Source organism: Apteryx mantelli, chromosome 33, assembly GCF_036417845.1.
Source record: "Apteryx mantelli isolate bAptMan1 chromosome 33, bAptMan1.hap1, whole genome shotgun sequence".
Lineage (NCBI taxonomy): Eukaryota > Metazoa > Chordata > Aves > Apterygiformes > Apterygidae > Apteryx > Apteryx mantelli.
The window spans coordinates 1,710,081-1,777,182 of record NC_090010.1 but is presented as its reverse complement, the minus strand read 5'-3'; the positions used below and the strand labels follow the sequence as shown (position 1 = coordinate 1,777,182).

General features: G+C 65.1%; 4 protein-coding genes across 5 annotated transcripts in view; 3 read left to right on the top strand and 1 right to left on the bottom strand.

Annotated features, from left to right (window-relative positions):
- Positions 1–9,400: 9,400 nt before the first annotated feature.
- On the top strand, positions 9,401–29,346 carry SP1 (Sp1 transcription factor). Of its 2 annotated transcripts, none has more exons than XM_067314225.1 (6): positions 9,401–9,413; positions 11,011–11,105; positions 11,830–13,324; positions 26,755–26,923; positions 27,498–27,697; positions 28,367–29,346. In XM_067314225.1, exons 1-6 carry the CDS (start codon positions 9,407–9,409, stop codon positions 28,684–28,686), a joined length of 2,286 nt encoding a protein of 761 aa, XP_067170326.1. In that variant the 5' UTR covers positions 9,401–9,406; the 3' UTR covers positions 28,687–29,346. The 2 variants fall into 2 exon arrangements, with proteins under 2 accessions (XP_067170326.1, XP_067170327.1); XM_067314226.1 differs by lacking the exon at positions 9,401–9,413 and adding an exon at positions 9,888–9,918.
- Positions 29,347–33,392: 4,046 nt separating this feature from the next.
- Positions 33,393–45,387, top strand: AMHR2 (anti-Mullerian hormone receptor type 2). The gene is given in 14 exon segments (XM_067313935.1): positions 33,393–33,417; positions 33,560–33,657; positions 33,659–33,722; positions 35,055–35,204; positions 36,251–36,349; positions 37,171–37,280; positions 38,440–38,664; positions 40,008–40,122; positions 40,719–40,879; positions 41,683–41,830; positions 41,911–42,047; positions 43,093–43,210; positions 44,397–44,459; positions 44,952–45,387. Coding segments are annotated over 14 exon segments (1,674 nt in total). The 3' UTR covers positions 45,113–45,387.
- Positions 45,388–48,042: 2,655 nt separating this feature from the next.
- Positions 48,043–65,821, top strand: PCBP2 (poly(rC) binding protein 2). The gene is given in 16 exon segments (XM_067314198.1): positions 48,043–48,133; positions 50,997–51,132; positions 51,664–51,687; positions 51,797–51,829; positions 52,207–52,323; positions 54,104–54,235; positions 54,897–55,025; positions 55,630–55,681; positions 55,684–55,703; positions 57,461–57,547; positions 58,529–58,570; positions 59,744–59,816; positions 60,328–60,366; positions 61,427–61,482; positions 61,955–62,124; positions 65,454–65,821. Coding segments are annotated over 15 exon segments (1,080 nt in total). The 5' UTR covers positions 48,043–48,133; positions 50,997–51,063; the 3' UTR covers positions 65,491–65,821.
- Positions 65,822–66,624: 803 nt separating this feature from the next.
- Positions 66,625–67,102, bottom strand: part of MAP3K12 (mitogen-activated protein kinase kinase kinase 12) — a 10,437-nt gene continuing 9,959 nt past the window's right edge. The window contains exon 13 of the mRNA XM_067313934.1: positions 66,625–66,717. Coding sequence (XP_067170035.1) covers positions 66,625–66,717 — 93 coding nt within the window. The remainder of the gene's footprint in view (positions 66,718–67,102) is intronic.

Sequence of the window (67,102 nt, the reverse complement as noted above, 5' to 3'; positions counted from 1 at the left end):
ATGTCCCCAAACTCCCCTGGCAGTACGATGTCCCCAAACCCCCCTGGCAGCATGGTGTCCCCAAGCCCCCCAGCCCAGTGTCCCCAACCCCCTGGCAGCACAGTGTCCCCAATCTCCCCAGCCCAGTGTCCCCAAACCCCTGGCAGCACAATGTCCCCAATCTCCCCAGACTGGTGTCCCCAACCCCCCCTGGCAGCACGGTGTCCCCAAACCCCCCAGCTTGATGTCCCCAAGTCCCCCTGGCAGCACAGTGTCCCTCAATCCCCTGGCACATGGTGTCCCCAAGCCCCCCAGCCTGGTGTCCCCAACCCCCCCACGGCAGCACAGTGTCCCCAGCCCCCTGGCACACGCTGTCCCCAACCCCCCCATGGCAGCACAGTGTCCCCAATCTCCCCAGCACCCCCGGCCCCGTGGGGACCCCAGGGGTGGCCCCGTCCCGTCCCGTCCCGTCCCGTCCCACGGCGGGCGCCCGCCCTCGCTCTGCCCTCGCCGGCTCCTGCCTCCGGCCCGCGCTCCGGCCCCCGGCTGTTTCCCTTGCGGTCGGAGGCCCCGAAATAGCCGCGGCCCTAATGGGCGTGTGGGTGCGCCGGGGCGCCCGTGCCAGCACCCGCCGGGCTCCGGCCGCCGCGGGGGGGCTCCCGGGGGGCGCGCGGCCCCCGCCACCCCGCCGGAGCTGGCGGCGGCACGGAGGGGCCGGGGGCACCCCTGGGGACAGGAGGGGACCTGCGGGGAGCTGGGGGACCCTGGGGGACCCAGGGGACCTGGGGGGACATGAGGGGCCTGGGGGGAGGTGGGGGACACAAGGGGACCCAGGGGACCTGGGGGGACATGAGGGGCCTGGGGGATCCCAAGGGGACCTGGGGGGGCCTGGGGGATCCCAAGGGGACATGGGGGATCCAAGGGGACCCAAGGGGACCTAGGGGGACATGAAGGGCCTGGGGGACCCAAGGGGACCCAAGGAGACCCAAGGGGACCCCAGGGGACCTGGGGGGGGCCTGGGGGAACCCAAGGGGACATGGGGGATCCAAGGGGACCCAAGGGGACCCAAGGAGACCTGGGGGGACATGAGGGGCTCGGTGGACCCAAGGGGACTCAAGGGGACCTGGAGGGGGCCTGGGGGAACCCAAGGGGACATGGGGGACCCAAGGAGACCTGGGGGGACATGAGGGGCCTGGGGGGAGGTGGGGGACCCAAGGGGACCCAAGGAGACCTGGGGGGACATGAGGGGCCTGGTGGACCCAAGGGGACTCAAGGGGACCTGGGGGGGGCCTGGGGGAACCCAAGGGGACATGGGGAATCCAAGGGGACCCAAGGGGACCCAAGGAGACCTGGGGGGACATGAGGGGCCCAGGGGAACCAAGGGGAGCCAAGGGGACCTGGGGGGAGGGCCTGGGGGAACCCAAGGGGACATGGGGGACTCAAGGAGACCTGGGGGGACATGAGGGGCCCGGGGGACCCAAGGGGACCCAAGGGGACCGGGGGGGGGGCTGGGGGAACCCAAGGGGACTCAAGGAGACCTGGGGGGGGCCTGGGGGAACCCAAGGGGACATGGGGGACCCAAGGAGACCTGGGGGGACATGAGGGGCCTGGGGGGAGGTGGGGGACCCAAGGGGACCCAAGGAGACCTGGGGGGACATGAGGGGCCTGGTGGACCCAAGGGGACTCAAGGGGACCTGGGGGGGGCCTGGGGGAACCCAAGGGGACATGGGGAATCCAAGGGGACCCAAGGGGACCCAAGGAGACCTGGGGGGACATGAGGGGCCCAGGGGAACCAAGGGGAGCCAAGGGGACCTGGGGGGAGGGCCTGGGGGAACCCAAGGGGACATGGGGGACTCAAGGAGACCTGGGGGGACATGAGGGGCCCGGGGGACCCAAGGGGACCCAAGGGGACCGGGGGGGGGGGCTGGGGGAACCCAAGGGGACTCAAGGAGACCTGGGGGGGGCCTGGGGGAACCCAAGGGGACATGGGGGACCAAGGGGACCCAGGGAACTTGGGGGGTGCCTGGGGGAACTCAAGGGGACATGGGGGACCCGTGGGGATGTGGGGGACATGGGGTGACACAGGAAGACACAGGGCAGCTGGGGGACCTGGAGGGATATTGGGGAGCATAGAGGGAGGGTGAGGGACACGGAGGGGACATTGGGGTGCTGGGAGGGGGGACCCATGGGGACACAAGGTACCTGGGGGGATGAGGGGGACATGGGGTGACACAAGAGGACCGGGGGGGTTGGGGGGGGCACAGGTGGCCTGAGGGGACCTGGGGGACCCATGGGGACACAGAGGGATTTGAGGGATATGGGGTGACATGGGGAGACACGGTGGGGGCTGGGGGGACCCAGGGGACCTGGGGGACCCAGGGGGGGACCCAGGGGGACACGGGGAGGACGGGGCAGCGGCTGCCCTGGCGGGGGGGTCCCCGAGGCCGGGCCGGGCCATGGTCCCGCTGCCGTTTCCTTCCCACCCTCTAATTATCCCTGGCCAGGCTATAAATAGCCGCGGTGGCCACCGGAGACCGGCCCAGCCCATGGGGACACCGGGGACCGGCCCTGGGCACCGCGGAGGAACCCCCCGGTCGGTCGGTGTCCCCTGCCACCCGGCCCCCATCCGTCCCCCCCGTCCAGCCATTCCGCCCTCCCTCCATCCCTCCCTCCATTCCCATCCCTCCCCATCCGCGCAAGGCATTCCTCCGTCTCCATCCCTCCCCGTCTGTCCCTCCACCCCTCCATCCTTCCCTCCATCCTCCTCCCTGCCTCCCCGCATCCCCCAACCCCTCCATTGCTCCCTCCATCCCTGCACCCCGTCCGTGCACCCTCCTCCATCCATCCCCCATCCCTCCATCCTATCTCTCCCCATCCCTCCGTCCCTCATCCCTCCACACATCCCTCCCTCCACCCCTCCATCCCATCCCTCCAACACATTCCTCCCTTCTCCATCCTTCCCCATCCCTGCATCCCCCATCCCTCCAGGTTCCTCCATCCCTTCCCCATCCCTCCATCCTCCATCCTATCCCTCCCCATGCCTCCATTCTCCATCCTTCCCCATCCCTCCACCCTCCTCCATCCCTCCCTGACTCCCCCATCCCTCCATCTTATCCCTCCCCATCCCTCCATTCTCCATCCTTCCCCATCCTTCCACCCTCCTCCATCCCCCCTGACTCCCCCATCCCTCCATCTTATCCCTCCCCATCCCTCCATTCTCCATCCCCCTATCCCTGCATCCCCCATCCCTCCAACCTCCCCATCCCTTCCCCATCCCTCCAGCCTCCATCCTATCCGCATCCCTCCATCCTCCATCCTCCCCCATCCCTCCATCCTCCAGCCTATCCCTCCCCATCCCTCCATCCTCCAGCCTCCCCCATCCCTCCATCCCCCACCCCGCCATCCTCCCCCATCCCTCCCCCCATCCCTCCATCCCTCCCTCCGGCATGTGGCTCTCATTGCTCTGCGGTGCAGAAGCCGCATCAAAGCCGAGGGCGCAGCAGCGGCCGATGGGGGGGGGACGGGGGGGGGACGGCGCAGGGGTCCGACCCCCCCAACGCCGCGAGCTTCCCCCCGCGGTGCCCTGGGGGGGGTGGGGGGGTCCCCTGGCAGCGGGTCCCACCCCCCCCCGGGGCCCGGCCGGCGCCCGTGGCGGCCACCGCTGCCGGCCAGGCCCTGGCGCGCTCCGCGCTGCATTGCTGCGGTTCCCAACCCCAAATTGCTGGGAGTCGCCCGGCGTCGCCCTGATTCCTCGGCGGCCGCTGGGCCGCGACCTGCGGGGGGGGTGGGGGGGGGATGGGGTCCGGTCCTGGGATGCTCCCGGCCGGGTGGCCTGGAGGGAGGGAGGGGGGGGACACGGGTGGCCCCTCTTCTGCTCCCAGTGCTCCCCTTCCTCCCCCCCGACTGGTGCCAGGGCCCCCATTCCCCATCCCAGTGTCCCTATTCCCCTTCCCAGTGTTCCCATTCCCCATCCCAGTGCCCTCATTCCCCAGCCCAGTGCTCCCATTCCCCTTCCCAGTCTCCCATTCCCCTTCCCAGTGTCCCCTTTCCCCATCCCAGTGCCTCCATTCCCCTTCCCAGTGCTCCATTCCCCTTCCCAGTGCCCCCATTCCCCTTCCCAGTGCCCCCATTCCCCATCCCAGTGCCCCCATTCCCCTTCCCAGTGCTCCATTCCCCTTTCCAGTGCTCCCATTCCTCCCCCAGACTGGTCCCAGGGCCCCATTCCCCATCCCAGTGTCCTCAGTCCTATCCCAGTGCCTCCATTCCCCATCCCAGTGCCCCATTCCCCAGCCCAGTGCCCTCAGTCCTATCCCAGTGCCTCCATTCCCCATCCCAGTGCCCCATTCCCCATTCCGGTGCCCCATTCCCCATCCCAGTGCCCCCATTCTCCTTCCCAGTGTTCCATTCCCCATCCCAGTGCTCCCATTCCTCTCCTAGGCTGGTCCCAGGGCCCCATTTCCCAGCCCAGTGCCCTCAGTCCTATCCCAGTGCCTCCATTCCCCTGCCCAGTGTCCCTATTCTCCACCACACTGGTCCCAGTGCCCCCATTCCCCATCCCAGTGCCCTCAGTCCTATTCCAGTGCCTCCATTCCCCAGACCAGTGTCCGTGTTCTCCACCACACTGGTCCCAGTGCCCCCATTCCCCCACATACTGGTCCCAGTGCCCCCATTCCCTATCCCAGTGCCCCCATTCCCCCACATACTGGTCCCAGGGCCCCTTTCCCTATCCCAGTGCCCCCATTCCCCCCCACACCGGTCCCAGTGCCCCCATTCCCCATCCCAGTGCCCCCATTCCCCCCCACATACTAGTCCCCATCCCATTCCAGGACAAGGACAGGGTTGGGGATGGGACAGGGACAGGGCTGGGGACAGGGACAGGATTGGGGCAGGGTTGGGGACAGATTTGGAGACAGGGGCAGGGATAGGGACAGGGATAGGGATAGGGACAGGGATAGGAGAGGGACAGGGCAGGGGACAGGCTGGGGACAGGCCAGCGCAGGCCACGTCCCCCTGCGCCGCCGGCGCCGCCCGCCAGGTGGCAGCAGAGTGTCGCGGCCGGGGGTGGGGGGGGCAGCACCGACCCGCCGCGGCCACCAGGGGGCGCCGCAGCCGCCGGGCGCTGCGGGGGGCGGGGGAACAATGGGGGAACAATGGGGGAGCGGGGAACAATGGGGGGAGCAACGGGGGGAATGGGCAACACTGGGGATAATGGGGGTAATGGAGGGATGGGGAACAACGCTGGGAATGGGGGGGAACGGGGAACACCGGGGGAAATGGAGGGAATGGGGAACAATGGGGGAATGGGGAACAATGGGGGAACGGGAAACAATGGGCTAATGGGGATAATAGGGGGAATGGGAAGCACTGAGGATAATGGGGGAATGGGGAACAGTGGGGCTAATGGGGAACAATAGGGTAATGGGGAACAATGGGGGAATGGGGAGAATGGGGGAACGGGAAGGGGGTGATGGGCATAACGGTGAGGGGGGGCTAATGGACTTACTGGGGTGCTACTGGGCTGGGGGGGCTTAATGGGCAGTAACGGGGTGCTAAGGGGAGGGGGCCCTAACGGGGGCAAAGGGGTGCTAAAGGAAGGGGCTAACGGGGGAGTAATGGGGGGCTAATGGGGTGGGGGGGGTAATGGGGTGGCCAGTGGGTGGCCCTGCCCAGCACCCACAGGCCATCTCCAGCCCCCCCCAGTTGCCCCCCAGTTGCCCCCGTCCCCAAGGCCTGCAGTGGGGCAGAGCAGGCGTTTGCCCCCCATGGGGCAGAAATCCCACGGGGGCTGGGGTGGAGGGGGGGGTGAAGGCAGTGCACTGGGTGTCCCCCCTCCCTCGGCCTTTGCCCCCCGTGCCCAGCCGCACGCAAGGGCAAATCCGGCCTTCGGCCCCGTGCCGGCATGACGAGCTGGCCAGGACTCAGCTCCGGGGGGGGGAACGGTGTCCCCCAGCTGGGCCATGCGGCGAGCAGATAAGGCCCCAAGGCCACCGCGCCGTCACACCCAGAGGAGGGAGCGGGCGGCCACAGATTTGGGGCCGGGGGGGGTGGGGGGGGGTCTGCTCCGAAAGGGGCTGGGGGACAAGCGAGCCAACCGGCCCCCGGGATTGTCCCCGTGCCGGCATCCGCTGCGCTGTGCCAATGGGGAAACTGAGGCACGGAGATGAACCCTGCTAACCCCAGCCACGGCCCCGAGCGGCCCCTGAGCCTGTCCCCCCCCCCGTGCCACCACCGAGGGAGCCGGGGGTGGGAAGGGGAAACTGAGGCGCCGCGGCAGGGGACAACGACAGCCGCGGGCCCCCACCGGTCCCAGCTGCCAGCTGACGAGCTGCTGACGCCGGCAGCCGGCGGGATGCGGGCCCGGATGAAAGGAAAAGCCGTGTTTGCTCGGCGGGGGGGGGACAGTGCCGGGGGCCGTGGCCATCCCGTGTCATGTCCCCCCCCCCGCCACCTCCGGCCCCGCGGCAGCTGTGGCAGTGGCGGCTTCCAAGGCCGCAGCAGGATTTGAGGAGAAACTCCGGCCTCCTCCCCGCCAGCACGGGGACGGAGAGGCGGGGGGGGGCGGAAAACAAAGCGACCGCCCAGCTCCGGAGCCCTGCGCGGAAGAGATGGGGGAAGAGGTGTCCCGCGCTTGGGGCTTCGCGGATGAATCCGCCCCAGCGCCGGGTTCGAGGGCGCGGAGAGGGCAGGGGGGACCCCGCTCGCGTCCCCTGCGATCCCCCTTTTTTTTCCCCAAAAAAAGGGTGTCCAGGTTTGAAAGACCACGGCCGGCACAGGGAACGGCGGCTTCACTCAGGGAAACTGAGGCACGGGCGAGCTCCGTCAGCCGGGGCGCCGGGAGCCCCGACTTCCCTCCGCGGTGCTCCGACCGCATCCTCCCTTTCCGCCGAGATAATGAGTTAACGTGATAACGGCGGGCGGCAGCCCGGCTCCGGGGAGTCGCACGCTGGGGTCGCACGCCTCAGCCCCGGGACGCCCTCGGACCTCTCCGAAATCCTGGCTGGAGAAACATCCCGGCATCTCCCGCGAGGCGGGCGAGGGACAGGGCTCAGCGGGGCGGCGCGGTGGGAAAACGGGGCTGCCGACGCTCCCGAGCTTTCGGCTGCTCTTTCTTTCGGCACGGAGGACAAAGCCATTTAGCGTTTCCAGCCCTGCTTTGCCTTCCCAAAGCAACCGACTGCCGGCGCAGCCTGGCCAATAACCCCGTCCTCGACTTTCCCCCAGCTCCTCCAAGCGCCCGCAAACCCCGGCTCGGCAGCCGCTTCCCTCCCTTTGAAACTTCACTTGAAACTTTGCTCCCCTCCGTTGCTTACGGACAAAAAAAAAAAGCACTTTCGGGACAGCCAGGCTGCTGTGGGTACGTCCCGTCTCCGCACCGCTCTCCGCTGCCAGGGTTTTTGGGGGAAAAGGCCCGCGGATTCGGTACACGAGAGGTGCGCCAGAGCCGGGGTTAGGGCCGGGAGATGTTCCCACAGCGCCGAGCCCAGGGAGGGCATCGGTTTGTTTTGTTTCGCCTCGCTCCGTCTGTTTCTTCTCGAAACCCCCCTCCGTGTTATTTTAATTACTCAGGGGCTTGCAATCTGCTGGCGGGGGGCCGTGCTGCCGCGGGCCGGTGCCGCGCGGCCGGTGCCAGAGGGGAAAGCAAAAATAAAACAGTTCCGCTGGAAGCGGGGTGAGGTCATGGTTAGCGACAGCAGAATTTTCCAGCTGCTAAGAGAAGGGAATGATGCAAAAAAAAAAAAAAAAAAGAAGAAGGAAATTAAAAAACCACAGGTCACTCTTAAGAGAGCATTTGGAGGGACAGCAGGGGCACCGCGCGGAGGATTTGCCCGAATCGGCGACCTCTGACTTCTTGATCTGAGCGGAGCCTCCAAAAGCAACACGGGCAGGGGGCAGGGAAGGGGGAAGCGGCGCTCCATCCCGGCGGGATCCCAGCAGGGCGGCTCCGCTCACACGGCCGCCGCCACCGCTGCGAGACCCGCCGTCCCCCTTGCCGGCGGAGCGCATCAAAGGGGAGCCGGGCGGGGGGGAACACGAGGCCGGGCAGCGGGATGTGAGGCCGGGCAGCGGGACGCGGGGCCGGGCAGCCAGCCGCCGACTCCAAACACTGCTTCCCCCCGGTTCAGCGCGGGGCTGAGCCGGTTCCCGCGGCCTTTGCGCTGGGGCCAGGAACGCCCCCGCCAGCTCCCGGCCTTGCCAGGATCCGGCTGTGGAAAAAAGAACATAAATGCTCCCTTCAAAGCGCCTTTTGGGCCCCAAACATGGCGTCACCACAGGGGAACCAGCGCCCATGGAGGGGGGAGAACAAGCCACTGCAATGGTGATGGCCCGTCACGACGGGGCCGTGGGGATGGCACCCAGCTGCCATGACAGGCCCTGTTGCGACAGGGAGTCAGGGGCCTGCCATCGTGACGGGACCCCGGGGACGTGCTGCCCTGACAGGGTCCCCCCGCGGACACACTGTGAGGAGGGTTCATGTGCAGTGTTGTGACGGGAGAATGTAACTGGAGGGAATGGTGGTGCTGTCGTGACATGGCCCCGGTTATCGTGACGCCGTGGCCGCCCCGGAGGCGGCCGCCCGGGCCCGGGGGCTCCTTGCTAAGAGCAAGGCGGCGGCTGTGGCCAGGGCGGAGCCAGAGCCAAAATGGCGCCTTTTCCGCCACATTCCCGGCGCCGCCAAGCCGTCCCTCCAAGGGCGCAGCCCGGCGGCTCAACCCGCCTCCTCCCGGCGCCCATTGGGCAGTTTGAGACGGATCGTCGTTCTCATTGGCGCGCAGCCCCTCTCCGGCCGACCCATCCGGCCTCGGATTGGGCAGTCTGCCCGTCAGTTTCCGAGCCCGCCTTCCCCAGCCGCGCGGGCTGCGCGGCTGCCTGAAGGCCGGTTGGCGGCTCCTCACGCCAGTCAGGCCTCCGCCCCGCCTCCCGCGCTGGGTCGCCGCCCATTGGCCGCGGCGAGCGCCCATCCCGCCGCGGCTCACGCCGCCTTGGCCGCTCCCATACGGGGTTTCCCTGGGAGCCCGCGCGGGCGCTGATTGGCCGCCCCTCACGCCAGCCCCCCCCCTCCCCTCCCGCGGCCGCCAGCGCCCTCCCGCGCCCCCATTGGCCGCCGCCCGCGGCGCCCCCCCTCCCCCACGGGGCGGGGCCGCGGGGGCGGCGCGGCGCAGCGCCCCCTCCCCCCGCCGCCGGCCCGCCCTCGCTCCCCATTGGCCGCGCCGCCCGCCACTCGCCCGCCCGCGGCGGCGCCCCATTGGCGGGCGGCGCGGCGGGGGGCGGGCCGCGGGGCCGGGGCCGCGGCGCGCGGCTCCCTCCCTCGGCAGCCCCTTGGCGGTCACCGGCGGGGTTAGGCCGCCTCGTCAGCGAGCCGGGCGCGCCCGCCCCTCCTCCCCCCCGCCCCGCCGCCGCTTGGGCTCGCCCCCCCCCCCCGGCCACCATGAGCGGTAAGGACGGGCCCACCGCGCCGGCGGGGGGGGGGGGCGAGGGGCGCGCGGACACACACACACACACACGCACACACACACGCCCGCTCGGAGGGGCCAGCGGCGGCCCCGCCCCGCGCCGGGCCGGGCCGCGCCGGGCCGGGCCCCGCCGAGCCGCGCCGGGGGGACCTGCCGGGGGAGGGACCCGGGGGAGGGGGGAAGGCCTCGGGGGAGGGACCCGCGGGGAGGGCGGCCGGGCGGGGGCCGGCGGCCGCTCTGCCGTGCCCTCCCCTCCCCGCCGCCGGGGAGGGGGGGGGCTGCCGCCGAGGCCGGCGGGAGGGGGCACCCCCCCCCCGGAACCGGGGAGGAGGGCGGTGTGGGGGAGGGGGGGAGTCACGGGGAAGGCCCGGTGTGAGGAGAGGGTCACGGGGGGGGGGGGGAGGCGATGTGAGGAAGGGGATCACGGAGAAGGCCCCGGGGGGGGCCCGGTGACGGTGCCGGGCCTGGGGGCACCGCGGCGAGAGGGGTAGGCCCGGGGCGGGGGCGGGCGGGGGGGCACCGATGCAGGGGTATCGCCGGGGGGGGTGGGTGTTTGCGAGGGGGGAGCCGTGCGAGGGCGGATGCACTGGGGGGGGGGACGTGGGGGGGAGGAAGGAGCCAGCCGTGGGGTGAGGGAGAGCTACAGGGAGGGGGACCGTGGGCTGGGCGGGGGGGGGGTGGAATCCGTGGGGTGGGGGGAGACGCGCAAGGACGGGGGGAGCCTGGAGCGGAGCAGAGCTGCGGGGAGAAGGCCCGCGGGGCCGGGCGAGAAGCTGTATTGGGTGTTTCCGGGGAAGGAGCTGTCGGAGAAGGGGGGGGGGAAAGACCCTGGGAACAACCTGGGGGGGGTCTGCAGGGGACCCGGCAAGGGGTGTTTGGCGGAGGGGGGGGGCACAGGCCCCAGCTCCTTGAGGGTGAGCGGTTTTGGCGGGGGGGGGGAAGGTTTTGTGGAGGATTGTGAAGGGCTGCGTGGGGGGGGGATGCAGGAGGAGAGGGATTTTAGCAGGGAGGCAGAGCCCCCCCCCCCCCCCCCCCCCCCGGGCAGTGGGCTCACGGGGAGCGTGGACAGGGGAATCCTAGCCTGGACGGGGCCTGTCGAGCCGGGGATCCCTGGGGAAGCCGGTGGGCTGGATCTGCTAGGGAAAACCCCTGGGCAGGGCAGGGAGAAGGCCTCGGGGTGGGTGGATCCGCGGGGCTCCGGGAGAGCCCGGGCGGGAGGTGTGCTCCCAGGCCGGCAGGGAAGGCGAAGGGGAGGCCCGAGGAGGACCGAGGGGCCAGGGAGTGTCCCGAGCCGGCGGGGAGGAGCTGGGGCCTGGAGCACGGCCTGTTCCTCCTCCGCCTGTCCCGGTGCCAACTCCCCTTTGGCAGTTCCCTCCGCTTCCCGGCCCCTTCTCGCTGGTGCCGGAGCGGCGTTCGGTCCTCCCGGAAGTGCCCTGCCGGAGCGCCTTCACTTCTCCCTGCCCCAATCTCCTGCTTTTCCAGCCCCATAACCCCCCTCGCGTCCTCGTGTTCCTCTTCCTCCCCATCGCTCTGCCCAGAAATGTGTTTTAACTCCGACTGTTGCTTCCTGCCCGCACAGACCAAGAGAGTCCCGAGGAGATGGCTGCAGTGAAGCCCGAGAAGGGCGAAGGAGATGCCAGCAGCACCAGCAGCGGAGGCGGTGGGGAGGGCCAGGTGAGTGCAGGGAGAGAGGAGGTGTGAGGAACAGCCCGAACCCGGCGGCCTCCCGGCTCCGCTCGCCCTGGGCGCTTGCCGACCTCGGAGCAAAGTCCAGGGCCGGGGCGGGGAGCCGCGCCGAGGTGTTTGTTTGGCACGGCCGAGCGTTGCGCGGGCTCCTCTGCCCGGGGAAAGGAAGAGAGGGCGAGCGAGTGACGGGGGAGCGTCGTGCTGCCAAACGCCCTGCTGGAACGTGTTGAGCGGGGAGTGCCGGCCCAGAGCGTGTTTCCCCTCCTCCCCCAGCTGCGCATGGCGCTCTCGAAAATATGACATTCGCCCCAGTTCCAAGTAGCTGCCACGGCCCCGACCGGCCCTTTTCCTGATCCGGGTGCCCAGAAACAACTGTACTTCCTAGGAGTTGTTCTCCTATGGTGCTGCAAGGAGATTCACTCGCTTTGGGGTGGAAGAGATGTCTCTCTTTGGGTTTTACGTGCAAACTCCCTCCTCTTTCCTCCTTGCCGGAGGGTTTTTCTCTGTGGGTTCAGTTCAGTCTGTCCCGGCCTGACAGCCCTGTGTCTGGCAGTTGTATTTTTCCGGCTGTGGGTGGGTTTTCTCAGGAAGGAGTGTTTATCTTTTCCAAGTACGCTCCTCCCTGGCTTCTCTTTTTTTTTTCATTTTTTCTTTTTTCCGGCCTGCCCACTGGGCCGCCTCCTGCGTCTCTAACTCCTCCTCTCCTTCCCAGGAGTCCCAGCCTTCCCCGCTGGCTCTGCTGGCAGCCACCTGCAGCAGGATCGAGTCTCCCAACGAGAACTCCAACAGCTCCCAGGGCCAGCAAGGCGGGAGCGGCGAGCTGGACCTCACGGCCGCTGCCGCTCAGATCGCCCAGTCTGCCAACGGTTGGCAGATCATATCCACCGGCTCCAGCACGCCGACTCCTTCCAAGGAGCAGGGCGCCAACGGCAGCAACGGCAGCGACTCGTCGAAAAGCCGGCCCGTGAGCGCGGGGCAGTACGTGGTCACGGCCGCCTCCAACCTGCAGAACCAGCAGGTGCTGACGGGCCTGCCGGGCGTTATCCCAAATATCCAGTACCAGGTCATTCCCCAGTTCCAGACCATTGACGGGCAGCAGCTCCAGTTTGCCACCACCCCTGCCCAAGTCAATGTGCAGCAAGATGCCTCTGGCCAGCTGCAGATCATCCCCGGCACGAACCAGCAGATCATCACGAGCCGAGGCGGGACGGGTAACCTCATCGCCATGCCAAACCTGCTGCAGCAGGCTGTCCCCATCCAGGGCGTGGGCTTAGCCAACAACACCCTCTCAGGGCAAACCCAGTACGTGGCCAACGTCCCCGTGGCTCTGAACGGCAACATCACCTTGCTGCCGGTCAACAGCGTGGCGGCTAGCCTGGCCCCCACGTCTCAGACGGTCACTCTGAGCAGCTCCGGCTCTCCGGACAGCAGCTCCCAGCCGGCCACCTCGGGCGCTGCCATCAGCTCCTCCAACATGGCCACATCTCACGCTAGTTCTGGCTCCTTTTTTACCAACGCCAACAGCTACTCCACCACCACCACCACCAGTAACATGGGCATCATGAATTTTTCCAGCAGCGCGACCGTGGGAACAAATGTCCAGGCGCAGACGCCTCAGAGGGTCGGCAGTGTCCAGAATTCGGACTCTCTGCAGAGCCAGGTTTCTGGGGTGGCCTTGCAGCCGGGGCAGCAGAAAGAGGGGGATCAGAGTCAGCAGTCGCAGCAGCAGCAGCAGATCCTGATCCAACCTCAGCTAGTCCAAGGAGGGCAGACCATCCAAGCCCTCCAGACCGCCCCGCTCTCTGGCCAGACCTTTGCCACTCAAGCCATCTCCCAAGACGCCTTGCAGAACCTGCAGCTCCAGGCGGTGCCCAACTCCGGGCCCATCATCATCCGAACGCCCACGGTGGGGCCGAACGGGCAAGTGAGCTGGCAAACCATCCAGCTCCAAAACCTTCAGGTGCAAAACCCCCAAGCCCAGACAATCACCTTGGCCCCCATGCAGGGAGTGTCACTGGGGCAGACAGGCAGCACCAGCACCACGCTCACCCCCATCGCCTCCCTCCCCAGCGGCACCGTCACGGTCAACGCCGCTCAGCTCTCCTCCATGCCAGGCCTCCAGACTATAAACCTCAGTGCCTTGGGAGCGTCTGGGATCCAGGTGCATCAGCTGCAAGGGCTGCCGCTGGCCATAGCGAACACCGCTGGTAAGTCATTTTGGCTCGGTCCCTTTTGGTAGCTGGGCGGAGGAAGTTTAGGACCAAAGCACGTCGCTTTAGTCCCGTTAGAGCAGCAACGTCCGGCCTGCGGGCCGCAGGCTTTGCGTTTGCTGCGCGCGAGGCGCCGTTCGGACTCTGCGGGGTTCGAAGCGTTTGCGTATCCGCGCGAGGACTAGGGGAGGGTGTAATCGATGCGGACTCGAGCTGGCAAGCGGCCCAGCTCTTCTGCTTGCCCTGGGAAGGAAGCGCTAAGCCTCTGCTAATTTCCAGAAGACACTGAAACTCGCTTTGGGGAGTTGCTGATCTAATTAACTCTTTTGTGGCTGATTGCTTGGGAATTAGGGGCGCGACAGAATCAGAGGAGACACCTGCGAACAGGGAAAGAGGGAGACGGGCAGAGAGAAAGGGCGAGGGAGAAGTGGGAAGATAAGCAATGCTGAAAGCGGGGCTAAGTAGAAAGCGAAGTGTGGTTTTGTGTGACGCCGCTGCCCTGCCCTGGCGCCCGCGCGGGGATCTCGGCGGCGGCGTAGCTCAGTCGCGATGGGGTGGGCAGGGTAGCTGGCGCCGAGTCCGGATCATCTACTCAACTGCAGGAACCGACAGGAAGAGTCGCAGCCTTTTAAGATACAGGAAAAGGCAGAAACAGCTTCAACCCCTCTCTCTTCCCCGCCTCCTCCGAGAAAACAAACAAACAAAAAGCCCTGGGGAATTTCCTTGCAGCGGCAGAAGAACGGGCTCTTTAAGTATATATTTAGCCTAAAATTGGGTGCTGCTGAGGGACGCTGTGATCTCATCGTGCCCATGACGGGCCTGCGGCCAGCGCCGAGCACCCCCCGACTATCCCCCCCCCCCCCCGAATCGATTCTGTCGTCTCCCAAACGCTCCCGCCAGCCTGGGGGACGCGTCCAAAGGCGGCGTTGAGGCCGCTCGGCTTCCGCTGGGAAATGCCGTGCCTGCTTTTGAGAGGCAGAGCGAGAGAGAGGGTTGCGAGCTGCTGCCGTGAAAGAAATCAGTGCTGAAAAGGAACTCCGCTTGTTGTTTTTTTTTTTCCAGTGTTTGACTTTTGTTCTGGCTCCGGCTGAAAAGGCAGTTGCTAGATTTAGTCACAGCTGAGAGGCAGCAAAGCTGTTGCTCAATCCAACTCGCGCTTCCTTCTCGCGAGAAAAGGAGGCCGCTCGCTCGGAGTTGTTTTGCAGCAGTATTTTGGGCCGTTGCTACAGCAGCGTGGCTTGCAGTAGTCCGCGGGTTTATTACAGACAGGATTAGCCTGATCTCTCCGCCTAAAGCAGGTCCTTGGATTGCCCTGAGCTGCGAGACCGCTCGAGCGGATTCATTTCCAAACCAGGAGGGCAATTGACAGTGCGTCATCTCTTTTATATGGGGAAAGCGTGGGTGCCGGTGGGTCTCTTTGGTCTTCGAGTGCTCGGATTCACTCGGACCCTGCTGGCCTGCAGCCTCCGGGTCCCGGCACGGAGCTGCCCACGGTTGGGCCGCTCGGCGTGCTTGTTTTGAAAGCGCCGAGGAGGAGGAGGAGAACGTGCAGAGAAACGCATGGGCGACTCCTAGTTCCTGTATTTGCGTGTGGCTCTGCCCTTGGAGGTGGGGCGGGGAGGAACGCTCCAGAGACCACCCATCGCCCGCTCCGTGCTTAAAAGCGCCCTCCTTTTTTTTCCCCTTTTTTTTTTTTAGCTCAGCAGCGTGTTTAGCTCTTGATCTGCAGCGACGAATTTGCCGTCTGATTCTGGCCGAGGCGCTGAGAGCCGCGGCCGCGAGTCTCGCTGCTCCTGAGCTCTGAGGATGTGACATTCGCGTGGGGCTTTGACGTTGCAAAGTTTGAAAAAACCGAGTAGACGTTTGCGGTGCAGGTTTCAGGTTTCAAAGCGCTTTCAGGGACCCACTGAGATCACGGCTCCACGATACAGTACGGCGGGTTTTAGGGCTCCCCGGAGTAGATCAGAAAGGCCGTGGCTGGGACAGAAAGCCCCGATCTGCTCTCTGCCCCGGCTCCGGGCCGTCCAGGGCAATTTGGATGGGTTAACTCTAGGTTAGATGAGGTTATTCTCTAGATTTGCCGGTCTTAATGTTGCGATGGGTCTCTCCGGGCCTCCGCGGCCAGCAGAAAGCCTGTTTCCAGTCGGAAAACGCCAGCCAGACCTTGCGTAGGTGCATCGCCGTCCGCCTGGGCTGGCTCCACGTCCCGGTCGCCTCGCTGAGCGAGCCGGTAGGCAGCGCTGGTGCTGGGGAGGGGGCTGCAAACTCGCCCCTCTTCTGGTCTCCCCTCTCTGATGGCCGCGGAAGAAGCAAGCGGTTTGTCCCCGACCCCACCTATCGTTCAAGCGGTCAAAAATTTCCCACCGTGAGCCTCCTCTTCGGCTCTTCTCTGCTCGCTTAGTGCTCGAGGCTGCGACTTGGGAGGGTTTTTTCGATCTGCAAAAGCCCTTCTGCTGCAGAGGGAGGCGAATGGAAAACAAAACCTCGCCGAGGTTGGGTCAGGAGGGGAGGGCGGCAGCCGGGCGAAGGCACGCCGCGGCCTCCGGGCCCCTTAGGCTTCGCCACGTGTCGCAGGGCTGGAGAAGGGCTTGCCCGCGCCTCGGAGGGTTCGGAGGAGCCCGGAATCGCGCGGCTGAGCTCCGCTTCCTTCGGAGCTGATGGCCGCTCCGGTGTCCCGGCTTTGCTGCGGGAAGCACGTGTCTCCTGCCCCAACCCCTCTCCGCGCCGTTCCCCTCGTTGGCGGGCCGGGGACTCCTCCGGGCTGCGGCTTTCCTGGCTTTCGGCCTCTCTGCGCGGCTGGGCCGAGCTGCCGATGAGATTTCTGCTTTTCAGTTTCTTTTTTGCATACTGGGGAGGGGAGCAACCCCCTGGAGAAAACGACCTCGCAAAAAGCCTTTTAGGGCTCCTAACATCGGCGTGGTGTTTTTCACGAGCGGGGCAGAGGCCGGCTCCCTTTGCGAACTTCGTTCTGCCCGTGGCGGAGTTAATTAGTTGCTGGCATCCCGCTCGCTTTGCAGGCCCTCGCCGCCGCCTCGGCGTTAGCCGGCCGGTAAATTAGCCCCCGTGGCAAGACGTAGGAAGGTCCGTGACCGAACGGGGCTGGTATGCGGGCGAACAGGCCTCGCAGCAGGCTCTGCGGCGAGGGGGAGGCATGCTGCAGAGCCAGCCGGGCGAGGGGGGCGGGGGGGACATTCCTTGGCTGGCAGCGCCGCCGGGGCCCACGGATCGGGCCGGGGCGGATGCACGAGCAGGCAGCAGGGCTCCCTGGGGGCCGAGGAAAAGGGGGGGTTTAGCCGAGCGCTCCCGTGGCGTCGCCCAGCTCCGGCGCTCGCTGTCACCGGCGCGAAGCGAGGGGGTGGACGTGGCACCGCTCCGGCGCCCGCCCACCCTCCTCCGCGGGGTCTCGCGCAGCTGCACAGGCCCGGCGGCAGTCGGAGCGGGGGCGATTTCGAGAAGCTGGCGACGCCGCGGTTTCTCTTCCCCTTTTGGCCGAGCGCTGCGGAGGAGGAAGAAGAGGAGGAGGAGGAGGAGGAGGAGAGAGGGGCTTTTCAGCTCCGTGCCCGTGTCGTTTGCCTGCAGAGCGGCTCGGCCCCGCGTGCCTGACCCTGCCGCGCTCCAGGCCCTGGCAAAACCCCTCTGCTTAGTGCTCCTTGCCTTGGAGACAGAGCCCTGCTCGGCCCCGGTGTGTGCTAGGTACATAGGCTACCGGTAACGGCTTCCCGGTAGGCCGGGACCGGGATTAAAGCCTTGTGCGAAGCCCTTGTATAGTGCGAAACAGCGCTAAAAGAGGGTTTATCCCGGCCCTGGGGAGGGTGCAGTGGGGAAGGGTTTTGCTTTCAGGACCACGTGCCAGCTCTCCTCTGTGCCCCCCACGCGAGCTCCTCTGGGGATGTGGGTCCGAACCGGAGAAGCGGGACTTTGGGATCGTTCATGCGCCACGTCCCCGCTAAGAGAATCCGCTGCCTTTTCGGTTCGCTCGTGCCGGTGAGAATGCCGCTTTGTCCCCGTTGGCGCCGGGGGGGATCCAAGCGGGCGGATGTTTCTCCTCCTCCCAGCGAGCACGGGGAGCCTGCTTGTCCGCCCTCGCTCCGTCTGAGGGATCGCGTCCTGGGACGGCGGCGGGACCAGCCCGGCCAGCCGAAGGTGCCGGATCCCAGGCCGGTGAGCGCTCCCCCACCCCGAAACCCCCTGTGCCCCTGCGTCGCGTTGCTCAGCCGCGTTCGAGCCCGAGATATTGCCTCCACCAGCCCCCCTGGGGCATTATGGCAGGACCGGCTCCGTTTCAGGGCTCGGTGTGTCGTTGGGACGAAAGCTCGTGGTCGAATCAAGCAGTCGGACGGAGCGAGGATATCCTTTAAAAGGAAAACAAAAAACCCTCGCGGGGGGAAGTAACCCCTTGAAATCCGCTTGCCGAACCCGTCCCCGAGCTCTGCGCCGCGATTTTGTCCTTCGAGGGTTGCTCCCAGCCATCGGGGTACGGACACAAAGACCCGATTGTCTCCGGTTTTCTGTTTTTAAGGGGAGCTTTGTGGCAGGCCTGGATGAGGCATCCGCATGGCATCGGCCGCGGAGGGGGGGGATCGGAGTCGCTCTCGGGCCAGCAAGCCCCGGCAGGATCTCGCCGTAGCGCGCCGCGGCTGTTTGTTTCGCTACGCCCATGACATCACTTCAGAAAATAATCGTATTGTGAAATTTCCTCCTCTGAAGCTTAGCTGGGCTGGACTTTAAATGCTCCCCCTGGCTTCCTTGGCTGACCTCTCTCTGTACCGTAATAAAGAGGGTGTTTTATTGAAGCAGCGCGCGCACCCGGAGAGCTCCGTGCTGCTTTTGGGGGAGAAGAGAGCGATCCCGATTCGGAGCTACGGGACGGCTTCGTCTCGCAGGGCCGCCTTCGGCCCGGAGCCGTTTTCGCACCCGCTTTTAAAACCTCGGTAATAGGAAGCAGGTCTTGAAAGCAGGGAGCGTCGCGCCTCCGAAGCAGCCGGAGCGGCGGCGCTAACGTCGTGCCGTCGCCAGCACGTGTAAACCGGAGGCTTTGCCCCGCGCAGCCCCTCGCGACCGGCCCCGCTCCTCCCCGCGGCCTCCGTTGGCAGCCGCGCCGGTCGGACCGGTTCGGGGCTCGGCGCGAGCGTCCCGTGACTCGTGGCGGAAGCGTTTTCCCTCCCTCGCGCGGCTCTGGACTGTCTCGCCGGTTTGGCTGCTCGGGCTCGGCCTAATCTTCGCCTTCCTTTTATCCGAGCGGGCCTCGGCCCTGCCTCTTCCTCGCCCCTCCGAGCAGAGCCGTCTTTATCGCCCCTTTGCAGCGGCTGGATCCCGGGTCGAGCCTATCGCGCGGTGTTTTCAGCACGGCTCCTTCCCGGAGCACCGGCTCCTCCCTGGAGCACCGGCTTCTCAAGTGCCGGTTCCCGTTGTCTGGTCGTGGATCTGTGTTTCAGTTTGCGGCATGCCAAAGGCATTTAGTGTGTCCGGGGGGGTCAGAGATTTTTGCAAATCGTACCGGGTGACTTCCTACCCCCCCTGCGTGTCCCGGCGTCGCTGTGTGCAACGGGGGGGCTGGATGGACGCGACCGGCTTCCCGCGCAGCCAGCAGAGCTGGGCGGAGGGGAGCGCTTGATCCGACGGCTCTGCACGCACTTATTTTTCTCCCCTCTAGAGGAAGTGTAATTTGATGTGACGCACAGAAACTTCCAACAATTAAAGGATATCGCAGAACTTGCCGTGTGGCTTTTCAAGTCATTAAGCTCCAGATTAAAATACAATTACTCAGCGTGCTGCAGTCTGACTTCGAAACTGCACCATCTTATATAGCCGAGTGCCATGTGTTCCCTGCTCCGCTGCCCGTAACTCAGAAGAGTTATTAAGATCGAGCTTGGCTAATTTACATGAATGACTTCCACTGCAGATTAACTCATTTTGCAAATTAGCGAGGAAATCAAACGAGATAAAAATCGAGGGGCCGGCGTTACAAAAACGTACTTTGTTCCTTTGTGCAGCAAGCGCAGTTTAATTGTCTTTGATCTGTCTGGAGCGACTGGCGGCGGAGTATTTTGGGGAAAGCAATGAACACCAGCTAGACAAAGCTTTGCGCTGCCACCCTGGGCTTCCCGACTCTCTGCCAAAAAAAAAGAGGAGGAGGAAATGGGGAGAACTGTTAAATTATCGCGAGTTAGAAAGGTTTGAGTTGTTTTTTTTTGTTTTTTTTTTTTTGCAGGCGCTTGCCTGCCGTCTGTCGCCCGCCGCGAATAAGCGCGTTGAGATCCGCCGAGAGGTTCGGGGAGCCCTGCGGCTTACGTGTCGCTCGGGGTTTTTTTTGCTGGCCGTTCTTTGAGTCTTAAAAGCTTCCTGTTGCCTCTTAGCCTCTCTCCGGCTCATCTGGAGGCTGACGTTGCTTTCTCAGGCGCGCACATGCTCCACCGGGTGACAATTTACCCCCTTCTTCCTCTCTTGCCTGCGCAGAAGCGCAGCTGCCAGTCTTGCCGAGTTTGCACAAGAAACCGTTTCTTCCCCGTCCTCCCTGCGAATGAACATCGAGTCTGTTTCCCCTCTTCCGAGGTCAGCTGGGGTGGATCTCAAAATGCTCCCGTCTTGGATCCACGGGGCATTTCGCACCTCGTTTTAGCTCGCTAAATAAAACTACTAAACCCAAGCGTTTTTCCTCCGACGAGCAGCTAGAAGACAAGAGCCACCTTGTCTTCGCGGGCGCCACGAGCCAAGACTCTCCGGGCCTTTGGTCTTTTACCGTGAGACTGGCAAATTACTCCCCCTCTTCCGCGAGGTCAGTTCCCCCATCCTGTGCCGGCAGAGCAGGGGCTCCGGTTCCTCCTGCTTTCCTACGCCGCTGCCCACCAGGTTCCTCTCCTGTTTGGTCGGGTTTGTTTTGCCCAAACCTCCCTCCCTCCCTACCTGCCCAGGTGTCTCTCTCTCCCCGCTGTTCCCCATCATTTTGGACCGGTGGCTCTAACTGGCACCTTTTTCTTCCGTGCTGTCGCATGAGGTTTGCCAAGTGGATTTATTTTTAAGCCTGGCGGTGCTTTCTTGGCATTTGCAACCCTTGCGATAGTGTCTGCCCATGCCAGCGTCCGCTCCGATGGATCGGCGATGGAGGCCGCGTGCATGCGTGCGCGTGGGGGCCCTTTGGCTTGCAGCTACGTCTCCGGAAGCGGGAACAAGGCCGTTTAGCCTGTTCGGCATCCGCAGCGGACGATCGCCCGGCTCCGGCCGCGGACTGGCGGAGAGACCCGGCTGCAGCGAAGGTGAAGCGGATGCAGGCGTGAGGCGCAGCGAAGCGGAGTCGCTTCCCGTTCGCCGGTGGCGAGGCCCCGCTCCTGCCTGTGCCACCTGCCTTTGCAGGCAAGTCCGTCTTTACTGTTTGCTCCCCGGGGTTTTCTAAGGAGAGAAAAGAGGAAAAAAAAAGCCTTGTGCTGCTATTAATATATTTTTTCAGTACGTCAGTGACCTGAGCGTGGACCAGGGACTTGGCAGCCTTCACAAAAGCTTTAGTCTTATAAGTAATCTATATTAGTGGAGATAATACACATAAATTATCCAGCTGGTTTCTCTCCGCCAAGTTTTCTCCTGAAATTGCAATATTCTGGAGACTTCGGCGCGTCCTGATATGTGAAGAATGAAGCGTGTACATACAAGATCTGTCTTCTCTTGCTGTAATTTATTTATACCTTAATTAGATGCAAGCCATAGATTACCAGAAGGAAGATTTGGGTGTTTTTTCCCCCCCCCCTTCCGTATGACATGCCAACAGGCTATAAAACGCTGCGTAGGCTTTGCATGTTTGAAGATTGAAGCGGTTCCAAGAAGTCGGGGCTGGATTCTCCCCCTCCCAAGCACTCGGACATAATTTGGGGAGCGCGCGTGTGTCTTCTCCTTTCTTTTTACAACAGTTCTCCCGGGATGGCGCATACGCGATAGGGAAATCTCTAATCTGTAGCTGTAACGCAAGCTGTCGTCGCTGGCTTACAAAGCTTGAAAAACATCCAGGTTCCCTCCATGCTGGTTTTAGACTGTAAACATATGTTGCAAGAGCTGGGAGGGAGGGGGGGGAACTGAAAAGGTTTTGTCCTAAAATTGCTAAACGTTGCGGGGAGCGCAGGAATGTTGCTGACTAGGTACAGGAGGGTCCGGCCAAGACTGCGAACGCGACTAGGGATCGCGTCTCCTTTGGAGAGACGAACTCGGGCTCTTATTTTCCGTTTCTTGCCGCGCGCCGTCGGGGCTGGGGAAGGGGTGACGGAGGAGGCGCCGAGAGCCCCGTTTTTAAGGGCTCTTGTTTAGGGACTGGCAGGACTCGTCCCGCGACGTTCGCTGATACGGTGAGCCTGGGCGGCCCTCCCAGCGCCGGCTCCGCTCGTCCTGATAAAAGAGGCCATTGCTGGGATCTCTGGGTTAGAAGTGAAAGCGGAGATAGCGGCCGGAGCGCGTTACGCTCGGCTGTGGCCGCGCGAGAGACCCCGCTAGCGAAATACTAGCAGGAAACAATTCCCTTCCTCCTACCCAGCGTTGCTAAACTGCCCGATCCGGCCGGGCCGCTGGAACCGGATTGCAAACGATATTTGTCTCGAGTTTGGCGTCCCGGCACAAGCGCCGTGCCGGCGGCGCTTCCCAGGGCAGAGGCGGCCTTTGCCGCTGCGGTCGTTACGTTGACAGCGCTCCGGAGCTGCCCGCTGCGGTTCGAACGGCAGCCGGCCCATCCCAAAACCGAACCCGCCGGTCCTGGTGTGCGTCACGGGTGGTGTCTGCAGCCGCTTTCAGCCGTGACTCGGCCTGAGCGCGCTGCCACTTCCTCTCCCCCTCGGAGAAGAGGTTGGGGTTATACCCGGAGCGGGCGAGCGGAGCTGACCCCGCACGGCCACCCCGCTCCCCGGCATCTGCCAGGCTCCCGGACACCCAGCGGGAAGTGGTTTGGGCCCTGGGGTTTGCTTTGGAGAGATTATTTTGCCCTTATTCCAGGGCAGATCTTTTGCTAGGTTCGAGAAAGGCCCCTACGGCAACCGGCGGAGCGGGGAGAAGATTGAAGTGGCTCAAATCCGCAGGCCGTCGGCGTTGCCTCCTGCCTCCGTGCGGACCGAAGGGGACCGTCGGTTGCCGCGGGCCAGGCGTCACCCTTCAAGGCCGGGACACAGGACGAGGGCACGTGAGCGTGGCCCCTCCGGCCTGTGACCGAGCAGAGGGAAGCGTCTCGCCGTCACGCGGAAAACATCCCGGCTCGCTCTCCGGCGGCGCCCGGCGACTCATCGCTCTGCGGCGGAGCCGTGTCCCCCGTGACGTAGACTGAAACGGGGCGAGCGGGTGAGTCAGGGCTCGTTTCCTGGATTGCGGCTCTTCCAGCTTTTCCTTCGATGCTTTGGGTTCCTCAATCCTAGGAGACAAAGGACTCGGCTTGGCAGCGCTGCCCCTTCCCGGTCAAACCGGACCCTCTCCCCTCGTGCGGATGGGGGGCAGAGCAGCCCACCCTAAATTTCAAGCCTGGCTTTTTGAGTCACCCTGCTCGGGACCGCAGAGCTCGTGTCGACGCCGTGGCCCAGAGGAGCGAGATTGGAGCTGGACCACTTGCCAGCACCAGACGGACGCGAGAAGAAGACAACGGTTCTCGTTTGGAGCGTGGCCCGCCTGCGCGCACAAATCCCACAGTGGACACGCGAGCCTTTTGCAGCGGCACGGAAAAGCTCTCCGCCATCGCGGCCCTTCGCTGGTCCTCGAGCTCGCCGGAGATCTAGGTCTGGTGGCTTTTGTTCTTATCCGAGCTTGGGACCCTGCCCTGGCTCCTCTGCTGAGCTTCCTCAGGGCACCACTGACACCTGCTGGTAAAAGCAAAGCCGCCGAGCACGGATGAGTCCTTGGGAAGGCGGCCGGTGCCAGAAACTCTTCGTCATCCCCCCCTCTTGCTATCTCACCGTTGTGAAACTCCCTCCCGGCTGCGGGAAGAAGGCCCAGGACGCGGCCGACGGACGCTGCAGGCCGAGGCGAGTTTAGCCGCCTTCGGCGCTGCCACCTCTTCCGCAGATGCTCCGTGCGTCGCCCCCTGCCTCGAACCAGTTACCCGAAAAAACAGGTTTTTAAGGCAAACTTCCCTCGTTCGCTGAAGGTACTTGTCCCTGCAGGGCCTGGACGCCGGCAGCTGGGCCACATGCGTGGAAATCGGAAGCCTTGGAACGTTTGCGCTCCTTAATTAAGCACCGTCTTCCAGATACCAGAGAAAGAAGATGGACTGAATCCTTTTCACTGTCCTGTACGATTTGGGGTGAATAAGCATCATCCAGGGCACCACGGCGTCCCCAGGAGGAGCTGAGACCGGCCGGCCGCGCACCCACGACAGCCACGACCATCTGGGCACGGCGAGGGCAGATTCCTGACGGCCACGTCCCCACTGGCCAAAGACCCAAGTGCAGACGGAGCGTATTTCGGAGGTGGACGGCGATGGCAGTCCCTCCGCTGAGTCGCCGGACGCTTGGGCCTCGTGGTGTAACCGAATTGCCTTGTCCGGAGGAGACTGTGAACGTCCTGGTGGCCCCATCCAGCCTGTTTGCGTGGGGACCGGCCAAGGAAACGTGGCACGTTGCCTCCAGCGCGGCCTTTTTGCAGGGCTGACGCTTGGTCTTGCGGGTCTTTCCCGATTAATTCATCTTCGTTGGAGCCAACCGAGGCAGCTGCTGATGGCCGGCACCAGGAAAGCCTCCAGATGGGTATTTTCAGGGAGGACTCGGCCAGATGCAGCCTCATTTCTTAGCGGCGTGAGAGGATTTTGGGCAAAGCGTGGCAGAGTGTGGCCTAGCCGTTGGGGACGATGGCGCGCGGGTGTTTGCTCGCGTTGTATCTCAGCCCCGCGTGTTCACGTCGTGATCTCTGCCCTGCCTGATCGCTAGCCGCTTGCAAGAAAGTCGGTAGGAAAGAGGTGCGTTTTCGGCTCCGAACGCGCCCTGCAGCGCTGCAAATACGCCGGGGCCCTTCCGGCTCCGCCGGGGCTCCGTGCCCCATCCGACGGAAGCGGCTCGACTCTAAAGCCGTCGTTAGCCCTATTGGCATATGTTAATCGCAGCTGAAAAGAGATTACGCAGGCTGCCGTCTCGGCACCCGTTACGGCTTTTCGGCATGAAAATAATCAAGCAGCGGAGCTTGAAGGGAAATAAAACACTTGTGAAGTGTGGATGGGCTTATTGGAGAAGCAATTAGACGGCAGCGTACGCGGAGAGCAATAAAATGGGAATGAAAACTGATAGGCTTAAAAACTTCCTACCCCTTCCACCCCCCCCCGTTATGAATGTTTTATGTTTGCCCGCGTTTGAGAGCTTGTCAGCGCTACCCTGTAATTCCTATGGTTTTTATAATTGGGAATTGCTCCTCGAGAGAGAGAGCGGGAATGTGTTCCCTGAGCAGCGCCAGATGATTTTTCAACTTTATATATATCCCTTTCTGTAATCGCAGTAATTAACCAGCGAGCGCCCGCCGATAATATCTTTGCTGATAGACGCTACAAACAGCTCCGGTCTTGCAGCCCGCTTTATTTATCGCTGCCTTTTTTTGGGGGGGGGGGGGTTTGGCAGGAGGGTTTCCGTGTGCTCTGTGGATCGGCTCCTGCACGGTTGCTTTAATCGGTTTTAAATGAAAGTTGCATTTCGTAAAGGGAAACCTGGCCCGCTCAGCCCAGAAACCGAGGGAGAAGGAGGGGTTGCAAAGTAAAAAAAAACAAAGAAGGTACGTTGAAAACCGGAACGTTTCTGGTGTTGGCGCGGGAGCGCCGATCTGATTTCCTGGTGTCTCTGTTTCTCTCGGTGCTGCCCCGAAAAGCAGGTTCGTAATGGAAAAACGAGCCCTCTTCCAGCAAGGAAGGCTGAGAGATGCCTCTAGCGGCTGCCCTCCCTCCTCTGCCTCTAAAATCGTACTGGGCTGAGCGAAAGGGGTGAGTCCGGGGAGCCGGGAAGCAGTCGCAGCCTCTGCAGCTCTCCCGTTTTTCCTCTGGGCAGCAGATCCCGCGGTGTGAGATTTCTCAGGGACCGATCCCTGAATTCGCCCCGGTGGAGCTGTGCCGGATCCAGCTGTGCTGCCTGTCCTGCTCCCGCAGCTGGGTGCCCTGTGCTGGCTGCGGTTTGAACCGGGTACGGAAGTGCTGGAAGCGTTCCCGTTGTGACGGGAACTTCTGGGAGCCGGAGCTGAGCTTTTCTCCTTAATCCGGGGTCTGTTTTGGTGCCTTCTGGTCCCGGCTGGTGTTTGATCTGTGCGGAGCGTCTCTAGGAGCTGCGTGTTTGGGACTCTGCCGGCATTACGGCCGTCTCCAGGTGCTTTCCGCTCTCCGCCTGCGGACGGCGGTGCAGCCCTTTCCGCGGTGGGGTGAGCCAACGCTCGGCTACAGCTGCCGAGAGTTTAGGAACAAACCGCCGAGGTTGGACGGATATCTTCCTCCTGCTCGATCCAGATTATGCCTTTACCCGAAGCGCGGGCAGATGCGTTTCATGCGGCTGGAGACCTTGCGACGACGTTGCTTTACCGGCAACAGGCACCCGCTCCCGCTTAGCAGGATGCGGCTCGGCGCAGCCGCGAGGCCCCGCGTGAAGGCCGACAGCCTCGGAGCACCGGGCAAGAGGAGAGAGAGAGAGAGAGAAAACAGCCCTTGCTGTTTGGAAAGCAGAACGTGGGAACGGGTGAAACTCCGGCCTCGCTGAAGTCGGTAGCAAAACGTGATTCCGAGCCCGGGTTTCCCTCCGCGATGTTTTGATGCTTGCTTTATCACTGACACTGCTTCGAGCCGGCCAGCGCTGCTCGGTTTACATTTTTTGCTCTGTTTTCTGTGCTAGGTTTAACTGAAATAGCTGAAATAGTTGGCAGGTGGCTGTAGTGACGTCGGCAGTCTGTTTTTCTCGAGAGACGCGGCTCTCACCTCTGCTTTAGACGCGAATCCGTGGATGCAGCCCGATGCGTGGGAGCTGGGGGGACCCCTCTCTTTGGTGGGGGGCCGTGGAGGGCAGGCAAAGACCCAGCGATCCCTAGGAAAAAGCCTGGCGGGCGATTGCCGGGGTTCGGAAACGCACCGCTTCATGGGAGGTGGCCCCGCAGAAGGAGAAGGCTGGAAGTAATAACTTCCTACAGCTCAATCAAGCTGTCAAAGCAAAAGGTTTGTCCGAGACCCTCCCGGCTTTGCAGCTGCCTGGAAAACGCAGGGGAAGGATTCGCAGGAATCGATGCAAGCTAAAACCTTGCGGCTCAGCTTGGCTCGCCAGATGGTCGGCGATGCTCTCACTCGGCTCCGGTGGGAGCCGGGAGGCACGTCCGCCTGTTGCCGCTACGTCACGCGATACGGGGGTAATCACGCGGAGAGCTGAGTCGTGTCCGTGCTGCCAGACCTCCCTCCCCTTCTCGTTTCCTTTCTGCTGCTTGGGATTGCTGCCGGAGCCCGGACTAACCTCCGTGTTTCCTTCTAGGCGACCACGGTGCTCAGCTGGGCCTTCATGGCACGAGCGGAGACGGGCTTGGAGATGAGAATACAGCTGTGGAAGAAGGAGAGACCAGCCCAGATCCGCAGCCCCAGCAAGGCCGGAAAGTGCGGAGGGAAGCGTGTACCTGCCCCTACTGCAAAGACAGCGAGGGAAGGTAAGGCTGCTCCGCGGGGGGAATCCGGCCATGCCGGGCTCCCCGAGCACCTCCGATCCCCAAGATCCCGGCGGCCTGGGCCTGCGTTTCAACCTGAGCACGGCCGTCGCTGGCGGGCATCTCCCTGTGCCGCCTCCATCCTCCACCTCGGCCGGCTCCGGAGAGGAGCAAGCGTTCGGGTGGAGCGTTTTACTGCCTGGCAAAGGGCTGCGTTTGAGGACGCACCTTGGGCTGGGAGCGGCAACCTCGCTTCCTCCCCTTTCTTTGGGTCGTTTGGAGCCTTCCTCCCTGTCGGTGATGCCGTTGGGAGCGTTACTTCCTCCAAGGAACCCTTTAGCTGTCCAAAAGCAGCTATTTATCCCCTGAATTGCAGCGAGGTGGCTGGCCGGCGGCGCTCTCTGGGTTGGCAGACGGGGAGGCACGGGTTTTGGCCTCCGTGGCTCAGCGGCGACGGGAGCATGGGAACACCAGCGAGCGAGGTGCCTCGTTCGGAGACGTTCTCCCCACCTCTGGTGGCCTGGAGCACAGAGGTGCTTTCGGGGCTGTTTTAACGCTCTCTCTTGGACTCTTTCAGGAGCTCTGGGGATCCAGGTAAAAAAAAGCAACACATCTGCCACATCCCAGGCTGCGGGAAGGTGTATGGCAAAACCTCGCACCTCCGGGCTCACCTGCGGTGGCACACCGGAGAGAGACCCTTCGTGTGCTCCTGGATCCTGTGCGGGAAACGCTTCACCCGGAGCGATGAGCTGCAGCGGCACAAGCGCACGCACACAGGTAGGGCCTGGAGCTGGCGAGGGTTGGGGTACAGAGCGGGCCGCCGTCGGCCTCCGACCTTCCCAGCCCCCGTGCCGCGGCGCTCGCGGGCACGCTGGGATGTTTTAGCACCACCTGCCGTACAGAGCAACGACAGATCTGCGGAAATCCCACGCAGCGGAAATCCTTTCTAGGATTTCCAGCCCCCAGCAAAGGGGGAACAGCTCTGCCTGGCTTTCCTCGCCCTTTGCTGTTGCCGTATAAAGCCCGGGAGCGTCTAAATGCGATCCAGGTGGCTCTGGTCGGGTCAGGGCGATAAGCTGGGCCTGGTGCCATGCGAGACAGCGATCAAATGGCACCTGGGATAAATTTGGTGCTGGGGAAATCCTTTCTGCTTTTCCACGGGCATCAAGGTGGCAAAAGCGCAGTCGAATCCCTCCCTGTCCGTAAATCCCACGGGATCGGATGCTTTTGGGCGCAAAGGGAGGGCGGCTCGTGGGCAAGATGGGATCGGCAGCCGCCGGATGGCGGAGCCGCTTTGCCTGTAACGCTGAATTTCAGCCATACGGTACCGGTAGCTGTTTTTTTTTCCCCGGGGTCCCTCATCGTATTTCTATCCCGGGAGAGCGTGGCGCTGCCAGGGACCCGGCCCAGCCTCCGCCTCACCCCTCTCTCCCTCTCGGCTTCCAGGAGAGAAGAAATTCGCCTGCCCCGAGTGCCCCAAACGCTTCATGCGGAGCGACCACCTCTCCAAGCACATCAAGACCCACCAGAACAAGAAGGGAGGCACGGCCAACAACGTGGCCATGAACGTCTCCGCCGTCCCCATGGACACGGGGGCCTCCGGCGAGGGCAACGGCGGGCCCACGCCCTCGGCCCTCATCGCCGCCAACATGGTGGCCATGGAAGCCATCTGCCCTGAGGGCATCGCCCGCCTGGCCAGCAGCGGCATCAACGTCATGCAGGTGGCCGACCTCCAGTCCATCAACATCAGCGGCAACGGGTTCTGAGGGGCGAAGCGGGACGCGGGCGCCGCGGGCGACACGGCGGCGCCGGGCGGCGCGGGGCCGAGAGGCGAGCGGAGACGGAGCTGGGAGCTGTTTCACCGCGAGGGCGGCGTCCGTGTCGCCCTCCAGCACTAAAGTCCAGCTCCTCTCACCTGGGATCGCAGCCCTCCTTGAGCTGTCCGACCTCCGGGGCCCGGTGACCACACACGAAGGCCAGAGCTATATATATATATTTTTTAATTTCGGCTTCACCCTATTATTATTATTTTTCCTGCCCCATCCCTTTCCTCCACTCCCTCCCCGAGATCCGTCTGCCCCTCCGTAGCTAGCCTTCGATGCCATCATGCCTTGGTAAATGTATATGATCATTGAAATACTTTTTAGCAAAAAAAAAAAAAGAAAAAAACAAAAAAAAGAGGAAAAACAGAAAAAAAGATTCTATATTATTATTATATATATAAAAATATAAAATGTGTTCATTTGAGAGAGGAGAGATTTTGCTGCGACCATGGCCTTGGTCTCTTTGATGCCTTATCTTGGAACAGGTTGACCCTCTGCGGCAGTTCGGACGGTGCCCGAGCTGTCGTTCAGATGCTATATTACATTTTACATTGTAACCTTTAAACAACAACAACAACAAAAAAAACCAACAAAACCCAAGTCTTTTTTTGTACGCTTTGCTTTTAGGTTGTTCTTTCATTTCTTTTTAATTATTTGGGTGAGGTTTTGCTTTTTTTTTCCCCCCCCCCTCCCGTTGTAAAACAGCTGCCCTCTCCCTGCCCTTCACCGGACTTTTGCTCTTTATTTTAAGCGGTCTTCTTTGGGAAGATCCCTTTTCCCTCCGGCTTTTTTTTTTTTTCTTCTTACTCCTCGCTCTCGCGGGCTGAGCGTAAGCTGTACATGTGGAATCGATTTGTAAAGGATTTTGTGCAGGTTCACTCGAGCTGTTCACCAGCGGGTCTGGGACCCGGCGCGCTGGGAGACCCGGGGCACGGCGGCAGACGGCTTGCGAGGTCCTCCGAGGCCTCGGGCAAACTTCTTCCGCCCTCCTTGGTCTTAATAATAATCCGAAGAAGAAGATCAGCGCCTCGCCAGCTGCTCGGCTAGACGGGGGTTACTTTTCCGCCTTGGAGAGGTCACTGGCCGCCGCGGGTCTGACCGGAGGCGGAAAAGCGACGCGCGGGGTTGCCCGTGCAGCGGGGCGAAGCGGCGGCCCTCGGCTCGAGCTCGGGGTGTCACCTCGCAGGGGTTTATATATTTTTTTATTCTTCCAACACTACTGTACTCGGCTCTTCCGGCTCCGAGGCATCGCGCTTCTGCCAGGCTTGTAAAAAAAAACCACAAAAAACAAAAAACGGGTGTTGGAAATCGGGGAGAACTCCTCTTCTTTTCAGGGCACAGCTTTTCCCACCCGGCCGAGGGGCCGGGAGAAGCCTCGGAGCGCTTCTAGGCAGCTCCGGCCTCTTCCTTTTTTTTCCTCCCCCACCGTCCTCTTCCTGCTCCGGTCGCAAGACAATATCTGCCCTTTCCCCTCCCGCCTCCGGCTGTAAACAGGCGAGAGGCTCCCTGCCCGCGGGGAGGCCGGGAGGCGCTCGGCTCCGCTCCGGGGCGCCGGCGGGGAATTTCATCGGTGTCTCCGGCGGGCAGAGCGCGCGGGGCGGCTTTATTTAGTCTCCGAGATAAGGCGACGGTGCAGGGCACCTCCGAAACACCCGTCGAAAGCTGCCCCGCTCCTCGGCACGGAGGGGACGGGGGGTTCTTGAGCTCTTCCGTTAAATCTCTTTTGTTTCCAAGCAGAAATGTTGGGGTGAGACGAGGCGGAAGCGGGGCTGAGCCGGAGGCGAGAGCGCCCTGTCGGAAAGGTGGCCGCGGGCGAGACGTACGGACAGGTTAGATCCGAAACGCCGCCGGGGCAGCTGAAAAGCAGAGCAGGCACCGTTGGTGGCGGAAATACCTGGCGCTCCTCTCGGGTGTCTGAACGGAGCCTAGTTTGGAGGTGGGAACAGCGTTGCCGGCAGGTCGAGGGAGGCGATCCTGCCCCTCCGGTCGCCTGGAGCGCTGGGTCCAGCGCTGGCCTCCCAGTATGAGAGAGATGGAGCTGCTGGAGCGAGTCCAGCCAAGGGCTGCTGAGATGGTCAAGGGACTGGAGCATCTCCCGTAGGAGGAAAGGTTGGGAGAGCTGGGCCTGCTCAGCCCGGAGGAGACCGAGGACGGATCTTCTCAAGGCATTTGAGCGGCGGAAGGGAGGGCGTAGAGAGGACGGCGCCAGGGCGAGAGGCGTTCCGCCCGAACGTAAGGAAAAGCTTGTTGGCTGGGAGAGTGGCAGATCCCTGGAGCAGGTTGCTCAGAGAGCTGGCGGAGCCTCCGTCCTCGGAGATGTTCCAAAGCCGCCTGGACACGCTCCTCGCAACCTGCTCGAGGTGACCCGGCTCGAGCAGGGCGTTGGACTGGGCGGTCTCCGAGGTCCGGGCCAACCTCAACCGTCGTGCTGGGCTTCCCGAGAGGAAGGTGGCGGAGGCGAACGCGGGCGCCGCTGTCTTCCAGGTCCTGCGCCGCCCGCCGGGTTGGCGGTGCTTCGGTGGGACTCTCCTCGCGCGCGTCTCCTCCGGCCGGGAAGCTGGGCAGGGGTTTGGATGCGCGGGGTTGCAGGGGCAGAGTGAACTCAGGCCCCCGAATCGCCCCCGCGAGCGGCATCTTCCTCCCTCCCGGCGGCAAAACGAGGGCGATTCTGCTGTATGTTTTTCTCAATTATATATATATATATTTTTTTTTCCTCCTTTTTCCTGCCTGAGGATAACCAGGAAACTTCCCGGGCGGCAGAGAGCCAACAGTTCCCTCTCCCTCGGAGACGCCAGCTCCCCCTCCGTTTGCTTCCCTTCCTCGGCCGCCCAGGAGGCTTCAGCTTTGCCGGGAGGGAGACGCCGGCTCTCGGCCGACGTTGCCGAAAGAGCGGCTCGGCTCGGCGGAGCCGGAAGCGGCTCAGGAGAGGGCTTAAAGCGGCGCTAGATCCCGCCGAAGCCGGCGGCGGAGAAACCCCAGCCAAACTGTGAAGCGCGAAGGTGGTTCGTTTTGTTTTGTTTTGTGTTTTTTTTTAAAAGAAAACAACAACCTTGTTTTTAAAGAACTGCAGGGAGGGAGGAAGTGACCGTGGCGATTCCTCCGGCCGATCCTTTCCGCTCTCTCTCTCTCTCGATATATATTTTTGCATTTGTATATTTTTATATAGGAAACTTTAAGCATTTGTATTTTAATAATCTGTGAAGCACTATGAATCCCCCCCCCCCGCAGCGCGTCGTGTCCGTGTCCCGTCCCCCTCCATACTGGAAGCTACAGAGAAATTGGTAGAAAGCAGTATTTTTAATTTAATTCTTGGTTTCTTTTTAAACCCCTGCCCCGGTAACGCTGCCTTGTCGGGCGCCGGCGGAGCCCTTCTCCGAGCCGGCGCGTCCGGACGGGAGCGTCTCCCGCTCGCCTGCTCCGCTCCGTCCCAGCCCACCTTCCCGTGAAGGCTCGGCCAGGAATCAAGTGCCAAACCCCATCCCGGCGCCCCGAGGATTTGGGGGCGATTGAGGGGCTTTTGGGTTCATTTCCTCCCGCCCCCAGCACCGTTCCCCATTGCCCCTTCGGCATTTTGGCCGACGGAGCTTAATTTTCCTATGGAAACGCAGCCGGGAGGGAGTCGTCCTTGCCGGGGGCCGAGCCGGGCGACGGCCGGGGCAGGGCAACCATCGGGGGGGGGAGGATTCGGGAATGGGGGGACACGGATTCTCCTCTGGCCCCCGCTCGGCGCAAACCCGTGGGATCGGCAGCCCTCTTCCCGAAACGGCTCCGACGGCCGGAGCCCTCGCGGGCAGCAAAACTGTGCCTTGATATCCGGGCCGGCCTCTCCGGCCTCGTCCCGAAGGCTTCGCCTCTCTCCGAGCTTTAATCCGCCGTCGCCCCTTAACCCGGACGAGCAGCCCGCGGCCCCCCGTCTATGCAGGGCAGGGGGGCGCCAGCCGGCCCCCCCCCCCCCCCGCGGCCCGGCCCCCCCCGCGGCCCCCCCACACTGGCAATAATTCGCGATCCGTGTAAAGACTGTTTGATCTTGTAATAATGTCCGTGCTTTTTTTTTTTCCCCCTTTTTTTCTTTTCCTTTTTTTTTTTTTTTTTTTTTTAAATCCGGCGGCCGATGTTAATGATGTCTGAAACACGTTTTCGAAAAGTGCTATTTTTTTGTACAAAAGACTAGATTAAATGTAGTTTTTGGCTCCTTTGTAAACGGATTACGGCTTTTTCTCTCTTTTTTTTTTTCGGGATTGGGAGGGGGAGGTTGGAAGCGGCAGCGCCCGAAGCTGCGTGATGGAGATGAGATGGGGAAACTGAGGCAGGCGCCTGGGGAAACTGAGGCAGGGAGCGACGGGGGAGCCCGGCACCCTGTTACGGACAAGATTTTTTGGGTCCGGATGCTCCCGGGATTGGGATTGGAGTGCTGTGTCGTCCCCCCCCGCCAGCCAGGGCACCCTGCCCCTCTCTCCTCCCCGCCGCGGGGGCAGCTGGCGCCTTCCTCCTCCTCCTCCTCCTCCTCCTCCTCATCCTCTCCGGGGGCTGCCTCCAGCCGTCCGGGACCCGTTTCTCTTCCAGGCGGCTCCGGCCCCCGCACGCGTCCTGCCAAGTCCTTCCCCGCCGCGGGGGCAGCCGGGCGCCAGGTGCCGGAGCCGGAGGCACCCATGGGGCTGCCGCCGGGGCCGCCAGGTGGGTGGGTGGGTGGGTGGGTGCCGGGGACCCCCCCCCCCCCCCACCGTGGTGGGGAGCCTCGGGATGGGTGCAGGGGGGGGGGGGGGACACCCGGAGGGGCCGGGAGCCGCTGCCACCCGGCGCTGGGTGTCACCCGCAGGCGCCCGGAGCCGTAACCTCAGCTGCGTCTCCTACAAGCACCCCAGCGTGCGGGGCAGCCTGGGGGGCGCCGGGGGGGGGGGGCCCGGCGCGCGCCACCGTCCGCTGCCCCCCCCGCCACTGCTGCATCGGCATCTGGAACCAGAGCCACGCGCTGGTGCAAGGTGAGGCCCGGACGCCTGGGCCCGCGGGGCGCCGGGGGGGGGGCGTGGGGTGCCCTGGGGGGGTGAGAAGGGGACAGGGCAGGATTTTGGGGCTCATCCTGCCCTGGGGGGGGGGATTAGACGGGGCCAGGGCAGGATTTTGGGGCTCATCCTGCCCTGGGGGGGGGTGAGAAGGGGACAGGGCAGGATTTTGGGGCTCATCCTGCCCTGGGGGGGGGTGAGACGGGGCCGGGGCAGGATTTTGGGTCTCATCCTGCCCTGCAGGGGGGGTGGGAAGGGGCTGGGGCAGGATTTGGGGTCTCATCCTGCCCTGGGGGGGAGGTGAGAAGGGGCCGGGGCAGGATTTTGGGGCTCATCCTGCCCTGGGGGGGTGAGAAGGGGCCAGGGCAGGAATTTGGGTCTCATCCTGCCCTGGGGGGGGATTAGACGGGGCCAGGGCAGGATTTTGGGGCTCATCCTGCCCTGGGGGGGGATGAGAAGGGGCCGGGGCAGGATTTTGGGGCTCATCCTGCCCTGGGGGGGGTGAGATGGGGCCGGGGCAGGATTTTGGGTCTCATCCTGCCCTGGGGGGGGGGTGAGAAGGGGCTGGGGCAGGATTTGGGGTCTCATCCTGCCCTGGGGGGGGGGTGAGAAGGGGCTGGGGCAGGATTTTGGGTCTCATCCTGCCCTGCAGGGGGGGTGGGAAGGGGCTGGGGCAGGATTTGGGGTCTCATCCTGCCCTGGGGGGGAGGTGAGAAGGGGCCGGGGCAGGATTTTGGGGCTCATCCTGCCCTGGGGGGGTGAGAAGGGGCCAGGGCAGGAATTTGGGTCTCATCCTGCCCTGGGGGGGGATTAGACGGGGCCAGGGCAGGATTTTGGGGCTCATCCTGCCCTGGGGGGGGATGAGAAGGGGCCGGGGCAGGATTTTGGGTCTCATCCTGCCCTGGGGGGGGTGAGATGGGGCCGGGGCAGGATTTTGGGTCTCATCCTGCCCTGGGGGGGGGGGTGAGAAGGGGCTGGGGCAGGATTTGGGGTCTCATCCTGCCCTGGGGGGGGGTGAGAAGGGGCTGGGGCAGGATTTGGGGTCTCATCCTGCCCTGGGGGGGCTCAGTGGGCTCCAGGCCCCCTTTAGAGGCAGCCGGTGGGTTGGGGGGGGGGGATCCCGGACACCTGGGCCCTTCCCAGCTCCGGTGCTCCGCTGGGTTTGACCTTGGCCGAGCCGCTTGCTCGGGGGCCTTGAAGAAGTAGCCGAAACCGAGGTGGCCCCGTGCCAGCGACAGGGGGGTGGGGGGGGTCCAAAAGGGGGGGGGGGACAATGACGACGGGACGCCGGTGACGGCGGCGGGTCGCCAGGCTGCTGGGGCGGCGGGGGGGCCGGCTGCCCCTCGCCCGCCTGCGCCCCCAGCCCCGCGGGTGCCCCCGGCGGCGCCGTCCTCGTCTGCCTCTGCCACGGCCACCTCTGCAACGGCAACGCCAGCGGGCTGGTGGCCCGGCCGGCCCCGGGTACCGGGGGGCACCGCGGGGGTCCTGGGTGCTGGGGGGCATCGGGGGGGTCCGGGGTGTCTGGGGGCATCGGGGTGCTGGGGCGGCATCGGGTCTCGGGAGAGCTGGAAGGGTTGGATGGGACCTTCTCGGGGGGGTTAGGGTGGGCTGTGGGACCTGTTGGTGGTGCTGGGACCCGCTGGGGGGCTGTGGGACCCATGGGGGGTGTTGGGACCCATTGGGGGGATGTGGGACCTGTTGGTGGTGCTGGGACCCCTTGGGGGGCTGTGGGACCCATGGGGGGTGTTGGGACCCATTGGGGGGCTGTGGGACCCATGGGGGGTGCTGGGACCCCTTGGGGGGCTGTGGGACCCATGGGGGGTGTTGGGACCCATGGGAGGCTGTAGGACCCATGGGTGGCCATGGGTCCCATGGGGGGGTTGAGGGACCCATGGGGGGTGTTGGGACCCATTGGGGGGCTGTGGGACCCATGGGGGGTGTTAGGACCCATAGGGGGGCTGTGGGATCCATGAGGTGACCAGGGGACCCATGGGAGGCTGTGGGACCCATGGGTGGCCATGGGTCCCATGGGGGGGTTGAGGGACCCATGGGTGGCTCAGGGATCCATGGGGGGTTGTGGGACCCATGGGGTGACCGAGGGACCCATGGGTGGCTCCGGTACCCATGGGTGGCCATGGGTCCCATGGGGGGGTGTTGGGGGACCCATCGGTGCCTGGGGAACCCATGGGGGGTTGAGGAACCCATGGGATGACCAGGGGACCCAAGAGGGGCTGTGGGACCCACGGGTGTCCCTGGGACCCATGGGGGGGTTGGGGGACCCATGGGGGACCCATGGCGATGCCAGCCCAGTCCCAAGACCACACCGGGTGGGGGGGGGCTCGGTCCTGAGCCCCCCACTAAGGGGGGGACACCCCGTCCCGGACACCTGGGTCCCCTGCTGGATTTGGGGGGGGGGAGAGGTCTATGGGGCGCGGGGGGCCCGGACGCCTGGGTCCTTTCCCCAGGTCGGTGGCCAGGGCCGGTGTCACCGTGGCCTCTGTCCCCAGCGGCCGGCCGCGCGGGGCCCGCGGGCGCCCTGTGGCTCTGGGGGGCCGGTGGCCTCCTCCTCCTCCTCCTCCTCCTCCTCGCCTGCCTGGCCTTCCTCGGTAGGGCCCGGGGACGTGGGGGGACATGGGGACACCTCGGTACGAGCCACCCCCACCTGCCAGGCCCATGGGTGCCCCGCGCCTCCTGGGTGTCCGGGGATCCCGGTGTCCCCGGGGTGCCCGTGTCCTCGGTGTCCTTGGGATGTCGATGTCCCCAGGGCGCCCCCATCCCTGGTGTCCCCAGGGTGTGGGGTCCCTGGGTGTGGGTGTCCCTCGTGCCATGTCCCTGGTGTCCTCGAGGCATGGGTTTCCAGGGTCCCTGGTGTCCCCAATGCCATGTCCCTGGTGTCCCCAGGGTGTGGGGTCCCTGGGTGTGGGTGTCCCTGGTGCCATGTCCCTGGTGTCCCTGGGTTGCGTGGTCCCCGGGGTCCCTGGTGTCCCTAATGCCATGTCCCTGGTGTCCCCGATGCCTTGTCCCCGGTGTCCCTGGAGTGCAGGGTCCCTGGTATCCCCATTGCCATGTCCCCAGTGTCCCCAGGGCGCGGGATCCCTGGTGTCCCCAATGCCATGTCCCTGGTGTCCCCATTGCCATGTCCCCATTGTCCCCGGGGTGTGGGGTCCCTGATGTCCCCAATGCCTTGTCCCTGGTGTCCCCATTGCCATGTCCCCATTGTTCCCGGGGTGTGGGGTCCCTGATGTCCCCAATGCCATGTCCCTGGTGTCCCCATTGCCATGTCCCCATTGTCCCCGGGGTGTGGGGTCCCTGGTGTCCCCGATTCCTTGTCCCTGGTGTCCCCGATGCCTTGTCCCTGGTGTCCCCAGGCTGTGGGGTCCGCGGGGTCCCCGGCGCCCCGGGTGCCATGCGGCGGGTGCCCTCGCAGGGCTGCGGCGGGCGAAGGTCCGCGGGGGGCGGCCGCCCCGGGGGGGTCGGGGACCGGGGGCCCCCCCGGAACCCCCCAGCCAGGACCTGCCGGCGCTGCGCTTCCTGCAGGTGCGGGGCGCCCGGGGGGCACCCACGGGGGGGGCACCCACGGGGGGGGGCACAGGGAAGCCCTGGGCTGGGGGTGCCCATGGGTGCCCGGGGATTGGGGTACCCAGGGATGGGGGGGCCCATGGGTGCCAGGAGCTGGGGCTCGGGATGCCCATGGGTGCCCCGGGATGGGGATTCCCAGGGATGAGGGTGCCAGTGGGTGCCCAGGGATGGGGATGGGGGTGTCCATGGGTGCACGGGGCTGGGGAAACTCATGGCTGGGGGTGCCCATGGGTGCCCAAGGATGGGGATACCCAGGGATGGGGGTTCCCACGGGGGTACCTGGGACCAGGGGGTGCCCATGGGTGCCCAGGGATGGGGATACCCAAGGATGGGGATTCCCATGGGTGCCCAGGGTGGGAATACCTGGAATACCCAGGACTGGGGATGCCCATGGGTGCCCAGGGATGGGGATACCCAGGAATGGAGGTGTCCATGGGTGCCAGGAGCTGGGGATGCCCATGGGTGCACGGGGCTGGGGAAACTCATGGCTGGGGGTGCCCATGGGTGCCCAAGGATGGGGATACCCAGGGATGGGGATTCCCGTGGGTGCCCAGGGTGGGAATACCTGGAATACCCAGGAATGGGGGTGCCCATGAGTGCCCAGGGATGGGGATACCCAGGAATGGGGGTGCCCATGGGTGCCCAGGGATGGGGATACCCAGGAATGGGGGTGCCCATGAGTGCCCAGGGATGGGGATACCCAGGAATGGGGGTGTTCATGGGTGCCAGGAGCTGGGGATGCCCATGGGTGCCCAAGGATGGGGATACCCAGGGATGGGGGTTCCTATGGGTGCCCAGGGATGGGGATACCCGGAATACCCAGGGATGGGGGTGCCCATGGGTGCCAGGAGCTGGGGATACCCAGGGCTGGGGATGCCCATGGGTGTCCAGGGATGGAGATACCCAGGGATGGGGATTCCCATGGGTGCCCAGGGATGGGGATACCCAGGAATGGGGGTGTCCATGGGTGCCAGGAGCTGGGGATTCCCATGGGTGCCCAGGGATGGGGATCCCCAGGGCTGGAGGTCCCCACGGGGGTTACCCAGGGCTGGGGGGCACCCGTGGGCACCCAGCAGCCGCGGTGCCCGGCCGGACGCCCGTGGGTGCCGGGGCGCAGGTGCTGCAGGCGGGGCGCTTCTCGGCCGTGTGGCGGGGCACCCTGCACCACCGGCCCGTGGCCATCAAGGCGTTCGCGGCGGCGGCGGCGGGGCGCTTCGCCGCCGAGCGGGCCGTGCACGCGCTGCCGCTCATGGAGCACGACAACGTGGCGCGGCTGCTGGGCGCCCGCGCCGCCGGCCCCCGCGCCCGCGGCGGCCTCCTGGTGCTGCAGCTCTACCCCGCCGTGAGTGCCCCCCCCCGACACCCACGTGGGTGCAGGGTGCCGTGGCTGCGCGTGGGGTGCTTTGGGTGCACGTGCACAGGGTGCTGTGGCTGCGCATGGGGTGCTTTGGGTGCACGTGTGTGTGCATAGGCTGCTGCAGCTGTGCACGGGTGCTCTGGGTGCACGTGTGTGTGCATGGGGTGCTGCAGCTGTGCACAGATGCTTGGGGTGCACATGCATGGGGTGCTGTGGCTGTGCATGGGTGCTCAGGGCGCGCATGCGTGTGCATGGGCTGCTGCAGCTGTGCATGGGTGCACATGCGTGTGCATGGGCTGCTGTGGCTGTGCACGGGTGCTTGGGGTGCACATGCATGGGGTGCTGTGGCTGTGCATGGCTGTGCTGGGTGCACGTGCATGGGGTGCTGTGGCTGTGCATGGGGTACTTTGGGTGCACGTGTGTGTGCATGGGCTGCTGCAGCTGTGCACGGGTGCTTGGGGTGCACATGCATGGGGTGCTGTGGCTGTGCATGGCTGTGCTGGGTGCACGTGCATGGGGTGCTGTGGCTGTGCATGGGGTACTTTGGGTGCACGTGTGTGTGCATGGGCTGCTGCAGCTGTGCACGGGTGCTTGGGGTGCACACGTGTGTGCATGGGGTGCTGTGGCTGTGCATGGGTGCTAAGGGTGCACATGCACGGGCTGCTGCAGCTGTGCAGGGGTGCACATGCATGTGCATGGGCTGCTGCAGCTGTGCATGGGTGCTCTGGGTGCATATGCACAGGGTGCTGCAGCTCTGCATGGGGTGCTCGGGGTGCTCACGCATGTGCATGGGCTGCTGCAGCTGTGCACAGGTGCTCTGGGTGCACACGTGTGTGCATGGGCTGCTGCGGCTGTGCCTGGGTGCTCTGGATGCACTTGCACGGGGTGCTGCAGCTGTGCCTGGGTGCTCAGGCACGTGTGTGGGCTGCTGTGGCTGTGCATGGGTGCCTGGGCGCACTTGCACGGGGTGCTGCAGCTGTGCATGGGGTGCTCTGGGTGCTCACACACGTGCATGGGCTGCTGCAGCTGTGCATGGGGTGTTCGGGGTGCACACACACGTGCATGCGGTGCTGTGGGCTGGTGCATGCATGCATGGGGTGCGCACACGTGTGCATGGGGTGCTCGGGGTGCACACACGTGGGTGGGGGCTGCTATGGGCGTGCACGGGTGTGCACGGGTGCTACGTGCGCGCGTGGGCTGCTGCAGGCATGCGTGTATGTGCGCGGGGTGCTCTGCGTGCACGGGGTGCTCTGGGTGCCCACGGGCGTGCGGGGGGGGGGGGCCTGGGCCCCTCCGTGCGCGTCCCCAGCGCCCGCACGTGTCCCCAGGGCTCGCTGCGGCACTTCCTGCGCCAGCACGTGGGCACGTGGGCCGGCAGCCTGCGCCTGGCGCTCTCGCTGGCCCGCGGCCTGGCCTTCCTGCACCAGGAGCTGTGGCGCGACGGTGAGTGGGGCCCCACACCTGCACCGAGCTCGCCCGGCCTCTGCAAGCACCCCGGGGTGCTCCGTGCATGCACCGAGCTCGCCCGGCCTCTGCAAGCACCCCGGGGTGCTCCGTGCATGCACCGAGCTCGCCCGGCCTCTGCAAGCACCCTGGGGTGCCCAGTGCATGCAACGAGCTCGCTCGGTCTCTGCAAGCACCTTGGGGTGCCCGGTGCGTGCACCAAGCTCACCCAGCCAGTGCAAGCACCGCTGTGCGCCCTGTGCATGCACTGAGCTTGCCAGGTCTCTGCACCCCTGGGTGCCTGGAGCATGCACTGAGTTTTCCTGGTCTCTGCAAGCACCCGTGGGTGCCTGGTGCATGCACTGAGCTTACCAGGTCTCTGCAAGCACCCCTGGGTGCCTGACACATGCACTGATTTTTCCTGGTCTCTGCAAGCACCCGTGGGTGCCTGGCGCATGCACTGAGCTTGCCAGGTCTCTGCAAGCACTGCAGGGCCCTGTGCTCGCACCGGGCTCACGCACCCAGCGCGAGCACCCCCGGGGGCCCCCCCCACAGCGCTGGTGACGCCGGGTGCCCCCCCTCCACCCCCCCCCCAGGCCTGTACAAGCCCAGCGTGGTGCACCGGGACCTGAGCAGCCAGAACGTGCTGGTGCGCGAGGACGGCGCTTGCGCCATCGGCGACTTCGGGCTGGCGCTGGCGCTGCCGCCCCGCACCCAGGCCGGCAGCAGCGCCCGGCACGCCGTGCCCATCCGCAAGGTGCCGGGGAGCCCCGCCGGGGCCGGGACCCTCTTCTCGGTGCTGGGGTTGGGGGGGGGGCACGGGTGGGAGCAGGGGTGCACGCCGGGCTGGGGGTGCACGTGTGAGCGTGGTCCTAGTGCAAGGGGGGACATGGTGCAAGGGGGGTCCTAGTGCAAGGGGGGACGTGGTGCAAGGGAGGACGTGGTGCAAGGGGGGTCCTGGTGCAAGGGGGGTCCTGGTGCAAGGGGGGACGTTATGCAAGGGGGGACGTGGTGCAAGGGGGGTCCTGGTGCAAGGGGGGACGTGGTGCAAGGGGGGACGTGGTGCAAGGGGGGTCCTGGTGCAAGGGGGGACGTTATGCAAGGGGGGACGTGGTGCAAGGGGAGTCCTGGTGCAAGGGGGGACGTGGTGCAAGGGGGGACGTGGTGCAAGGGGGGTCCTGGTGCAAGGGGGGACGTGGTGCAAGGGGGGACGTGGTGCAAGGGGGGTCCTGGTGGAAGGGGGGCCCCAGTGCAAGCGCGACCTGGGCCTTGCCGCGAGCCAGGCGCTGGCGAGAGCCGTGCCCTGACGCCCCTGCAAGCGCCGCAGCGCCCGTGCGAGTGCTGTGGCACCCGTGCAAGCACCGCGGTGCCCGTGCAAGCACAGCAGGAGCAATGCAAGCTGGGCAATGCCCGTGCAAGCACAGCAGCGCCCGTGCAAGCACCGGGGGACCAATGCAAGCCCCGCCGTGCCCGTGCAAGCACGGCAGCGCCCGTGCAAGGGCAGCAGGGCCCGCGCGAGCCCCCCCCCGGTGCCCGTGCGAGCGCTGCGGGTGCGCGCAGGCGGGCACCCAGCGCTACCTGGCGCCCGAGATCCTGGACGAGAGCCTGGACCTGCGGGCCTGGGGCCGGGCGCTGCGGCAAGCCGACGTCTACGCGCTGGCGCTGCTGCTCTGGGAGATCCTGTCGCGGTGCCAGGCGCTGAGCCCCGGTGAGCGCCCGCCGGTGCCCCCCCCCCCCGGCCCCCCCCGCAGCGGGGTGCCGGGCTGCCGCTGACCCCGCGCCCCGCAGGCCGCCCCGTGCCCGAGTTTCGGCTGGCCTACGAGGCCGAGCTGGGTGCCAGCCCCACGCCGGCGCGGCTGCGGCGCTTGGCCGTGGAGGAGCGGCGGCGGCCGCTGATCCCCCCCGCTTGGCACCGCGCTGGGCAGGTGAGGCGGCGGGCAACCGGGGGGCCGAGGGGACACCGCGCCGGGGCGGCGGCCGGGTGTCCTTGCATGGGGTGACCGTGCCCGGGGGGTCCCAGGGGTGACCAGGGTGCTCGGGTGCTCGTGCATGGGGGGGGCCCTGCATGGGGTGACGGTGCCCAGGGTGTCCAGGGGGTCCCGGGGGTGACCAGGGTGCTCAGGTGCTTGTGCACAGGGAGGTCCCTGCACGGGGTGACCATGTCCAGAGGGTCCCAAGGGTGACAAGGGTGCTCGGGTGCTCATGCACGGGGAGGTCCCTGCATGGGGTGACCATGCCCAGGGTGTCCAGGGGGTCCCAGGGGTGCCCAGGGTGCCCAGGTGTCCTTGCTCAGGGAGGTCCCTACACGGGGTGACCATGCCCAGGGGGTCCAGAGGGTCCCAGGGGTGACAAGGGGTGACCAGGGTGCCCAGGTGCTCGTGTACAGGGAGGTCCCTGCATGGGGTGACCATGCCCAAGGGGTCCAGGGGGTCCCAGGGGTGACCAGGGTGCTCAGGTGCTCATGCACGGGGAGGTCCCTGCATGGGGTGACCGTGCCCAAGGGGTCCAGGGGGTCCCAGGGGTGACCAGGGTGCTCAGGTGCTCATGCACGGGGAGGTCCCTGCACAGGGTCACCATGCCCAGGGTGCCCAAGGGGTCCCAGGGGTGACAAGGGTGCCCAGGGCTGTCCCTGCTGGGAAGGTCCCTGCCTGGGGTGCCCGTGGGTGTCCCTGTCCGGGGGGTCCCCAGCGGGGCTTGGGAATGTCCTAGCCTGGCTGCCCATTCCCAGGGAGGTCCCTGCCCGGGGTGCCACGGGTGCCCGAGGGTGTCCCTGCCGGGGAGCCCAAGGGCGTCCCTGTCCCGGGAATCCCAAGGGTGTCTGGGAACATCCTACCCAAAGGTGCCCCCCGCCCGGGGACGGGGTGCTCGGGGGACATCGTCCCCGCGTGGGGGTGGGACGGGACGGGACGGGGGGGGGTCTCTGCCCAGGCCCCCCCCCCACCCCGGGGTGCTGAGGCGGGCGCCGCGCAGCCCTCGGGGGGGCTGCAGGAGCTCCTGGAGGATTGCTGGGACGCCGATCCCGAAGCCCGGCTCTCGGCCGAAGGAGCCCACCAGCGGCTCCAGCGCCTGGCGGCCGAGCCCTCGCCGAGGGGCCCAGGCGTCCGGGAACCATCCCCCCCCTCCCCAAGCAGCTGACTAGGAGGTGCGAGGTGCCCCCCAAATCCCCCCCCCCCCAACCACCCCCAATTTAGGGCTCGGTGCCCCCAAATCCCCCCCCATCCCCCCAATTTAGGGCTCGGCGCGGGAGGGAAACTGAGGCACGGCGTGAGCCCGCGGCAGCAGGAGGGACCCAGGCGGCCGAGCCCGCACCCACTGGGTGCTGCAGGGGGCCCAGGCGTCCTGCTCCCCCCCCCCCCCCCCCCCCCCCCTTCTCGGTGCCGGGGCCCAGGCGTCCTTGGCTGGAGGCTCCTCCCCTCCGCCACTGCCCTGCCTAAAGGGCCCAGGCGTCCTGGTTCCCTCCCCCCCCCCCCCCCCCCGCAAGGGGCCCAGGCGTCCCGGCTCCGCCCCCGCCCGGGGGAGGGGCCCAGGCGTCCGGCTTCCTGCCGGGCGGGGCCGCGCAGCGAGCGGAGGCGGCAGGTTGGAGCGGACTCGGCGGGGCCCCCCCCCCCCCAAATCCACCCCCCCCCGCTCCCCCTGTGCCCCTGCTCCCACCTTGCACCCCCGAATCCCCCCTGCACCCCGATGCGCCTTGCACCCCCCCTGCACCCCCCCTGCACCCCCCGATCCCCCTGCACCCCCAGACACCCCCTGCACCCCAACCCCCTGCACCCCAGTGCACCTTGCACCCCCCCTGCACCCCCCCTGCACCCCCCGATCCCCCTGCACCCCGATGCACCTTGCACCCCCCAAATCCCCCCCTGCACCCCCGATCCCCCCTGCACCCCAACCCCCTGCACCCCAGTGCACCCTGCACCCCCCAAATCCCCCCTGCACCCCAGTGCACCTTGCACCCCCCAAACCCGCTGCACCCCGATGCACCCTGCACCCCCCAAATCCCCCCTGCACCCCAACCCCCTGCACCCCAGTGCACCTTGCACCCCCCAAGCCCCCCTTGCACCCCCAAATCCCCCTGCACCCCAACCCCCTGCACCCCCCTGCACACCCCCGGGGTGGGGGGGTGCAGCAGGGCCCCCCGGAGCCGCCGTGACTCAGTTTCCCCTTGGGGGGGGCAGCAGGGTGGGGGGGGCTATAGGGACGGGGGGGGTCCCCAGGCCCCCCCAGGTTTTGGGGGACCCCCCAGCATATTTGGGGGTCCCCGCTCACCCCCATGTTCCCCCCCCCCCTTCCAGGTCCCGGAGCCGTCACCCGTCGCGGCACCATGTGGGACCCCAGCTCCGGTAAGGGGGGGGGGCACCCCAAAATGGGGGGGGGGGGCTGCTCCGACACCCCCTCTCTGCCCCCCCCAGGGCAATATGGGGGGGGGTCAATCAGGGTCCCCCCTAATTTTTTTCCTTTCTCCCCACCCCCCCCCGCAGGGCAGCCGGCCCCCCCCAACCCCGCGTACCCCCCCCACCCCGCGTACCCCCCCCACCCCGCGCCCCCCCCGAACCCCGTCTACCCCCCCCAGCCCCCCTACTCCCACCCGGGGCTGCCGCCGGCGCCGATGGGGGGCCCCGCGCAGCCCCCCGGCCTCCCCCCCTACCCGCCGGCGCCCCCCGGGTGCCCCCCGCTGCCGCCCCCCCCCCGCCGGGCTGGACGCCAAGGCGGCGAGGAAGATGAAGAAGAGGCTGAAGAAGGCGCAGAAGAAGCACAAGGCCGGGAAGGTGACGGGGGGGGGGGCACCCTGGGGTGGGGGGGACCCGGGGGGGGTGACACCACCCCCCCCCCAGGATCAACCCCCCCCTTACGGGTGCTCTGGTGCCCCTGCAGCGCTCTTCGTCCTCCTCCTCGTCCTCCTCCAGCGACTCCGACTGATGCCACCGCCGCCGCCCGGCGTCCGTGTCCCCGTGTCCACCTGGGACCACCCGTGTCCACCCGTGTCCAGCCATGACCATCCGTGACCTCCTGAGCTCACCCATCTGCTTGTGACCACCCACGTCCACCCGTGACCACCGGTGACCACCTGTGGCCACCCATGTCCACCTGGGACCACCCGTGACCGCCTGAGCCCACCCGTGTGCCTGTGACCACCCTTGTCCACCTGGGACTACCCATGCCTCCATGACCACCTGAGCCCACCCGTGTCCACCTGGGACCACCCGTGACTGCCTGAGCCCACCCGTGTACCCATGACCACCCGTGTCCACCTGGGACCACCCGTGTCCACCCGTGTCCACCTGGGACCACCCATGCCTCCATGACCGCCTGAGCCCACCCGTGTCCACCTGAGCCCACCCGTGTCCACCTGGGACCACCCATGACCGCCTGAGCCCACCCGTGTCCACCTAGGACCACCTGTGCACCCATGACCACCCGTGTACCCGTGGCTGCCGAGCACCCAGGACCACCCGTGTCCACCCGTGACCACCGGGCACCCGTGACCACCCATGGACCTGTGACCACCCATGGACCTGTGACTGCTGGGCACCCATGTCCAGCCGCGGCCACCCATGATCTCCGGGCACCCCCGAGTGCCTGGTCGTGCCCATAGTGTCCCCATGGCCGTGGTGGCCCCCCATGTCCCCTCACCCCGTGGCTACGGGGTGTGTGGGGGGGTCCCGGGTGCTGGTGTGGGTGCCATGGGGTGTAATGGGTGCCCAGGGGTGTTGGGGGTGCCAGGGGAGGTTCTGGGTGTCCGGGGGTGCCACGAGGTGCCGTGGGGCGCAGTGGGTGCCAGGGGGTGCAGAGGGTGCTACAGGGTAGCATGGGGGGGCTATGGGGTGCAGTGGGTACAGTGGGGTATCATGGGGTGCCGTGGGGTGCTGTGGGGTGCCAGGGTGTGCAATGGGTGCCAGGGGGTGTTGCAGCACACTATGGAGTGTAATGGGTGCTATGGGGTGCTGTGGGTGCCGGGGGGGGGGGCGGGCGTCACGGCGTGGTATGGGGTGCAAAGAGCAATATGGGGTGCCACAGTGTGCTGAGGGGTGCGATGGGTGCCATGGGGTGCTATGGGGTGTCACAGTGTGCTATGGGGTGCAGTGGGTGCCATGGGGTGCAATGGGTGCCCAGGCTGCTGGGGGGGGGAACAGAGTGCTATGGGGTGCAATGGGTGCCATGGGGTGCTTATGGGGTGTCACAGTGTGCTATGGGGTGCAGTGGGTGTCATGGTGTGCCATGGGGTGCAATGGGGCCATGGGGTGCTATGGGGTGCAGTGGGTGCCAGGGGGTGCAATGGGTGCCCAGGCTGCCAGGGGGGGTGGCATGGGGTGCTATAGGGTGCAATGGGCGCCACGGCGTGCTATGGGGTGTCACAGTGTGCTATGGGGTGCAATGGGGCCACGGCTTGCTATGGGGTGCAGTGGGTGCCAGGGGGTGCAATGGGTGTCACAGTGTGCTATGGGGTGCAATGGGTGCCAGGGGGTGCAATGGGTGCCCAGGCTGCCGGGGGGGGGGCATGGGGTGCTATGGGGTGCAATGGGCACCATGGGGTGCTATGGGGTGTCACAGTGTGCCATGGGGTGCAATGGGGCCACGGGGTGCTATGGGGTGCAGTGGGTGCCTGGGGGTGCTATGGGGTGTCACAGTGTGCCATGGGGTGCAATGGGGCCACGGGGTGCTATGGGGTGCAGTGGGTGCCTGGGGGTGCTATGGGGTGTCACAGTGTGCTATGGGGTGCAGTGGGTGCCATGGGGTGCTATGGGGTGTCACAATATACCATGGGGTGCAATGGGTGCCATGGCTTGCTATGGGGTGCATGCAGTGGGCGCTATGGGGTGCAGGGGTGCTGTGGGGTGCTATGGGGCCGGGGGGCGGCGCGGTCTGCACCGGGTGCGGGGGGGGTCGCGGGTGCCGGGCAGCCCCCCCCTTCCCCCCCCCCCGCCGCGGCCCCCAATAAAGCTCTCGTCCCACCCCACGGTGTCGGCGTCTCTCGGGGTCCCGCGTCGGCGCCCGCCGTGGGGCAGCGGGAGGGGGCACCCGGGGGAGGAGGGCCCCACGGCGGGGTGCGGGGCCGGGAACTGCCCCCTCCGCCCCCCCAATTGCCCCCCATTGCCCCCTCCTCTATTGCCCCATTGCCCCCTCCTGCCCCCATTGCCCCTGTCCCAATTGCCCCCATTGCCCCCCTCCTGCCCCCATTGCCCCCATCCCAATTGCCACGTTGCCTCCTATTGCCCCCACTGCCCCCTCCTGCCCCCCCAATTGCCCCCCTGCCCCCATTGCCACATCCCCTATTGCCCCATTGCCCCCCTCCCTATTGCCCCCATTGCCCCCTATTGCTCCATCCCCTATTGCCCCATTGCTCCCCTCCCAATTGCCCCCATTGCCCCCCTCCCCTATTGCCCCATTGCCCCCCATTGCCCCCCTCCCAATTGCCCTCATTGCCCCCTATTGCTCCATCCCCTATTGCCCCATTGCCCCCATCCCAATTGCCCCTATTGCCCCATTGCCCCCGTTGCACCCCCTCCCCTATCGCCCCCGTTGCGCCGAGTCCTCCCAGGCGGCGGCGGCGCTGCGGCGAGGCAGCGGCCGCTCTGCGCGCGCGGGCGGCGCCTCTCTGGTGGCGGCGGCGGTGGTTGGGGCGGGGGCAGGGGCGCGCGCGCGCAGCGAGGCGTTGAGCGGGGAGCGGGGGGGGGGAGAGGAGAGGAGGGAGGGGGAGGAGAGGGGAGGGGAGGCGGCCGCTCTATCCCCGCCCCGCGGCGCCTCTCTGGTGCGGCGGCGTCCGTTTCCGGGTCGGGGCGGGGTTGAAATCGGGCCGCTCCTCGCCGCCCCCTCCCAGACCCGCCGCGGCCGCCGCAGCAGGAGCAGCAGCCGCCGCCGCCTCCCGCCGCCGCCGCCATCCCGCCCGCCCGCCCCGGCTCGCTCCCTCTCCCCCCCCCACCTCCCTCCCCGCCTCCTCCTCCTCCCTCCCCGCCCTCCCTCCTCCCGCTCCGCCCGGAGCGCCCTTCTCCCGCCGCCGTTACCGGCGCCGCTCCAGGTAGGCCCGACTCCCCCCCCCCCTTTACACCGCCTCGCCCCCAACCCCGGCCCGCCCCGCTTCCCCCCCCCCTTCCGCCTTCCCCCGACGCGGAGCCGCGGCCTCGCGTAGCGCCGCCGCGCCGCCCGCCGCCGCCCGCCGCCGGCCGCGCCCTCACGCCAGCCCGCGGCCTAGGTGCGGCCTAGTCGCGGCCTAGGCCGCGGCCTGCGCGCGCGCGCGGCGGCGGCGGCGGCGGGGGGGGGGGGGGCGCCCGCCCCTCCCCCCTTCCCCTCCTCCCCTCCCCCCCCCCTCCCTCCTCCCCGCACGGGGCCCGGTACCGGGGGGGGTTGCGGGGAGAGGGGGGGGAGCCGCGTGCGTCACATGGCGCCGCCCCCCCCTCCGGTACCGGGGGGGGGGCGCTGGGGGGGGGGGTGGCCCCCTTATTTTTTTTCTTCATTTTTTTTTGTTTTTTCTCCTTTTTTTAATTTTTTTTTGTCTCCCGTCGGTGCCGCCGTCCCGGAGTTTGTTCCCCCCCCCCCCCGGAAGGGCTCGGCTGGGAGCCGCCATCTAGGCGCCGGGCCCGGCTCGGCGGCCGCGTCCTCGCCTCGGCGGCCGGTTCCCCCCGGCGCTGGCCCGGTTCCGAGCCGCCATCCCTGGCTTGGGGCCGCTGTTTGTCATCCCGCGACGCGACGCTGGCCCTGTTTGGAGCCGCCATCCGGGTCCGGGAACCGGTTCTTCTCCCCGCCCCGGGGCGTTGGGTCCGTTTCGGAGCCGCGATCCCGGGCCCGGGAGCCGGTTCTTTTTAACCCCGCCTGGGACCGGCCCGGTTTTGAGCCCTGATCCTGGGCTCGGGAACCGGTACCCTCCCCCCCCCCCAAAAAAAAAAAAAAAGTTCCCGGGACCGTTTTTGAGCCGCGATCCCGGGACTGGGAGCGAGTTTCGCCCTCAGAACTGGGCCCAGTTTCGAGCCACGCTCCCGGGACTGGGAGCCGGTTCCCCCCCCCCCCCCATCCGGGACTGGTTTTGAGCCCCGATCCCGGGCCTGGGGAGCCCCCCCAAATCCTCCCCCCCCTTTGTGAACCGACCCGCTTTGGAGCCCCGATCCCGGTCTCTGCTCCCCCCACTGTGAACCGGCCCGGTTTGGGGCTCCCCGGCCCCGGGGCTGGTTTTTTTTGCCCTACTACGGTGATGGGCCAAGTTTGGAGCCGTGATTCCCCCCCTGCCCCGGCTGCCCCCAGGATGGACCCATTTTGGAGCCGGTTCCCCCTCGACGAGCCGAGCTTGGAGCCGGGATCTTGGCTCCGGTGGGAGGGCTCCGGGTTGGCATTTGATCCCGATACCGGCGTGGAGGCCGGGCCTTCCACGTGCTGGGCTCGGTGGTGACGAGGCCCCGGGGGGGGGGGGGGACGGGACAGGGCTCCCGGACGGAGGTAAGGAGAAGTTTGGGGGAAGTTTTCCCGCTCTTGGCTGTGAGGAAGCAGCCCCGCCGCAAGCCGGGACCGGACTCGCTGCTTCCCGACGGCCTCAGCCCGCCTCGCGCGGCTTCTTTTCTCCCTTTAAATAACCCCCTGGCAGGTTTGGTCGGCTCCTTTTGTCCCCGCTGGGCCGCTCCGTGCCGAGCGACGCGGGTCGTAGCCGACCGAAGCTTGTTCGACTGGCAGAACCGCTGCCGGAAAAGCAAATTAATGTTAACTTCGTCAAAGTGGGACGCGGCGGTTCGCTGAACTGGTGGGAGGAGGAGTGGGCTCGAGCCGTAGAGACGGCAGCGGTGCCAGCGAGACTCCTGCCACCTCCGGTGAACCGGCAAACTCGTAAACAGTAAACTCGTGGGCTCGGCTCTAGATTTCTCCGCTCGGCTCTGCCGCTGCCAGGCTTTCGGTTCCTGGGCCCCGCTTTCCAAAGTAGGAAGCGGGCGCGTTTCTATCCAGCAGGATGTCATGTGAAGTTTTATTGAGGCCGTAACGACTTGCTACGGCAGAAATCTGCGCCAGTAGCTTCCCCTAAAAGAGCATTAGCCCGGAGCGAGGCAGCGCTGCCCAGTTGGCACCATCCCCTGGGAGATTAATCCCCCTGCCCTTGCCCCGCTTTGCCTGGCTTGTTTCTTCCCCGGGCTTGGTTAAACTTTGATGAGGCGCTGACCAGCCGGACAACGTACCGAGCTGGGCTGATGAAAGCGGAGCGGGGCCCGAAAGGAGGGTTTTTGAAGTTAAACGGATGATTAGCCGCCGCTGCTGGTCTCTGGACGGCCGCGGTGTTTTGCAACTGCCGTCGACTTTAGTTCGCAGGTTGTTTGAAACCTGATCGTGTGCTCGCGTGGCCTTATCTGCTTTGAGTAAATCGACTTGGAAACTAGTCTTAAAGGCCTCTAAAAGCGCGTTTACGGAGCACAGATAACTTTTCTCTATAGCCCAGCTCCCCAAGGGGTTAAACTCCCTTCCGCTTAGGAGCGGGGCAGTCTGGTGTGCGTCTCTGCACAGCTGCTGAGGAGAAGTTTGTTATAATCTAGATCAAGGTGTGTTGCTTTCAAGTAGAGGCAAGTCCTTGAAACCGTAGGCAGAGCCCTTCTGCGAGGCGCAAAGGTGGCTGGAGCCCTGGTCCGTGGGAGCTGGTAGACCCGTGGGAGGGAGGCAGGCAGGCAGAGCGGCGGAGAACGAACCAGCGCCGGGCGGTTGCTCAATGCCTAAAACGCCCTAAACCTGCCAGGGGGGCTATTAAGAAGGAGAAAAAACTGAGGGGGGCTTGACTCCATCTGGAGCAGGGACATCCGGAGCGCTCGGCGGCTGCTGTCGGTGTCGGAAATGGGCCAGGACGGATCGGGGAGAGGCGGCAGCAGCAGGGGAGGGTTGGAAAAGCCCCTCCAAGACGACTCCTCTCTCGTTTGTAGCTTCTAGCGCCCAGCGACCAAAGATCTGACCCCTGACAAAGCCTGACTCGACCGAACGCAGCTCAAGATGGACACCGGTGTCATTGAAGGTGGTTTAAATGTCACACTCACCATCCGACTACTTATGCACGGAAAGGTACTCGTCCTCCCCTCCGGATGGGGTCGCGGCGAAGCCCCTGGGCCGGGTGGCAGGGGTGACCCTTCCGGCTGGCCGTTTTGGCGGCGGTAAATCATGTCAGCCCGGCCTCTCGGAGCTGCCTCCTTCTTACGGCCCTTAGCCGGTGGCGCTAGGAATGCGCTCCTTGGCACCGGGCCTGGTGCCGAATATCTCATGACAATTGAGGCAGCGCTTTAAAAGCTCAGTGCATCAATTAAAAAAAAAAAAAACAACAAAAAACAACAAAAAAACCAAAAATACAGCTGGGGGTGGGGAGGAGCGACTCGAACAGGGAGTTTGGCTGGGAGCAGAGGTGTCCGTGTGACCTGGGGGGGACGACGACCAGGTGGAGCGATAGCTGGGGGAATCCGAGGAACTTGTTTTGCCTTCGAAATGAGCATCTTTCCCAAGAACGAGCTCTCCAGCGTCCCAAGGTGGCAACTTGGGACCGGGAGTGTTGTTTTTTTCCTTCTAAGCACTTACTAATAGCTGCTTTTGTTTCCATCCCAGGAGGTCGGAAGCATCATTGGGAAGGTAAGGGAGCACCCAACCCCTCGCCCTGCCTCCCTCTGCCCCCCTTCTTGCCCCGTCCGGCTCGCGATAACGCTTCTCCCTTCTCTTTTTTCCCCCCCCCCCCGCACAGAAAGGGGAGTCCGTAAAGAAGATGCGCGAGGAGGTGAGTGCCGGGGGGGGGACACGGAAAGGCGTTGGGGGGCCGCGGGCGTTGGGAGGAATCCGCAGGCCGCGCGGTGCCGCCAGCTCCGGCTCCGGCAGCAGATGGGAGCCGCCGGGCGCGGGGCATGCTGGGAAATGTAGTCAAGGCCCGGGCAGGAAGCCAAGGAGGCTAAGATGGCTGCCCGGAGCCGAGCCCCGGGGAGGGAGGCAGCTTTCCCGGACCTGCGAGGGATCCCTGGGGATCTTGCACCGCTTTAACCGCCCTGCGCGGAATCGGGTCGGGTGGGCGGACCTGCTGCTGGGGTGGGTTTGTGGGGGGGGGTGCGCTGAGCGGGGCTGGTCGCCCTGATGTCCCCCCCCCTTGTTTTCTCCCCGCAGAGCGGTGCTCGCATTAACATCTCAGAAGGGAACTGCCCCGAACGGATCATCACCCTTGCTGGACCCACCAATGCCATCTTCAAAGCATTTGCGATGATCATTGACAAACTGGAAGAGGTGCGTCCCGGCCCCCCCCACCCCCCCTACCCCCGGCCCGCTCCGCGGAGCCGTCGGCGGGCCGCAGCCCCCTCCGTAGCCATCCTTTGCCACGTCCCCCGGGCGAGCTCGCCCTGTGACGCTGCCGCGCTCAGCCCCAGAGCTTGCGGGGAAGTTGAGGCCGCTGGAGCACGAGCGACAGCGGGTTCCTGCGGGTGATTCGCAGCGTGGTTGGCAGGATGGGCTCATCCCGTGCAGGATGGGGATGTTTTCTTTCGGAGCCTGATCTTTGCCCTGCCTCGAGCAGGGTCAAGGTACAGAGAGCAGCGATAGTTCCTCGGTGTGTGCTCAGCCCTCCTTTAAGCAGCTGGGAGCTGAGCGCCGGAACCCCGCAGGGACTTTCCTGGGCTGAAAACATGCTGCGGCCGCAAGTTAAACAGCGTAAAGCAGCTTGTGGCGAGCCGCCTCTGGCAGCGGCGCTTCGAAAGCCTCCTGGTTTTTTGCTTGCCCTCGTGGACTGTCCTCCGGTGCCACTTCCCCTCTGCCCCGCGGTCCCCGGGCTTGGTGGCTCTGCGGGCAGCGAGGGCTCGGCTCCGTCCCCTCCCCACCGAGGAGGGGAGCAGGGGGGGCCGCCGCGCAGCGCTGAATCCAGGTGACTTTCCTGGGGGATATTGGTCCCGGATAACGTGACTCCCGGCGTTAAAGCCGGCTCGTGGCCGTGATGGTGAAGAGCTTCTCGGCCGACTCTGTGTCCTTGGGGAGGCGTCAGCTCGCCTGGCCTGGCGTGGGGCGCTGCGGGGCAGAGCTCCTCGGCCCTCACCTCTCCTGGGGGTGCGTGAAAACCCGGTGGCCTTTGCTCCCCTCTGATTTGGGGCCCCTCCTTGTGAGGGGGGCCACCCCGATGCCACCAGATCTGTCCCCGAGGCCCGTCCCCTCTCCTTGCTCAGACAATTACCTCGAAGGCTGCTGAGCCCGGAGCCGTTACTGCCGTAACCTGAGAGCTGACGTCCTCCAAGGGCTCCTCCGCAAGGCTCCCGCCCTCCTCCCCACCTGGCAGCAGGCGCGTGGGGGCCGGCTCCTGCTATTAAGTTGCTTTGGGAACTGTCGGACCAGCTCGGATGCGGGATCGGCTCCCCGGAGCGGCTCCGGGGGCCTGTCCGCGGCCTGTCCAAGTGTGGCTCTTGGCTGCCGGCGCTCTGAGCGCTGGGCTCTGAGTTAATGCTTTTATTTTAGTAGGTCAGTTGAGCCGTGGCCTTGTGCCTCCCCTCCCCCTGCTGACACATGACTGCTATAATCATCGCTGGGCTTGTTTTTCACCCCCCCGGAGCTGCTCCTGCCTTGATCCCCCGTTATGACGGGAGGCTCCGTGCTCAACGGGGAGCTGCGTCCGCAGGGGGGGCCCTGACGGCCTCGCAGCCCCAAGCTGGCAGCCTTGAGCGCCAGCACAGCCTGTTCCTGTGCTAGAGGGGGGGCTCAGCTGGGGCTCGACCCCGTCGGTGCCCCTGCGCTGGGCTGCTGGCATAAGTTTGGGGGGTTAAAACCCCATTTTTGCGGAGAGAGCCGCAAAGTTGCCCTTCCTCCCTCCCCGTGCTGCGCCAAGCCGTGACTGCGTCACTTCTGGGACTCTAGTGAAGTCCCGCGGAACAGGATTGGCAAGGCCCCGGGGTCACCTTGGCCCTGTCCGCCCGTGCCGGCTTCGTCCTCCCTGCCCCTCGGCTGGGCACGTCGCCTGGCCCGCGTGCCGTTTCGGCCGGGGCGCCGCGCCGAGCGGGCTCCTCTGAGTAACTCCTCTTCCTCGCAGGACATCAGCAGCTCCATGACCAACAGTACAGCTGCCAGCCGGCCCCCGGTCACCCTCCGGCTCGTGGTACCGGCCAGCCAGTGCGGCTCCCTCATTGGAAAAGGAGGCTGCAAGATCAAAGAGATAAGAGAGGTGCGTGTCAGGGACGCGCGAGGCCTGGGTGTCTCCGGGAGCGCGGCGAGAGGGGCGAATCCTCGCCCCCGCCCTGGGGCAGCGCTGCATAGTAGAGACGTAGCATCACCCGGTCTTTTTTTAAAGACCTCCTTGTATTTTTAGTGCTCGTGAAACTGAGCCTCGGGGCAGTGTCTGGCATGGGGCAGAGCCTCCCTGCCCTGGCGCTGGCCCCTGGAGCAGGATGCCTGGGTTCCTGTTCCCTCTAGGCTCCGATTCCCTCCCCCGGCCTTTTTCCAGCTGGCGGAGGGGGGGGGGAATGTGTGCCGTGAGGCCTGCAAAGCCCTCGGCTCTCCGCTAGGAAGGCGCGTAATGCCACTTAGCGCTGGGAGCTGCTGACCCTTGGCTGCCCGGAGGATTAATTCTGTCCATCTCCAGTAGAGATGAGCTTGACTTGGGTTACAGGGAAAGGCTGCAACCCAGTTTCTGCTTTTCTGCTCCAGGCTCCCAAGGACCAAATTTTTTCCAGCTAGGATTAAAGAACTTTATTTTTGGGGGAGCAGAGGGGCAGTTTTGGCTATGTATAACCCAGCCCTGGGGCTTGTTGCTGAGGCCGCTGGATGCAGGGAGGTCGCAGCCCTCCCCGAGCCTGACGGTCTATTTTTAACCGTCAACTTTGCAGAGCACGGGGGCACAGGTCCAGGTGGCAGGAGACATGCTGCCTAACTCGACCGAGCGAGCCATCACCATCGCTGGGATCCCACAGTCCATCATCGAGTGCGTCAAACAGATCTGCGTCGTCATGCTTGAGGTAGGGCCTTCCCCGACCGCGCTTTCGCGGGCTTCCCTGGGGGGCAAACGGAGGGGTCCCCGCTGCCCCTTGTCCGGCTGCAGCCGTCACTGCAAACAGAAACCGCTGAGGATGGAGAAAATGCTGCTGGGGGATCAAGGGATAGTTGGGGATTATATCCTCATCCAGGTGAGGCTTGGAGGTGTCCAGCCAAGCCTAGACTGGGCGGAAGCGGCTTAAAACCAGGGTCGAGCCAGTCCTTTAGAGCCTCTCGCTGGCTAACGGTGCCGCTCACCGCCCGGCGGTGACCAGTAGCGCTGCCCAGCACGGGTGACAAGCCAGCAGGAACGTCCTGCTGTCCCGCAGCAGTGTCCTGAGCCTCCCTCGCACGCTGCTCTGCTGCTCCCTGGGTTTCCTCCCTTGGTCCCGTGCCCAGGACGGGGAAGAAGCGGGATTGCTCTGTGGCACTCGATGCTCATCCCAGGCTCTGCGCGCTCCTAAGCGGCCGATTTAAACCCCAAGCAGAGCGTTAGCTTGCGGGCGCAGCCTCGTCCGAGCCCGGGGAGGGGATCGTTGGTGCCGGCGGCGCTCGGTGTCTAACCTCTCTTCTCTGCCCGTCACCCAGTCTCCCCCGAAGGGCGTCACCATCCCCTACCGACCCAAGCCATCCAGCTCTCCGTCATCTTTGCAGGCGGTCAGGTAAGGCCTCTCCTCTGCTTGTGGGGTGCGGGGTGGGGAGAGGAGGGTGTCTACCAAGCTGCCACACCGCCAGCGCACATCAGCCGCTCTGCGTGCCTGTCGCCCACACCGCTTCCCCCGGCGCGGAGCGGCTCTGCTTGGCCTCGGCCTCCCAGAGCCCGCTCCGAGCTTTCCTCGCTGAGCTCTCTGAGGGATGGAAGAGGGCAGAGGTGGGGAAAGGGGGTTAACGAGGCTAATTTGGGGAGGGGGTGGTGGTGGTGGGGGGTGACTGTCGAACAGTCCTGGAGCAACCAGCCAAAAATCCCAGTGTGATGGTGGGGATTTGAATCAGACCAAGACTCCAGCTGCCAAATCCAGTCCCGGCCCCTCTCTCTGGGGCTGGCTCTCGGAGGACTCGGTGCTACCCCTGTGGGTGACTGGCCCCAGAGGGTTTTGGGGGGGCATGTCTCTGCTCTTTGGGGTGCCGAGGCTTAGCCTGTGCCTTGGGTAGGATCAGGGTGCGGAAAGGCCTCATCTCGCATGAAGGGAGAGGGCGTCAGATAGGAGTAGCCGCCAGGTAATTTGGGATTTAGCCCCTCTTTTGCTGAGCTGGTCTGGAGGTGTTTCTCGCCTCCTGCTCTCCTGCCTCAGGGACGCACCGGCAGCAGGTAGCCGGCTTGTGCTGCCCCGTTGCCACAGCCACGGAGCGAGACGCTGCCGCGGCCGTTACAGGCGACAGGGCTCCGTTGGATCCCGTCTGCTGTAAAGCCCCCGAATCTCCTGACCCCCTTGAGGGGGTGTCCTCGTCCGTGGTCCCCTCGGGGCCGCTGGGCCGCTAGGCGAGACGGGAGGCTCAGGCCGGGGTGTGGGTCGCTCGTTCCCCACCCCGCGATTCCCAGGGCTGCCGTAACGCTCGGAAAAACACGGCGACTCGCACTCGGACGCATCCGCTGCCTTCGTGGTGTCAGGGAGGCCCCTCGGGGGTGGGCAGCGCAGGGCACGGGCAGCTCCGGAGCCCCTAGCCGGCCCGGGCGCCCGCTCGGCCGGAGCTGAGGCAGCGCAGGCGAGATTCGGCGTTGTCGACCGAGGCCTCGAGGCCGCGCCGACTCCGTAGGCAGGGAAAGGGGGCAGCTGCTGCCGGCCTCCCCGAGAGCCGGGCCTGACGCCGCTGTACGTCTTGGGCCGGGCCCGCTCTTGCCCCGCGCCACGCTTGTTCAGGGACGGACCTGCCGCTGTCCCCTTCCTCGCCTCGGCCCCCCCCCACCTCCCCTTGCCCTCCCTGCCTTCTCCTTCCCTCCCCGAACCCGGTCAGCCCCCCCCACACACACACCCTTCCCGCTCTCCGACAGCTTCTCCCGCCGCTCTGCGCCCGGGGCAAGCGCCTGGCGAGTACGTCGGCGCCCCCGCGCCTCTTGCGAGCGGAGGGCCGTACCGCACGGTGCCCCCCCCCCCCCCCCCCCCGCGGCGCGGGAGCAGGCCGCCTTCCCCGTTAGAGCAGTGAGGAGCAGGCTTCCGACGGCCACGCATTTCTCCCTCCCCTTCCCTTCTTCTTCCCCCCCTTCTCTTCCACCCCTCTCCCCTGGCCCAGGGCCGCAGGCAGCCCCACGCAGCCGTCCGGGCCCGCTCCTGGTGGTGTTGTGCTCTGTCTCGCAGCTCAGAGTCGTGCGTAGAGCAGGGTTAGCCCTCGAAAGCAGAGCTAATGTCGATGTGACTTTGGTGTTAGCGGAAGGTTTCGGATTGACAGCCCTGGAGACTGAAGTCCTCTAATTTATCCACAGGACAGGTACAGCAGCGGCAGTGCGAGCTACCCCCACACCGCCCCATCCATGTGCCTCAACTCTGACTTGGAGGGACCACCTCAGGAGGTGAGAGGGGAGTTCAGTCTCCACGGCCCGTTCAATCCTTGGCCTCTCTGAGACTGCCAACAAGGGTGGCATCCCCGTCCCCGTCCCCCAAAACCGTCACGGTGGCTTTTGTGCTGTGGACTCCTGTCCACTGGGAACTGGACTCTGAGCCCACCAACCTCTCCTCACGCAGGCCACCCGGCAGCCACTGCATGGCAACGAACTTGGGCCAATTCCAGCCTGGGCTGCAGTTCTTCCGGTGACCTGGAAGTGAGGCTGTGTACCCCCCTCTCCCCTTCCTATCCCACCCCCCCTGCCCGGCCCCCCAACCTTAGCCAGCCAGGCCCCAGCCAGTGACTCGCCCTTTCTGGGTAGCTTCAGGAGGAATCTGAAGTCTGTGGCTGTCCCTTAACCTTCAAGACATGGAATTGGCAGGTCAGGCACTCAGCCTTGTTACCCCCCCGAATGCCTCTCTTTGCCTTGTCTAGCATCGGTAGCCAGCTCCAGCATTACCTCTAGCTTGCCCGGTGACGTTCTCCTAGGCGTGCGGAGTGACGAGAGGACTCGGAGCGGGACTTTTTGGGGGGCTGCTGGGCCGGGGAAGGAGGGGCCGGGAGCTAGCAGGGCTGGCGGGCGTTGGAGATCTTCCCGTCGGCGAGGCGGGGGGCGCAGGGCTAGAGAAGCATTGTCGGACTCCACCACACCATACATCTTCATCAAGATCCCAGCCGTTCTGTTTGTCTGCCACTTTTTTTTTTGGGGGGGACGGCGCCATACTGTCCACTCCCTCCCTGTAACCGCCACGTAAGGCCAATTCGAGTAACCGCCCGTCTAGAAACTGCTTGTTACAGCATTATCCGTCCCCTGCCTCTCCCTGCCCCACTTCCCTCGCCCCGGAGAACTCTCCACCTTGGCTCTCTGACTTCCTGGCTAGTTGAAATCTGTCTGTCCCTGGGTGGCTGTCCAATGGTTGTTAATAGGACTGTTTTCCTCCTTTTGTAGGCCTATACCATTCAAGGACAGTATGCCATTCCACAGCCAGATGTAAGTTTTGTTTACAACTTCTTGTCTTGAAATCCACCCCCCCTTTTTTTCCCCCCCCCCTTCCCCTTCCAAAATTTTCTCCGTGCTTTCTCGACTTGAGCCGCTAGCCGTCAGCTTGGGCTGAAACTCGATCCGATCCGAGCTCCCCCCCAAAAAACTCGCCTCCCCCCTCAGTTCGCCCTCCTGCAGCCAGCTTCACCCGGTCTCAGATCTCTCCTTTCCCTCCTTTCTGACACTTCCCTCCTCCTTTTTTTTCTCCTTTTTTCCTTTTTATTTTTTTTTCCCCTCCTCTCCTCCTTCCCTGCCCTACCTCTCCTGGCTTGGCATTTCACACGAGCTCCGGCTTCCCTCCCCCTCTTGAATTTGGCACGAAGCCCGCCAAGAGAAAACAAAACAGCGCGTGAGGGTTTACTGTCATGGTGGTTCTCCTGGGGCAGGGGACAGCTGGCCTAGCAAGCGGTCGCAGGTGGCAGCGGGGAGGGGAGGGGAGGAGGATCCGGCCCGGCTCAGGCTGATGCCAGCCTGCCGGAGCCCTTCGGGATCGGGAAGTGACAGTTCAGGCAGTGGCTGCCGCTCCTGCGGGTGCCGTCCTGGCTCGCCATCGGACGCCTTCCTCCGTCGCCCTCGCTCATCCCTTAGGCTCGTTGCAGGCTTGATGGGGGCCGATGTCTCCTCCCGGCCCCCCCCCAGAGCAGCAAGGGGGGGGCTGTGACACACCAGGGCCAGGGAGGAGAGGGCTAGAAAAGCTGGGCTAAGAGCTACTCTGGGGGCTGAACCGAACCAGGCTCCGTCCCCGTCTGCCTTGGTGACATCCCTCTGCCCCCCCCCCCCCCTCGCCCTCCGCTCCCTGCATGGTGTGGTGCGAGCGCCCTGCGGTCTCGTCTCTCCTGCTCCTCTCTGCTTGTCTCCCCGAGCTCCTCTCCTACCTCCTCGCTGCTGCCCTCGCTTCACCGGGGGTGGCCGCAGCTCCCGCTCCGGGCCCAGCCCCTTCTCGCCCGGCGCCTCTCCGCACGGAGAAGGCAGCGCTGCCCGCCGCCCCACCTCCGCGCAGGGGGCTGGGGGGGCCCCGGTGCCGCTCGCAGTGTCCGTGTCGATGTGCGTGCCGTGAGTCCCGGCCCCGACGGGCTCGGGAAATGGCTAACATCAGCCTTTTTTTCTTTCTCTTCCCTCTAGCTGACCAAGCTGCACCAGTTGGCAATGCAACAGTCACACTTTCCAATGTCTCATGGCAACACTGGATTCAGCGGTATGGAAACTCCTTCTCTCTTCCGTGCGCTAGCGTGGGCCAAAGGCCAGCCCGCGAGCCGCTGCTTGGCTCCTCTCTCTCTCTCGCGCGCGTGCGCGCAGCCTCGCGGCGGGGCCTCCGCTCGGGTCTCGCTCGCTCAAAACCAAAAACCAACCCCCCCCCTCCCAGAGCAAAGCTCGGCCAGGTAACGATTTTGTCGCGACGCCTCTGGGGGTGACTTGGTAGCGACCTCCGCGAGTCGCGGGGGGCCGCGGAGGGTAGCAAAGCACCGAGCAGGCAGGGCCTCCGTGTCGCTTTCCTTCCTCTTCACCCCCGTCCTCCACAGCTCTGCCAGTGCACCGGGAGACCCCCGACCTGCAGCACCCTCTCTCTCCCCTCCGGCTACTCCAGTCCTGAGCAGGCAACTGTCGAGTTGTACCAAATTCGCTGTAGATTTGCTAAGATGGCTAAATATCCGTTTGGGGCTCTAAACTCGAGACAGCCAAACTCATTGTCACTTGTATCTTAACAGGCATTGAATCCAGCTCTCCAGAGGTGAAAGGCTATTGGGGTAATGATTAAAAACCAAAATCTGTAGTTATTCTATCGTGTATTAATACTGACCGGGGTCTCGTTCTCCCTGTTAAATGCTGCCCGCCTTGTGCACGGATGGGAGGGGAAGGGGGGAGTCAAGGGGGAGCCTTGGAAGGGCTGGAGGTACCGACTGCCTTGGGTGTACGTGCCCCAGGAGTCAGCTGGACTCTGGACAGCGGAGAGCAGGACTCGTTGGAGGGCTCGGTGCGTGATGCTCTGTTAGAAAGCCTCGGGCATGCGCTAGGCCCCTCGCTTTACCCCCCCCAAACACGCCGCAAAGCGGGGGCAACCCCTCGCCTTAGGAGTCGCTGGACCGGATTGCATACAACGGCTGAGCCCCCCCCTCCCACTGCCTGCTGCCGGCGGCGGAACCGCCGCTTGTGCCCAAGGCCATCCCGGTCGGCGGCGGGGAGCATCGCCTTAACCACCTCGGCCACCATCGCGCCTCCCGGCCCATGAGCTGCTTCACCCCCGCCGAAACCTTGGCGTTAGGGCTTGAGGCTCTTGCCGTGATGCTTTTTTTCCCCGTCCGGGGAGCGAGCGCAGGGTTGGATCCGCTCGGCACGTGTGCTTTGCCCCATCCTATGTGGAAGCAGCCCGGCGGTGCCGGCGCGGCCGGCCGGCGTAGCACTGCCCTGCCGGCGCGTAGGAGGGAGGTAGCGTAGCGCTTCGGAGCCAGCGACCGAGCCGGGTCCCTTGGGGCAGCGGAGCCGAGCACCCGAATGGAGCCCCCGCAGCGACAGTGCGCTGCTCTGGGACTGTCCTCACCGGAAGGAAGATCCTGTGGTGACATTGCGGTGGTGGTGGGGGACAGGGGAGAAATTTAAGAGGAGGGAGAGAAGGTGGGGAACGGTGGGGGGGGGAAATTGGAGTAACCTCACAGCTTGCTCTGCCCTTCCCCTCCTGTCAAACCGTCTTCAAGGTAGCCATGAAGCCAGCAGCAAATGCTGGCTTGACTGCTCCGGTCTGTCTGTGCTGCGCCCGCTTCGCCCGCCGCCCTCCCGCTGAACCTATCCCGCTTTTTCTCTGTCTTTTAGCAGGTTTGGATGCGTCTGCTCAAACCACTTCTCACGAACTCACCATTCCAAATGATGTGAGTACCGGCCCCGCGGAAGGGCGAGTGCAGTTTTCCCCCTCGTAGCCTGGATCGGGATGGGCGGCTGCCGGAGAGCTGTCCCTGTGGGTCGCCAGGATCTGCCCCCCCCCCCCCTTTGGGGGAGATCTAATGAAACGGGGTGCGAGGTTGCCCGCCGAAGCGGGGCGTGCGCTCGCCCCTTTGCTTTGGAGCCGCGGAGGGCTCGCGGCGGCCCCCGAGGGCGACGGCTGCGCCCCGAATCGGCTCCTCGGGCTGCTTTGAGTCGCCTCATCCCTTCTCCTTTTCCAGCCGGCGTTTCGGCAGGAAACAACCCCCTTTCTGGGCTCCCTTAAAACCCCCCCCCCCCCCCGGGAAATCCCAGCCCTGAGCCAGTGGGTGACAGACCTGTGACCTGGTAGCGGGGTGGGGTGGGGGGGTGTTAACGAGGCCGGTTCCTGCCCGCTGCTAACGAAGCCGCTTTCTCCCCCAGTTGATTGGCTGCATCATCGGGCGCCAGGGCGCCAAAATCAATGAGATCCGCCAGATGTCTGGGGCGCAGATCAAAATTGCCAATCCAGTGGAAGGATCTACTGACAGGCAGGTTACCATAACTGGATCTGCAGCGAGCATTAGCTTGGCCCAGTATCTAATTAATGTCAGGTAAGTGTCCGGGCGGCGAGGCTCCGCGCGCCGGGGAAGGGCACAGGGAGGGCTGGCTCGGCGCCGTGGTGTACCGTTCCCGGGGCCGGGACCCTCCCTTGTGCCCCCAAAACGTGAGGGGAAGGGGTTTCTCTCCCAATTTTTTGTTTTCCCCTCTCTGTGCCCTTCCTTTCCCCCTCTCTGTGCTTGCTGTCCCGTTTCCCCGGTGCAATCGCTTCCCAGTCTGCGGGAAGCCGTAGTTTAAGGACTCGGCCTGGAAAGGGGGGGGGGGTCGGTCCGTGGGGTCAGGGGAGCTGGTGGCCTCTCTAAAGCTGCGCCCGGCCCCGTCGGGCGCTCGGCAGGCAGGGCTGTGGTGGCAAATCTGTGGCTCGCGGGCTCAGGGCTTTCTGCGGGGCGCCGGAGAGCTCCCTCTCCGGTGTCGGAGCAGGGCTGCCGCTGCAGCCGCCGGATCGCGAGTGCCTCCCAGCGGGATGCGCGGCGACCCCCCCCCCCCCCACACACACACACACACACCGGGAGCGCTCGGCTCCGCTCGGACGCCTTGCCGCTCTCCGCCACTTACCGGAGCGGGTGGCCGGCTCCGAAGTCCCCGGCGAAGCGGCGGCTCCGGGGAACCGCCGGCTCCCCTGAGGCCGGGAAGAGAGGCAGGGCCGGGCCATGGGGCCTGGACGCCTGCCCGCGCTGCGGCTCGGCTGCCGCAGCGTAGCTCCGGCGACCGGCTCGGACCCTCCGCAGGGCGAGGGCTGAGCTCGGCGACGGCTCCGATTCAGCGGGAGGGGGGACGGGGTGGGTGGAGGGGGGGGTCGGTCCGTGCGCTGAGACCTCCAAGCGCCTACCCAGACCCGTCTCCGCTGCGTCTCGGCTCCCCGTCCCCACCGCCACCACCCCGCGACGAGCCGGGCCGCGAGCGGCGTCTGGGGGGGGGGCTTTTCGGCTCGTCTGTGCCGGGCCGCGTTCCCCCCACCCGGCTGCTCCGGGGAGCCGCGCGCTCGCCCCGGGGGGGCCAAAACACCCCTGGCGCCGGCGCGAGCGTGGTTAGGTAGCCGGCAGCCCGATGCTCTCCCATTCCTCAGCCCCGCGGGGCTTCGGATGAAGGAGAAGAGCCGGGAAGAGCGCTGCCATCCCGGCGTGGCCCCGCTCCGCGTGGCGAGCGGCGGCACGACACGGGGAGGGGGGGGGGGATGCCAGGGCTAGAAGCAGGGGGGGGGCACAACAGCTCCGCACCGCTTAGGAGCGGGTTTGGCCTGGCTAGAGGAAAAGCCGCGTGCCGTTTTTCCCTCTTCAGGCTTAATCCTGTGCTTGGTAGTTAGCAGGTTCCCCCCCCCCCCCCAAGCTCGTAAAGCACTGGGGCGGCGCAGCTGCCGGCCCGGGGGGGGGTCCCGGGGGTGCTCGATGCCTGGGGGCCGCGGTCCGGCCCGACGCAGCCCGCGCGCCGCTTCCTCCCTTTCCGAGCTAGGGCTGGTGCTATTTAAGCTGTTTGTCCTGTGCTTTTTTTTTTAATTATTATTACTTTTTTTGTGGTGTTCCCATCCACCCACCCGTGTTTTTTTTTGTTTTTTTGTTTTTTTTTGTTTTCTTCCTTTTTTTTTCTCCTCTGTTACAGTTTAGAAAGCGCTAAACCCTCCTCCCAGGCAGCCTCCGTCACGATCCCTGACCACCTCAGCATCAACCTCTCTCAACCCTCCACCCCTTCTTCTTCTTCCTCCTCCACCACCACCCCCTCGCTCGCCACAGCGGGGGGCTCCGACGCACCCGCCAGCCTCCCCAACCCTCTTCCGACCGCCCCTTGTGTCTCCAGTCTGCTTGGCATGAAACCTGTCCCTCTCCTGGCTCTAAATGTTGTGTCTGCTGCTAAGGGTACCTCCACTTCGGCTGTGCCGTGCGTTACTAACAAACTGAAAGCGGAAAAGCAGAGGTTCTCGCCTTACTGAGTCTGCTTGTGGCCTTAGAAGGACCAGCAGACCGGTGGCGGCCCGGAGAACCCCGTAGAGGAGACTCGGAAGAGCAAAACTTGTCTTTATTTTTCATTTTTTCGTTTTTTTTTTTCCTTCCTCCTTTTTACTTCAAAGTGAGCTTGTGATGTTTCTTAGAACGGAGTTGTTTTGGGGGTGTTGTTTTTTTTTTTTCCTTCCTTTCCGGCTGCCGGCCGAGAGACGATTTCTTTTTTTTTCCCCTGTGTCCCAACTCGGCCTGGAGTCTAGTGCTCCGCTTTTTTTTTTTTCTTTTTAAAAAAAAATTCCTTCTCGATTCTGCTAGCTTGTAGCATCGCTTTATTTTTATTATTATTATTAATTATTACTTCGGGGCTTTGTTGTTGTTGGGTTTTGTTTTTTTTAGTAGCTTGTTTGCAATCGCGGCGGGAAGATGAATGCGGGGGGGTTGTTTTTTGGGGGGGGTGGAGGGAGGTGGTCGGGGGGGGGGGGTCGGGGTGGCGGGGGGGTGTCGTTCCGGGATAAACGAGTCTGGATTTAATTGCATTCCTGGTGACGTTGCCCGCGGGGGCTCGCGGCCTCGCCTTGTCTCTCTTTAATGTCTGTACCTGTAATAAAGTTGCCACGGTGAGAATCTGCTCTGCTAGATCTGTGCCGACCGGGGGGGGCCCCTCTTTCGCTTTGGGGGGGGGTGGGATGTGTGGGGGGGTATCAGCACCCTGTTTTGGGGTGATATGTCCCCGCTAGGCTCCGAATTCCCCCCCCCTTTGCTTGCTTGGGGACCTTGTTGTGCCGTGTCCCCCCCCTTCACTCCGGTCTCTGCTCCCGCTGGGGCTCCGGCTCCCGCCGCTCGCTGCCGGTGTCCTCGGTCCCCGGCCTCGCTCCTCTTTTTCCCCGCCAGAATTGCTGCTGCCGTCCCGCTTTCCCGCTCCCGTTGCTGCTGGCACCTCGAGGTTCCCCCCCCTTTCCCCGCCGATTCCCACTGCCCCCCCGCCCGCCCCAAAAAGCTCCCTCCTGAGCCGCCCCGGCGCTCGGAGCCGAGCGGCATCGGTGCGCGCCGGTCCCCTCCCGGGCCGCATCCGCCGTGGGCTCGTGCCGGGGGGAGCCAGGTGGCTCCTTTTTTGGGAGGGGGGGGGACACCGGGGTGGGGGGGGAGGAAGCCCGGCTCATCCCCCCTGCACCGAGCAAACCCCATCCTCCTCCTCCTTCCCAAACCTCCCTTTATATTTCCCCCCTCGGGGGGGGGAAACATCACCCACGTGGGGGGGGGGGGTGCCGCCAGCACCCTCCACCCCCTTCCTCGGGGCGAGCCGAGCCCTTCCTCCCGCTCTCCCTCCTCTTCCTCCCGCCGCGGCCGAGCCGCCCCCCCCCGCTCTGACGCCCTTTTCTTCGTTGCAGGCTCTCCTCGGAGACCGGGGGCATGGGAAGCAGCTAGGGCCCCGACGCGGCCCCCGCGGACCCTCGGCCTCACTTCACCATCCATCTGTGTAGTCCCTTAGCAGCCAGCCCCAGGTTTTAACTAGTTTGTAAATTTTTCGGTTCCTCCATGCTCTCCGCGGCCACTCATGAGGTTTTTCTTTTTTGGTTTATTTTTTTTTTTTCCTTTTGGTTTTGTTTTTTGGTTGTTTTTTTTTTTTTTTAATTACAGCATTTTAATTCCTTCCTCTGTTCAGCTGTTAAAAACGCTGAGTCCCAGATCTTAGTTTTATAAAGCTTCTCTCTATCTCCCTCTCTCCCTCCTCTCCCCTGTCTTCCCCCCCCCCCCCCCCCCCCAAAAAAAAAAACCCTTTTTTCGGCTCATGAAGTTTCTGTTTGTCATGAAATGTAAGAGTGGAAGAGAAACATTTCAGTTTAGTTCTGTAACGTCAGGAGATTTTTCAAAAAAAAATAATAAAAAGATGGACTGGAGCTTTTCCTTGTGAATAGAAACTGGAGGATATTTTGGTTAATGGATCTGCCTGTCTCCGTCTTTATTTGAACCCCTCGATTCCCTGGGCCCCAGCACCTTGCTGGGGGGGGGGGGGGGGCTGTTCCTCTCCCAGTGCTCCCAGTATGGGCCCAGTGCTTGCAGCCCTCCTGCCTGGGGTTGTTCCCTTTGGGGGTGTAATGGGAGGCTCCAGCCCCCCCCAAGCTGGTCTGTAAGGGGAAGCCGGGTCTTGGTTTGCATCCCAAATCCCTGTGGTTTTGGTGGGGGGGGGGGATGCTGCCCCTCTGAGTAACCCCCCCACAGACTGGTCCTTAATGGGAACCAGTATCCATGTGGGATGCTGCCATGGGGAAGGGGCACAACCCCAGGCCCTCTCCCCTCCCCTCGGGAAACTGGGGGGGGGGGGGGATATTAAAGTAGGACCTACACAAACACCACGCGGGGACACCTATACCCCCCCCCCCAAAAAAAACCCCTGGTAACTCCCCAAAATGGCACCCAGCAGCCCCCCCCCCCCCCCAAGCCCTCCTGCCCCGGGGCGCAGAGGCGACACAGAGCTTAGTGTAGAGATCGATAGATATTTATATAAATATTTGGGGCTGTACAAGTGGGGGGGGGGGTGCGGGGAAGGGGGGGGGCAGGTCACAGGCCGGGGGGGGCCGCGGGCCGGGGCGGCCCCTCGCCGCTGCCCGAGTGGTCCAGCTCCGCGCTGTCGCAGTCCGAATCCTCGGAGACCTGGGAAGGTTGGAGCAGGGGGGGGTTAAACACCCCCAGAGCCTCCCCCTGCCCCACAGCCAGCCCTGGGGGGGGGGGGGGGCAGAGGACCCCCCCCCTCCTGTGGGGACTCCTTTGGGACCCCCCCCCGTGGAAGCCATCCCAAAGCAATGGCACTGTAGCTTGGGGGGCTCGGGGGTCCCCCCTCCCCATGGTCTCCGGTTCTGGGGGGGGGCTCAGGGACCCCCTTCCTACGGTACCTGGTCTGGGGAGAGCCCCCCCTCCCCATGGTACCCCCATTTTCAGAGGGTTCGGTGACCCCCCTCTGCATGGTATTTGGCCCTGGGGGGGGGGTCCTGGACCCCCCTCCCTCCCCATGGTTATCCATCTCTGGGGGGCTCTGGGG

Coding starts and splice junctions, on each gene's coding strand:
- SP1 (XM_067314225.1), top strand. Junction 11,106..11,829: donor GAGGCGGTGGGGAGGGCCAG/GTGAGTGCAGGG, acceptor TCTCCTTCCCAG/GAGTCCCAGCCTTCCCCGCT. Junction 26,924..27,497: donor TGCAAAGACAGCGAGGGAAG/GTAAGGCTGCTC, acceptor GGACTCTTTCAG/GAGCTCTGGGGATCCAGGTA.